This window comes from Quercus suber, unplaced genomic scaffold (assembly GCF_002906115.3).
Source record: "Quercus suber isolate HL8 unplaced genomic scaffold, Cork oak 2.0 scaffold_89, whole genome shotgun sequence".
In the NCBI taxonomy this organism is placed as follows: domain Eukaryota; kingdom Viridiplantae; phylum Streptophyta; class Magnoliopsida; order Fagales; family Fagaceae; genus Quercus; species Quercus suber.
The window spans coordinates 1,174,063-1,245,770 of NW_027069554.1; the positions used below are offsets into that span (position 1 = coordinate 1,174,063).

General features: G+C 34.3%; 6 protein-coding genes across 7 annotated transcripts in view; 3 read left to right on the forward strand and 3 right to left on the reverse strand.

The window, feature by feature from the left end:
- Window positions 1-11,214: 11,214 nt before the first annotated feature.
- Window positions 11,215-15,492, reverse strand: LOC112017987 (uncharacterized). Its single transcript, XM_024050491.2, has 6 exons — window positions 15,302-15,492; window positions 15,128-15,181; window positions 13,420-13,493; window positions 12,724-12,841; window positions 11,834-11,892; window positions 11,215-11,583 (listed from the first exon to the last, which is right to left on the reverse strand). Exons 1-6 carry the CDS (start codon window positions 15,407-15,409, stop codon window positions 11,505-11,507), a joined length of 492 nt encoding a protein of 163 aa, XP_023906259.1. The 5' UTR covers window positions 15,410-15,492; the 3' UTR covers window positions 11,215-11,504.
- A 5,420-nt stretch (window positions 15,493-20,912) lies between these two features.
- Window positions 20,913-30,989, forward strand: LOC112017984 (splicing factor SF3a60 homolog). The gene is made up of 12 exons (XM_024050485.2): window positions 20,913-21,200; window positions 21,437-21,550; window positions 22,054-22,158; window positions 24,149-24,294; window positions 25,106-25,202; window positions 25,911-26,075; window positions 27,098-27,169; window positions 27,931-28,089; window positions 28,286-28,363; window positions 29,245-29,373; window positions 29,897-30,043; window positions 30,731-30,989. The coding sequence occupies exons 1-12, from the start codon at window positions 21,027-21,029 to the stop codon at window positions 30,875-30,877; spliced, it is 1,533 nt and encodes a 510-aa protein (XP_023906253.1). The 5' UTR covers window positions 20,913-21,026; the 3' UTR covers window positions 30,878-30,989.
- A 1,918-nt stretch (window positions 30,990-32,907) lies between these two features.
- On the forward strand, window positions 32,908-34,743 carry LOC112017963 (uncharacterized). The gene has a single exon (XM_024050437.2). The coding sequence runs from the start codon at window positions 32,908-32,910 to the stop codon at window positions 34,741-34,743; it is 1,836 nt and encodes a 611-aa protein (XP_023906205.2).
- Window positions 34,744-35,677: 934 nt separating this feature from the next.
- LOC112017993 (probable plastid-lipid-associated protein 14, chloroplastic) lies at window positions 35,678-43,556 on the reverse strand. Of its 2 annotated transcripts, XM_024050498.2 has the most exons (14): window positions 43,269-43,556; window positions 42,259-42,584; window positions 41,813-41,856; window positions 41,657-41,735; window positions 41,450-41,566; window positions 40,980-41,162; window positions 40,805-40,891; window positions 40,069-40,175; window positions 39,890-39,977; window positions 39,045-39,125; window positions 38,878-38,954; window positions 38,469-38,604; window positions 37,469-37,531; window positions 35,678-36,542 (listed from the first exon to the last, which is right to left on the reverse strand). In XM_024050498.2, exons 2-14 carry the CDS (start codon window positions 42,571-42,573, stop codon window positions 35,895-35,897), a joined length of 2,025 nt encoding a protein of 674 aa, XP_023906266.2. In that variant the 5' UTR covers window positions 42,574-42,584; window positions 43,269-43,556; the 3' UTR covers window positions 35,678-35,894. The 2 variants fall into 2 exon arrangements, with proteins under 2 accessions (XP_023906266.2, XP_065630357.1); XM_065774285.1 differs by lacking the exons at window positions 42,259-42,584; window positions 43,269-43,556 and adding an exon at window positions 41,963-42,253.
- Window positions 43,557-53,854: 10,298 nt separating this feature from the next.
- Window positions 53,855-64,613, forward strand: LOC112017961 (uncharacterized). The gene is made up of 5 exons (XM_065774286.1): window positions 53,855-54,921; window positions 59,601-60,663; window positions 61,524-62,892; window positions 62,978-63,061; window positions 63,834-64,613. The coding sequence occupies exons 1-5, from the start codon at window positions 54,306-54,308 to the stop codon at window positions 64,575-64,577; spliced, it is 3,876 nt and encodes a 1,291-aa protein (XP_065630358.1). The 5' UTR covers window positions 53,855-54,305; the 3' UTR covers window positions 64,578-64,613.
- A 3,564-nt stretch (window positions 64,614-68,177) lies between these two features.
- LOC112017971 (histone-lysine N-methyltransferase ATX5) overlaps window positions 68,178-71,708 on the reverse strand; it is a 16,934-nt gene continuing 13,403 nt past the window's right edge. Inside the window, 9 exon segments of the mRNA XM_065774287.1 lie at window positions 68,178-68,567; window positions 68,649-68,749; window positions 69,059-69,133; window positions 69,219-69,305; window positions 69,999-70,088; window positions 70,175-70,234; window positions 70,361-70,447; window positions 70,618-70,831; window positions 71,035-71,099. Of these exon segments, the coding sequence (XP_065630359.1) occupies window positions 68,477-68,567; window positions 68,649-68,749; window positions 69,059-69,133; window positions 69,219-69,305; window positions 69,999-70,088; window positions 70,175-70,234; window positions 70,361-70,447; window positions 70,618-70,831; window positions 71,035-71,099 (870 nt within the window). The 3' untranslated portion in view covers window positions 68,178-68,476.

Below are 71,708 nucleotides of genomic sequence, written 5' to 3' on the forward strand. Positions count from 1 at the left end.
CAGCAGAGGTTGAGGACTCAGCTTCAGGCTGATGCAAGATGGCAGCCACCAGGCACTACCTGACCGTGGATTGACTTCCCATAATCTCTTTAACCTAGCCCTCAGATAGATATTTCACCTTCTAGTGCAGAGTAGAAGAAACGGCTCCTAGAGTATAAAGCCAAGGCCTGGCCACGATGGCTATGTATGGTGAGTAAGTGTCCACTGCGATGAAATCCACCTCCACCACTTCCAAACCAATCTGTATGGGTAGTCTAATCTGTCCCTTCGGAACGATGACCTTCCCATCAAAGTGGACACTTGTATAGGTCGGGATACATAATCTCAGCACCGCTGCCCTAGTCCACCAACACTCTCTTTACATCGTATCCCCCAATCCTGAGTGTGACCACCAAAACATCATCATGGGGTTGGATGGTTCCTATCTTATCCTAGTCCGAGAAGCCCAAAACCGATTGGATCTCCATTCTAGCCTTCTTTGGCTCCGAATTAGCACCTTCGGCGAATAGCCAAGCCACAGACATCACCCTGGAAGGGTAGGAATCGGTCCTCCCTAGAGCAGCAAAGATGACATTTATCGTTCCCAAGGGCGGTCTTGAAGAATCGTCTCTTTAGGGTACTGAGTTTGTCTGGCCTCCCTGGCCATTAGAGTGATGCAAGAGTTGCTTTAACTTTCCTATATGGGCAAGTTGGTCCAGATGGTCTCACAGATTTCTACAATCTTCTGTGGTGTGTCCTTGGTCTTCGTGGTATCAGAAATAAATGTTTTAATTATGCCTTGCGGGGTTTCCTGCCATTTTATTTAGCCATTTGAAGAATGGTCATGCCTAATCTTCTCTAGAACCTGATGCACCGGTACTTGGAACACAGTATTGACCGCCTAAGGATTGGCAGATCCTGACTGCCAAGTAAAATCTCTCTGTAGTCGGTTGTTATTATATCAATCCAACCTGAAATCCCTCATCTCATAAGGGATAGCCTTATCCTTTCCTTTCCCCTGCTGCTGATCTTCCTCAACCCTTTTATACTTATCAATTCGTTCCATAAGTTGGCGCACACTGGTAACAGGTTTGCCAGTAAGAGATTTCCTCAAACCGTGCTCGACCGGGAGACCGATCTTAAAAGTACTGATGGTCACATCGTCAAAGTCATCATCTATCTCGTTGAGGATCTCCTAGTATCTATCTGAGTACGTTTTCAGGGTTTCTCCCTCTCACATGCTTAAGGACAACTAGGAAGCCAAGGGCTGAGGAACCCTACTATAGGTGACGAATCGAGAACCAAACGCCTGGGTGAGCTCCTTAAAGAAACTTATGGAATCTGCCTTTAGGCTATCGAACCATCTCATCACAATGGGTCCTAGATTAGATGGGAAAACCTTGCACATCAAGGCTTCGTCCTTGGAATGGACAGCTATTCTCTGATTGAAGTGGCTCACATGTTCCACGAGGTCTATTCTACCATTGTACATGGTGAAAGCGGATTGAGTGAATCATCGAGGAAGTTTAGCCCCCTTGATTTTGAGTAAGAAAGGCGACCTGGAGATTTGGTTCAAGGCCTTGCTCATAGAATTGTTTCCCACGCCTTTACGAGGTGGGCTTCTGACCCTCCGTTCATGATGGTGTTCCTCCTCGTAGGAGAAAGATTTGCTAGGCGGGGTTTGAGACCTTCACCTGTAACTGACATCTCTTTCGTCATCAGAAGAAACATCTGAGTTAGAGAGGGTTCACCTTCTCCGTGTATGGTGTAACTCCCTCTTCAACTGGTCGATCTCCAGTTGCATTCCCTTGTTACTCTTTGCATGGGATATATGGCTTCCACCTTGAGGTTGACTCCTATCAGTATGTGTGGTATGCACACTTCCTTCACGGTCACCTCTCCGCTTAAGGTTGACAAAAGGGTCGCCGTGCTGGGATCCCAGAGACTCTGCTTGGTGTGGACCTGAACCTACCATAGTTGACCGTTGCCTTCACTATCACACAAGCTCTCCCTACAGATGACGCCAATTGTAGGGACAAGTTTTGCATTCCAAACCCAAGATGTATGGGATCTTGGCCCAGTGAGCCCAGTACAATAAATTTGTAGAAAGCGGGTTAGAGAACTAAGCCCTAATGAATTTGATAACGGTTAGTATGGATTTAAAAGATGATCAAGCAAGAACAAGGAAAATAGAGCTGAATCTATTCATTGTCCGAGGAATTTTTATATAAATCAATAATAATGGGGTACAAATATAATTTTGATTGCTACAGTACTCTCTCTTTATTTTTTCAATCCTTTCCTCATGGAGGGTCTTTTACATTATATAGTTCCTCTTGGACCATCTTGATCCTACACTTGTTGATAATTTGAGCCCTTACTTGAGTGCCCGTTCCATCAGACACCATCTTTGACTTTCTGTGAGTTATGGTAGCCAAGGTAGCACTGTTCAGATGTCTTCTCTACATAAATGCAGCTAGAAAAGTAGTTGTAGTGCATTTAATGTCATGGTAGCAGATTTTCCTTAGATATTTTTGGGTTCTCTTCCTTCTCGTATGTTCATGACGCACATCTCTATCACTGGGGCTTCTATGGAGGTTACTTTCTTCTTTGGAGTACACATTTGAGCGATATCTATCATATCTGAGGAGGAATTCCTCCTCGGACCGTCTTCCACTCATTTCTTATTTAGGAGACTCTAAACTGGAACCCCTCATAACTTTTTATCTCTCCTCAGACATACCAACGTCCTCGGATAAGGCCCAAGGCCCAATACATAATTCTGGGCCCTTATCCCTACACATGTTACCTTGTACATTTGGAGATAGCTAACAATTTTGGAATCTACCTTTAAGAATTAAGATATTGAGGGAAAAAACTCTTCTTCTTCTTCTTCTTCTTTTTCTTTTTTAATTTGGAATAACTAAGAATCAAAGTCGTGAATGTCCTATGATCCTATCCTCACTCAATGTAATGGTAGAGCCAGAATTTCAATTCAAGGGTAAGATATAAGACAAGATTTTAAGCAAAAATTGATCTAAAAAAATATTGATTGATATTAAAAAAATAATTATATAATAAAGTAAAATTCATACAAAATGCAATATAAATGTAAAATCTCTATAATTTATTTTTACACTTAGGGTAATTTACATAGTTTTCCTCATTGATTTTTTATTTTATAAAAAATAAGAAATAAAATCAATCAATTCATAGCTAAAAAGAGTTATAATTATAGCAATATACCTAGAAAGTTGTATATTGTTTCACCATCTTGAATGCTTTTTTTTATTAATTTTAATTCAAATTTCCTTCTCTATCCCTCTAATTATTTAAAATTTGATTTTGTAGCGAAATTTAGAGTTTGAAACTTTGAAAGAGTGATTGGAAAAAAAAATTAGAGGAGAGATAGAGGCAATAGGAATTTAGTGCCATGTTTTTTTCGGGAGTTATTTTAAGTTTAAAATATGGGACTCATTACCTTTAAAATATAGTGTAGTGATAAAAATGAATTTGGTTTGAATTTAAAGAATGTCATGATATAAGAAAATTGAATTTCACTAAAAATGCCGTAAATTCCAATTCAAAAACAAAAGCTGTGAGTTCAAACAAAATAAAAAACTTTGAGTCCTCTAAATTTTTACGTAAAAAGGTCAAACTTCCATGAGCCCATTTCTAATTTGATTACTTTATCAGTTTATCTCTTTTTGCTAACATGTGTATATAGGAAGCTAAATTGTAAACTAATCATATACTAATTATGGTTAATAGACTTATAATACGTAAAAGACTTGGCTTGTATACAAAGTAGGATCGGGCTTGGACTTATGTTATTGGACTAATATGTCTCTAATAGCTAACTATGTTAAACTTATCTCTTTTTGCTTATCAGATAAGAAAGGGAGCAAGCAAACTAATCTAAAATATCATATTATGAGGCACTAAATTAAGAGAAATGCTATGTTCTCAACATTTTTACAACAAATCATAGGTGGCATATTGTTAGTTGTTATTATGAGTAGACAAAAAAGTAATTTAAGTTACAAATTCAAATTAGAACCAATAACAACTTATCACCTATGATTTGTTGTGAAAATGTTGTAGATGTAACACCTCTCCTAAATTAATCCTCAAACTCCTATATTAAAGGAGTTTTTGGGAGGTCGCCTCGCCCCTTATATATCATCCAAATAAAAGAAAAACCCTAGCTGTCATGTACAAATTGATTTTATTTTATCTAGTTTACTAAAATTAGATAAAAGCAAGTTTTAATTAGCATGCACCATGCAGTTTATAAAAATGTCACATTTAAAACTAGCTTTTATTATGAATATGTATGTGAGAACACTAAAATTTTAAATTTCAATTTTGGAAGGAATATTTTTGATAACCAAAGCTAAAATCGGTTTTTATATATAGGCAGTATATCTAGTTCCACTTTAAACCAGTTTTTTTAAAATATATATATATATATATATATAATTACTAAACTGATCATAACATTTAAAACTAATTATGTTGTTATTAACTTGCCTGGTTTTGTGATTTGCCAAAACACCCCTTAGTTCAAGACTTTGGGGTTCATCTTCTATATATCTCTTTTCATCCCATCAACTTGAATCAAATTATTATTCTTCACTAATATTTTAAAATGTCAAACCAATAAAACTAAATGATATCATAATATTGTTAGTAGAATTAATTATACATTCTTCTTTGCTATAATATCAGCCTTTGAAGTTCATGGATTGGCAAAATTTGTAGAGTAAGAAAAGTAGGGGAACGAAAATAATGGAAAGTGAGGGTTTTTTTTTTCAAACTTTTTTGGTACAACAGTGATCTGTAACTCTTTTTTCACGTGCATGCATGTTTTGCACTGGTTCTTCCGCCTTCATGCCTTTTAATTAAATCAGGTGTCACGTCAATTCAAAGCGTGCATTATTATGTATGGGTACATGTAGCATGTAGGGTAACAAAAAAACATCAGAAAGGAAAACATAGACTAACTAGGGACACTGGAAGATATCGTGAAGGTGATTCTTCAAAAAGGTAAAGGGCGGCCGACCCAAGTCTAAACAACACCAATAATGGTCACTAAATTAGTAGATAATCTCGAAATACAGTAACGTAGTACTATTTTATTTTACATAAATAATAAATATTATCATAAAATTAATTAATAAAAGTTAGTGTATGTGATTCCTCAAAAAGTAAAAGGCGGCCGTCCTAAGTTCAAATAACACCAATAATGGTCACTAAATTAGTACCGTGGTACTCTTTTATTTTACATGAATGATAAATATTATCATAAAATTAATTAATAAAAGTTAGAACACATTATTATGTAAGGGAAATAAATATTATATCATTATACGTTCAATTGCTATAATATCAGCCTTTGAAGTTCATGGATTGGCAAAATTTGTAGAGTAAGAAAAGTAGGGGAACGAAAATAATGGAAAGTGAGGGTTTTTTTTTTCAAACTTTTTTGGTACAACAGTGATCTGTAACTCTTTTTTCACGTGCATGCATGTTTTGCACTGGTTCTTCCGCCTTCATGCCTTTTAATTAAATCAGGTGTCACGTCAATTCAAAGCGTGCATTATTATGTATGGGTACATGTAGCATGTAGGGTAACAAAAAAACATCAGAAAGGAAAACATAGACTAACTAGGGACACTGGAAGATATCGTGAAGGTGATTCTTCAAAAAGGTAAAGGGCGGCCGACCCAAGTCTAAACAACACCAATAATGGTCACTAAATTAGTAGATAATCTCGAAATACAGTAACGTAGTACTATTTTATTTTACATAAATAATAAATATTATCATAAAATTAATTAATAAAAGTTAGTGTATGTGATTCCTCAAAAAGTAAAAGGCGGCCGTCCTAAGTTCAAATAACACCAATAATGGTCACTAAATTAGTACCGTGGTACTCTTTTATTTTACATGAATGATAAATATTTTCATAAAATTAATTAATAAAAGTTAGAACACATTATTATGTAAGGGAAATAAATATTATGTCATTATACGTTCAAAGTAATTACTCATAAAACTTGAATCAAAACATTAAAAAAAAAAAATTCAAGTAAACTAAGGCAAAGATAGCATTCAAAAAATGTTCCTTTGTAATTAGCAAAACAGTTGAGTTAAATAACAAAACAAATTTAATTTTTATTCTATTTAAAAAGGCACATATAATATTATTAAAAACTAAAAAATGTAAATAAATTTTTTTTATTAGTAATCTTTGAAATACTTTTAAGAATTAAGAGTTTAAAAGTGAAAAATGGGCCTGTCCAAGGCCTATGCCATTGGTAGGAAAAAAGCCTCCGAAGTAAAAAGTGAATTTTTTATTTTTAAAAAATTATGTAAGTGGTACATTTTCCCCTTCTCTTAAGAGGGACTATAAAATTAAGTAACGGTAGAGGTATTACAAATTTTATTATATAGGTCTTACAAATTAATGTGTCATCAATCACAAAAAAATTATTCAAATATTTGTTTATTATTTTATTGAAGTGTCACCAATCATATTCATTACCACGCAAGTTTGTAAATTTTTTGAAATAAAATTTGTGGTAACTTTATCGCTTTCTCATCAAACAAAAAAAAAAAAAAAATCATGGATTCATTTGACGCCATTAAGTGAATTAATAATATTAAAAAGTAATAATAAGAGTCTTAAAGTAATGAGGGTTCAATTTGTAGTTAAACAAACACGAAAAAGTTGAAAAAAATAAAGAAATGAGGGACTATTTTGTAGTTAAATTCTCAACAGTCATATAGGTTTTGTACAACTATAGTAGCTCCCAAAAAAAAAGGTTTTTGTACAACAATAACGTTGTTGTAATTATATAAGTCAATAAAAAATCATTGACAAAAAGCTAATTGTAGGGGTAAGGGCCCAAAAGTATATAAATATTGGGCCTTGAGCCTTAGCCAAGGGCGTTGAATAGTCCGAGGACATATAAACAATATTGAAGATGTAATATTCAAAGCCCCATGAGTATGTTACAAATTAGAGGGTTGGGGAAAGTAAGCCGAGGAGGAATATTCCCTAATCGGCTAAACGAGACAAAGATCAAAATGTGTGTCATATCATTTAGGGTGACGTTCCAGGAAGTTCTATTGATAAGGACATGCATTATGAACATACATGAGTGATGGGAGCTAAGAAATATCTAAGAGAAAACTGCTACCACCGCATTGAATGCTCTGTAACTAACTCTTTGGCCGCATTAATGAGGAAATGATTTCTGAACAATGTTTTTTAGTCTTACAGCTACCTCCAAAGACTTCATGAAGATGCCGATAGGACAAAGATCAAGACAAGCAATCTACTGTCCACGTGGAAGGTAGAGATAAGAAGGGAGAAATAGTATAAATTAGAAGGAATGCCCTAAAAGAAAGGGATCAGAGAATTAAGAAAGAAAGACTATAGCAATTAGAACTGTATTTATAACCAACTTCAAATAAAATATACAAGAACTGATCTCCTCAGACTATGTCAAGGATAATTTTCCTTAGATAAAACCAGTCTACTTTTATTTTATTGTCATCTGGATCCATTATAATTGTCACCCAACTCATTGTAACCTAGTTTTCTAACACACTCTCTACAAATTCATTATATTAGACTCATTAGGCCTAGATCCACTTACTTTTTGGGCTTAGGACCCAAACTGCGTCCCTATACTAATAGTCATCAACTTACAAAACTCACTTTAGGGTGCAATTAAATGGGTAATTTCCGGTAAGAAATCATATTATAGTAACAAAAGCATAAGCAATGAATTCCTTGTGATAAGAAAGTAAGAACCCTTTGGCACTATAGGTAGTCAAAAGCAAAGGATTTTATCATAAGTAAATAAAAAATCTCTACTAATGATGAACGAGATAAAAAATCTGTGAGAATCACATTTGCAATCTAACATTTTGTTTTAGGTGCAAAAAGAAGCTTCATTGTTATTGTCCTAATACACACTTTTCTTGATAATTGACAGAGTTCCAAACTTGGTTGACTCTGTATTATTAACACCTGTTTAAAAGCAATCATTTCGACATATTCCAATTTCCTTATAATTAATTTAACAGTGCCAATGCTTGTTATTCCAAGTTGTCCTAACTACTGTTGAATGTGTATGGTGTTTTTTGTTGTTTTTTGTTGACTCGTGGCTCATCAAGAGCCAAGAGTAGATAGTGGTAGCTAGGTTGATATTTTTTTTTTTTTTTTTTTTTTTTTTGACAAAGTGGTAGGTTGATATAATTAGTATTTGCTAGACCATCCAATCTTATTCAGTGGGTAGTTGAAAGAATTAAATAAAGACTATAAAAGCTTATGTTTACCAGTTTCATCGGAATAAAAAAAACTATATTATATAAATTATAATATAAAGACTACAACTTTGAGGTAACTAATTATAAAGTATTTCCACCAACCCAATAAAGCATTGCTTTTTAGCTTGCTGGGGACGAAGTTTCGACTTTGTGTTTCATTAGTCAAAACTCTACCTATTGATAATTGATTCTGTGTGCCTATAAGGTAAAAAAAAATCTTGGAAAAGGAGTGTACTGGAGTTTTTGCACACATGTATGTTAATGATTGTGATGTTTGTTTGTAATTATGGACTGCTTTGATTATTCTAACACCAACCATGATGACTTTGATTATAATAAAATTTGTTTTCAAAAATGTGGGTTTCTTAAACTTTATTAATGATTAAAAACGGTTGTGGTGATGGTGCATTTTAGAACTGAATTCTATAGCAAATGCAGAATTTTCAAATAAGAATGATGCCTAGTTAAACTTTTGCCGTGTAAAAGTATCTTTCATCATTCCATGCATAGTTTATTGATGGATTCACAATGCTTGTGAGTCATGAACAGCCAAATACCACCTTTTTAGAAGTTAAAAGTTAAAGGTTCCTCACGTTTATAGAATTTGAGTGATTCTTTTGAAGTTACGGGGAAGCAGCCATTTTACTTTCCCTTTTGATATGAGCATAAAAAGTTAACTTATGCAACAACCAACGGGAGTGGTCTATTGTTGGTAGAGATTGGAGAGAGTAGTTGTTGGTAAAGATTGGGGAGGGACATTAGTTTTTGCTCTCTCAAAATAAGTAGAAACCAATATTCCTGTCACTGAAGCTGAAGTAATAAATTGGGCAACTCAGAAATTGGTTTCACATAGTATTAGTTGAGCCATTGTTGAAAGTGATGCAAAGATCTATATAGATGCTATTAATGGACCATCCATTGCATCTTCATGGAGAATTCAGGTTCTATGTTCAGACATATCAAGTTGGTTGCTCTTTGTCAGTTTATTCAATCTAAATTAAATGGGCTCCTAGAGAGGCAAATCAAGCTGCCCATGTTCTGGCTTCGTGGTCTTTCAAAAACAAGTATTCAAGTTGTTTTATTCTTAGCTCTACCCTTTTCTGTATTTTGCGATGTATTAGCTCTTAAGCAAGCTAGATATTTGGTTTCTTAGCTGTTGTTTCTTGTTCTTTTGTTAATAAAATGGTTGCTTAAAAAAAACACAAAACAAAACAAGAGTGGCCTATTATAAGCCGTGCATTCTCAAGGCTTCTTAATTAACTCGCACCAATGTTTCCCATGATCCATAATCATTATGAAGAAAGATCTTGCACACTCTAGACCCTAGTAATAAAAAGAAGTTCTAAAATGTCATTTATTTGGGGTACGAAAAGTATGTCATGTTAACATGATTTTTTTTTTTTTTTTTTTTATGGGAACGTGATCTTGTTTACACAAGTTAACATGATCCTGTTCTGCATGCCATTGTCACGGTAAGTGCTTTATTTGCCACAGAGACATGATGGAATTGAATTGTCAGTCACATTGATGACAATAAATAGATGGTGATATTTATGAAGTTTCATAAACTTTTTTGTTTTTTGTTTTTTTTTTTTGGGGGGGAGGTGGGAGATGGTGGGGTTCAGGAAGTTTCATAACTTAGCATTCAAGTTTTGGTAGTTAAGGGCACAGTTTTGTATGTGGTAGATAGCAAGCATTAAGGTAGTTGAGTTTGGATTTCACATGCTTGTGGGTGATGAGTTGATGTCATATTATATCATTGTTTGGTTGTTGGAAATTAAAGGAGGAAGAAAGTTGGCTTATCGTTGTCTTTGCCTAATCAGTGACTTAATTATTTTTTTTTTTTTTTTTTGTTTTGTTTTGTTTTGATTTTCCTTTGGCCATTTATGACACTATTCACTGTGACTACCAATGGTTTCTTTGGTGATAGTTTTAATTTTGAGAGTTATGTTGCAACTGGATGACTCATGTGTTGTGTTCAGCTGAAAAACAGAGGGGCCTAGCTTTAAAGATGTGAAAAATTATAAATCAAACAATTGTGGCTAGTTGGGCTGGAAAATAATCGAGAGAATCCAATCTTCTTTGGGCTCTCCTCTCCATTAAGTTGCAGTTAGTAGGATAAGAAAGCCCACTATGATTTGGGCTGAGAATATGCAAGGAAGTTTTTTTTGTGGAAAAAAAAATTTTTTTTATGGGATTGGAAAAACAAAAAAAAAAAAAAAAAAAAACCTTGTTTTTGTATTTAATTGAGTATTTGAAAATGGTTCAAAAAAATTTCTTGCCATTTTGCTTGCTCGAAAATCATGAATATTTCATATAAGCATGCTAGTGGTAATATAGGTTGCACAAAGGAATTTAGGGACTATGAGGGTGAGGACACAAGGAAATGGGGGAAAACATTTTCCGCAATCCTTTTTACTTTGATTTACATTGATCACAAAAAATTAGTTTCATTGACTTTTGTTTTTCACGGTACCAGAAACAATCACAGGCAGCATAAATGATTTTTGTCAATGATTTTGGGTGAGGAGACAAGTTTAGGGTTTCCTTGTTGCCTTGAACAAATTCAGCAGCTTTCTTCTAATGGGATGCCCCAAACTTTTTCCATGCACAAACTTATTACTAAAAGAGATTGGCTTGCTTAAAATTGGCCCTTCTTATAGAAAACTCCAATACAATTAGGCTTTCTATAGCACTGGCCTACTCTTTACTTTATATCCTCTTTCTTCTTCTTTTTTAAAATAAAATTATTGGTTTTTTTTATTTTTTATTTTAAATGATATCTCCCTGAGGTGGTGACCAGCTTAATAGCTGCATGTCTGATTAAAAATCCCAAGCCATACATAAATAATAAATAAATAACTCAACCTTAAAAAAAAAATGCAATAATGCTAGAGAAATTTTTGCAAACTCTTAACCAAAAGAAAGTAAAGCAAAATCAAAAGACAATAAAGGGAATGGGAAGCAGCAGCTAAGAAATGTACAATTATCTTTTCCTACAACAATCACAGCCCTTAAAAAACCAACCTAAATCTGGTCGGGGCATTTCAAAACCTCTTTTTTTCTTTTCTTTTTTTCTTTTTTTTTGCAGGTAACCCACTCAAACATTAATAATAACAGAGCAAAGAAAAATTTCGCATCCCAAAATTTCAACTCTCTCAAAAGATCAACTTCAACTTCTAAAGCTCAGTGTCACATAAACGCATCATCAATCCAGAGACAATTCTCCGAGCAAAAGGAATATAACTCAGACTGTACCTGAAACAGTTCATCACTAATATGCTCAGTGCCTATCAAAACCATCATGAAAAGTTAGCTAGGTCTTACAAAGTCAAGAGTAGTGAAGCTATATTAAAGATCTTGCTAGAGAAATAGAGCATGTAAAATATAAAACACAAATTATGAAGACTGTTAACAAGTGAACTAAGGTAGAGAGGAAAGTGCCGATCTCCCTCTCCTTGGGCACAAAACTAAGGTAGAGAGAGGTGATTGTGAAAGGAAAACTCACCAAATAAGGGCGCATAACTCACTTATGATTGCGATTATTGTTAAAATCTTGTTATGGATCTGCAAGATGAAAAGAAATAGTGAGAAGGAATAATCACTTCTTGTACCTTAATAAATCATATCATGAACATGAAAATAATGGCAAAGTGTTTTGCAAGCTTAAGACTTCTTTGAGTATTTTTTAATAAGATGCAGCATGAACACAGACGAGGGGAGGGCATGGCACATTTGTTGCAAAGAACTTAGGGGGCTTGTAATTTAACCTTTTAAGTCAGAATCTGAGGCTTTCTAAGAATTAGACCCTTTCCAGCATATCAATAAATTTTAAAGCAGGGAAAATATTATTGATACATGATGGAAATTCTTGCACTGCACAGAGCAGGGGCATGAGGCAAATGAGGGGGGGCAATGTTGACATGAAAGCAACGAAAAGTGGGGTTACAAATTTCACCAGTTTGTTCCAAAGCTTGTCATTTCAAAATTTCAACCCATTTCAGCACTCTAATGAGTGTTTGAAAAACCAAAAAATCAATGTTTCATATTCAACAAAGTTGACATTGCCGGTAAAAATACGCAAAAAGAGTCACCACTTTAAGGAAAATGGTCAGGGCACATCATCAGATACCACACTATAAGAATCAATTCAAATAATATACCCAGTCTTTCCTATCTCATCTCATAAGTTAAACATAGGAAAGGTAAGAATAATTCTAAAAAAAAGTATCCTGTGAGGACACATTTGCTCCTGAAGATTGGTACTATCTTAACAAAGGAATATCCCTCATTTTACCAAGATTATTGAGAATCCCTGATCCATCAACTTTTAAAGCCTGCAGATTTCAATTAACAGTCCTCAATTACATTTTTATAGAATCAACATCGCAAACTTACCCAGAGAGCACAAATGAGAGCTAAAACAACGCATCCAAGGTAAATAGCAGTTGCATAGATACGAGCAGAATCAAACATCATCCTCATTTGTTGGACAGGTCCAAGGAGGAAGGCTGTGCTGCCAAACAGGACCACAATTTTAGAGTATTAAAAACCTTAGGAAAAATTAAACCAAAGGAAGGACAATTAAAGTGAACCAACAACAGTTGTTGCTATGTATATCAATACCGAAACTTAATACTAATAACACATGTAAACCAATTGAAGTTCATCCCTGCATATCATAATAGCAGCACTTGATAGGTGGATAATTTTGGACATGGACAGACACAAATATGTCAGAGAATCTGGTTAATTTGATTTTCATTAATCAGAACCCAAGCTTTGCCATAGGACAACAATATGTGAAAACAAGTTAAACCAATGTGATGAATTCTAGATCAAGGAAGTTGGTCACTCCCCCCAACCCCCCCCCCCCAACATAAAAGCACAAAAGTTATTCTTCTCAACAAAAATATCCAATAGTAAAAACTGTCGATCCATTTTCTTTAAAAGAGAAAGGGAAATTTTTTTTTTTTTTTTTAAATGGCAAGTAAACCGTCAAAGGATATCTTGGTCTTCATAGTCTGCCTAATTTGGTTACCAAGTACATAATATTAAAAAATCATTGCTTGAATCCATTATCAGTTAACCTACCTTCCAACTGCCAACAGGTTGCCAAATGTGAACAGTACGGCAAATTTGATGGGTTTGGCAAAAACAATAAGTGACTGCAAAAGAAGCAGAATGATAAGAATATATTGTAAGGGTAGAACAGTTACATTTATATGTTGACACTTAGTGACTGGGCTATAAATTTCCTGCAATCTTCCTAAATTAAGAAAGTTCTCTATTGCAAAATGTGGACCAACTATAAAGCCTTAATTCCAAAATTTTGGGGTTGGCTATGGATCCTCAATAGACTAATCATGGTCAGCCACATGTGTTCTTTACCATCATTCTATTCTATCTAAAGTCATACTCTTCGTGTCCTCCTTAATTGACATGTTTTTACAACTTCTACTAATGTTTTTTTAGTATTTGTCTACCTTTTTCAAAACAAATTAGAACTTTAATGGGCACAAATTTAACATATCAATGTATGAAAACCATCATACAACTCAAATTTAAAAGTTTTCGGCTCTATCGAATTGTTGTAAGGGGTGATTTTGATGACAGTGAAATGCTAATATTTGGAATGTGATTCCTTTGTGCATAGTGTGGAGTGGATTATTTAGAGAGAAGGAAATGCTTGTATGTTTGTAGGGAATGGGCAATCCATTCTAGAGCTGAAAACAATCCTCTTATGTTCTATGTATGATTGGATGACAGCTAGCCTTGAGTGGTCATTCTTTTTCCAATATGCTCAAGTTTCTTCATTTATTCAGTTTTAGATGACTTTGTGGCTTATGTCATGTATACTTCCAGCATACTTGGGTTGTGCCTCTTTTTTGAGTTCTGTTAATAAATATTTTTTTTCTTACTTATCAAAAAAATTATGAAAAATCATTAACCTCAGATGGTGAAAAAATGATCACAAATCACCAACTTGTATCCATGAATATTCTTATATCACTACATGATTTTTCCAATGCCCACAGCTACAAGAGGCTTGCAACCAACCTCGCCACCAGTATAAGGGCCTTGTAATCACTAATTAACTTCCATTACATCACTCTGTCCACTTGATTAGCAAATCAAAATTACTTTCCTAGCTTTGACAACCTAAGACCACTGCCAATTATTGCTTTAAAAAAGCAATAAAACTCAAACAAAACTTAACCCCAACTACTTTGGGGGCCAGCTATAAGAATCCTCTCTTGCCATTCACTCCTGTATAAGGCCACAAACTTAAAAAAAAAAAAAAAAAAAACACTAATCCAACACCATCCTACATTCTTATCACTAAATGATTTTTCCAATGCCCACCGCTACAAGAGGCTCGCAACCAACCTCGCCACCAGTATAAGGGCCTTGTAATCACTAATTAACTTCCATTACATCACTCTGTCCACTTGATTAGCAAATCAAAATTACTTTCCTAGCTTTGACAACCTAAGACCACTGCCAATTATTGCTTTAAAAAAGCAATAAAACTCAATCAAAACTTAACCCCAACTACTTTGGGGGCCAGCTATAAGAATCCTCTCTTGCCATTCACTCCTGTATAAGGCCACAAACTTTAAAAAAAAAAACACTAATCCAACACCATCCTACATTCCAATGCGTTTTACTCATAGTATTAAAAAAATTCATAATACCCAATTAAATTCTACACACAACATTGCATATACACACATTTATTCAAAAATTTATTATTAAAAAAATAATAAACAACTAAAAAAGAGTGAACAAATGCTTGTACCAGGATCATACAAGCTAGACCAGCGACAAAAAACGCGGCAAAGGCATAAACTCTCTGCAAAATCAAAACCCAGAACGAGAATAGTTTTATAAAACCGCAAATTAACAAAAACCCAGCTGCTTGAAATTAAAATTTGTGTGAATTCATATATATATATATATATTCAAACAGTACCTGCATAGGAGAGAGAGAAAAAAAGCCATCTGATTCTTCATCCAAGAAGCCCTCTCTTGATCCCTCTTCATCATCATTTCCCAACATAGACTCCTTGAGCTTCAACATTGATGGAAAATCAAAGCTCTCTTTGCTTCTTCAATGGCTTTTTCGAGTACAGAGAAAGTGCGTAGAGAACATGGACCTGAGTATTTATTAGGTGTTGTGCGAATAGAGTTATATACCGTGCTTTTGGGCTGTGAAAACCAATCGTTGATTGAAGCGTCATAATTGAGATCATGTGATTTGCACGTGACTTCTTTTTGCTGCTAATTTGGTTTATGTGGCCATTGACTATTGGCTTTGTTTATCGTATTGCCATAGTGGGTGTCACAGCAAATCCGGACTATAAACGAGTGGGTAGGCAGTACTCCCCGTAAATAAAACGCTGTCTCAGTTTGCGTTTTCGTCGTGCGCACCTTTAGAACAAGCTATCTCAACCGACGTAAACGGTATGAGTAATTTTAAGAGTATTCACAGCGGTGGAGGCAAAATTTTAGCTATTTAGCTACACAAAAAGTCACTTTATCTATTTTATCTATACTTGTGCTGCAGCAATGGATCTATTTAGCTTTTAACACAATAAAATAATATAATCACTATAATAAAATAATATATCCTACTACCCCAAAAATAACAACCAAAGCCCCAACCACAACCACTCTACCTTCAGCCACACCCACACCCACCACCACCACCACCACCACCAGCAGTCCACAGCAGAGAAAAAAAAACCCACAGCACCACAAAGCACGGCACAACCACCACCAACACAGCACCACAAAACAAACCCACTCTACCATCAGCCACACCCACAACCACCACCACCACCACCACCACAGCCCATAACAAAGAAAAAAAATCAACCAAGCCCACACCCACCCGACCCACCAGGTAACACCCACACCACGGCAATCAAATTCAAGCAATGTAAAAAAAAAAAAAAAAAAAAAAAAAAAAAAAAAAAAAAAACCCAGAGCTTGGATCGACGGAAAACCAAAGCATTGGGCGGAGGAAGAAAGCGGCGGCTTCAATGATGAAACCCAAAGCTTGGATCGACGAATGAAACCCACGAAATCCAGAGCTTGGGTCTGATCGGCGAGATGGGTTTTTTGGCGGAAAGGGTGGGGAGATCGGCAAGATGGGTTTTTTGGCAGAAAGGGTGGGGAGATCGGAGAGATAGGTTGGCGCCGGTGATGGGTTGAAGCTAGGCTGGCGGCTAGGCTGTGAGACCGGGCTGGCGGTGGAGGAAGAAAGAAGAAAGAAGAGAAGCCGGAGAGAGAAAGAGAATGGGAAATATATATTTAATGAGAGAAGAGAGAGAGTGTAATAAAAAAATAAATTTTTTTAGATGTGAGCTACAGTGCACATCTAAAGATAGATGTGCACTGTAGCTGAGGAGCTAAATTTTTTAGATTTAGCTCCACTGCTGCGTGGTGTTTTTTGTGGTTGAGAGCTAAAAAAATAGCATTATACCTATATAGTACCACTGCTGTGGATGCTCTAAAAAACTATAATATGATATGGTAAATAAGACACTAAATATAATATGAATACAACACAAGTATGACATCTTAAATAAAGTGTTTGTGCATCCTAAGTCTCAACTCTCAAATCTAGAGGCGTTATTATTAAACCAATCAAGTCTGAGTATGTTGTAAAAGACAATGACGCAGTAAATAATTCTAAAAATTTTAAGACCGCCAACCCCCCAATAAAATTATTGCCCTCTCTTTTCTATATATAGGTATATACATGGGTATGTTTGTAATAATGATATAAGGTTTGAGAGTATTCATTTATAAAATAAATAAAGTGAAAATTTAAGTTCTGAAATTTTCTAAGTGAAATTTGAAATTTAGAATGTTCAATTGGTCAAAACTTTTGTTTAGTGATGAGAAATAATATCCTAGAGTCTTGGCTTGATTTGATCAGTGTTCGATTCTTGTTTGATCGATCGAAAAAAACTTTCAATCGATGCTCAATTCTTTTCGATTGATCAAGACTTGTGAAAACTGATTTTCTGTAGAATTTTCTAATAACTATTTTGAATGTTTGAAAATGTTTCAAGCAATGTGAACGGTTTTATGAAACATATTAACTCTCTATATGTACCTTTTGAAAGGGTTATAACCCTACAGGTATAAATAAAGGTTTATGTTCATTTGAAAAATAAACTCTCTCTCCAAAATAGTAAGTTTAAAGAAACATAAGAAATTTTGTGGGTATTTTTCAAAATTACTATTTGTAGAACCCAATAAACTTGGTTGTATCATGGGGACAAGTTTGTAGAAACCTTTAGCAACTTGCATATGGGAACAAATATTGTCTAAGGATAACATTCAATTGTGCCTCAAAGTCAATCACTAATTTCTATTTACTTGATGTGTTCATTTTGTTCTTTCATTATACTCCTTGATATGGTGAAATCCCCAACAATCTTAGACAATATTTGCTATAATGAAAGAAATAAATAGTGGTACAACTTTGAAGATGTTGAACCATGATTTGGTGAAATTGGATTGCTTTGATGGAGCCAATTTTACATGGTAGAAAGAGCAATTAGCTTGGATTTGAAGAGGTCTTCAGATGATGAATTGTTCATAATGAAAATTCAATGGAATAAGGCTTAAAGAAACAAGCTTCTTTGTTGAAAAGACAATGTGATGATTCTTTCACATTGTGGATGCATTAAAAACCAAGTTCATGGTTTGAACATTAAAGGTACAGACTTCTTGTTCATGGGAAATTTGAATTAAAAAAAATTACAAAATAAGTAATACTATTCCTATTATCTTACCATATAAAAAAATTTTAATTACAAAAAGATCAAATCCTATGGGGCTCTTGTCCCATATCATTTAATTTTAGTTGTGTGTGTGAGTTTAAAAAGCCTTGCTTAAGCCTTCAAGAGTTAGTCCCTTTTGAAGGTTTAAGTATTGTAAGTCTTTATAATAAAAAAAAACAAATGGCTATGATTCAGCTAAGTGGTGAGTTAATCCAGGGTCTCCTATGGGGCTCTTGTCCCACATCGTTTAATTTCAGTTGTGTGTGTGAGTTTAAAAAGCCTTGTTTAAGCCTTCAAGAGTTAGACCTTTTTGAAGGTTTAAGTATTGTAAGTCTTTACAATAAAATAAAAAAAATCTATATCATCAATGAGATAATATGTCCAAGACCTAACCAATGGCAAAACCCATTATTTTTCCATACAATTAACTTTCAATTGTGCATTTGGTTCCAATATTTCATAATTCATTTGGGAAGCAATTTTATTGTAGATTCGCTAGATTGCCCAAACCTAACACTAACAAAGATGAGGTAGCACATGTAAAGGGAATAACCATCACCTCGCATTAATTACCCTCACTTACCAACAGCTTCTCAATATTAAATGCCTAACACTAACAAAGATGAGGTAGCACATGTAAAGGGAATAACCATCACCTCGCATTAATTACCCTCACTTACCAACAGCTTCTCAATATTAAATGCTAAATGGTCGGTTTAAGTCGAGCAACCTACTGCAAGTCTATTCCCTCTTTCCTCCCAAATGACTTATAATAGCACTCTCATGTATGATTGATTGATTGTGAAAATCTGATGACTTTAGAGAACAAACAATCCCTCACCACCCCCCCCCCCCCGCCCCCCCGTGGGGTCCCATCATAACTATTTATAAACAACTAAATTAATTTATAATTAAAAGCCCTAATAATGTTTAATAATGTTAAGGGACATCCATTACCTTCAACATGGTATATACTTTACCATTAATACTGTTCCAAGGACCATTCTATCAAATGTTTTTTTATAAAGCTTTAGTAGACTAAAATATGCATGTACACCGCAGCTAGATTATTCCAACAATCTCGTTATTTGCTTCTTTTGTATCCTTGAACTTTGTTATCCATGGTATAAAAAATAAATAAACAAATAAAGACCCCTAATAGCTCAATTGGCAATTACGAGAATTCCTTTGTCTTCAGGACTGGAGTTCTTGATCCAAAATTTATTTACTGATGCATACAGAATAGTGCATAATACTTCTAGATTGGTACGAGTGCCTAGATTTCTTTTTCAAAAACCGTTGTCCCTGAGTCGTGAAAGAAGCCACTAGGGGGTAGTTCAAATTAAACTCTAATTGCTCAACATTGGGGAATCTTGGCAAAGCAGGAGGAGGTAGTTTGATTCGAAATCATAATGGTGAATAGGTCAAAGGCTACGCTAGATCTCCTGGGTTTACCAATAATTTCGCCGATAAACTTTGGGCCTTAAGTGATAGATTAATTCTCGCTAAGGATCTTGGCTTAAACAACCTTATTACTAAGTTGTATGCTTTGAGTGTAGTCTATTTGATGAGCAACGATAATGTAAACTTGTTAATAGAACCTCAACTGTTGGATTGCCGGAACATATTGAAAGCTATCCCTAGCAAGTGGATTGAGCATGTTTACCATGAAATTAAACCAATGTGTTGATGCATTGACAAAGATTGAATCGAGAACTATCTCCTCTTTTGTAGTTTTCATGGAAACACTGCATGGGTGGAAAGCCATTTGGCTTTTGACAAGACTAAAATGTTTTATTACAAACTTATTAATTCTTAATCTATGCATATCACTTATTTAACCCCCTCCCCACCCCCCCAAAAAAAAAAAAAAAAAAAAAAAAACTTCAAACATAAATGACTACCATTCAAATCCTCGTTTTATTACAATTATAGAATATATCCCCAAAAAAAAAGCCTCAATTCATTTATGGCCTACTCATTTCCAATCTTTCTCTTATAAAATAATAAATAAAAAACACCAATCTTTTTAATCTGATCACACGTTTTTGGACTAAATCCCAAGCATTATAAAAAAGGGCAAATAACACTCCCCTCCCTTGAGATTTGAGAAAATAACACTCACTCCCAAACTTAAAGGGGAAAAACATTTTCCCTCATTGACATTCATTTAACTAAACTCTGTTAAATTGATGTTAAAAACATTGTGTACTAACCTACCCTTTGGTTAAGAATATATTCCCAAAATTGCCCTCAATTTATTCTTAAAAGTTTTACAAAACCCAAAATTTCAGTAAATTTTTAAACAATAAAAGCTTGAAAGCTTCAGCAAATTGTTTTATTTCATAAATTTTGATCCAAAGTGTTGGAGAGAGGTGCGATTAAAAAAATCTAATAGGGTCATCAAACTTTAAAAAATCAATTGGAAAGGTGCTAGAAGAGACTAAAAAATCCACATAAGTAACATGTTTTATAATATACTCTTTTCATTCTTTATTTTATTTTATGTGAATGCTATTTTTACTAATCATGGTTAAACTTTGGAGAAGAGAACTTTTTAAAAATTAAAATATTCCATTACTAATATTAAGAGAAGGGAGGGAGTGTTATTTTTTTCAAATCTCAGAAAAAAAAAGTGTTTTTTCCTTTCAAATTTTGAGGTGAGTGTTATTTCTCCAAACTTTAAAGGAGCGTGCGTTATTTGCCCTAAAAAAAAGTTTTAAACCTTTAACATCCAAAAAAATCGCAAAAATAATACAAATACAAAAATATACGTGGCACTGAGAACTATAACAAAAAAGTCCACAGTTCACTACCAGAGAGAGGAGAGAGAGAAAAACCCTAACTCTGACTCTGATTTTAACTTAATCGTTCACAGAGAGAGAGAGAGAGAAGAAGATGTCGTCGACGTTGCTGGAGGTGACTCGGTCGGCTCACGAGGAGGTGGAGCGTTTGGAGAGGCTGATAGTGAAGGACCTTCAGAACGAGCCCACTTCCAACAAGGACCGCCTCTTTCAGAGCCACCGCGTTCGCAACATGATCGATACCATTATCTCCACCACCGATAAACTCGTACTCTCTCTCTCTCTCTCTCTCTCAATTCTCTTTCTATTTCCTTATCGTTGTTCAATTCTCTCTTTGCTTGCTATGAATCGAATGTGAGATTTTGAATCAAATAGTTGCTATAGCTATATCGTATCGTGCTTAGCTAAAGTCGGTTAGCGTTTTTGGAAGCCAATCGGTGTTCAATTTTTGTGAAGTGTTTCGGTGCTGAAACAAGAATTAAGCTTAGTTTGCTCTGTTTTCAGGTTGAGATTTATGAAGATAAAGATAATGCCAGGAAAGACGAGATTGCAGCTCTTGGAGGCCAAACCGCGGCAGGGACAAACGTGTTTAGTGCATTCTATGATAGATTGAAAGAGGTATATTATTCATTAATGGTTTCTAAGTAAATGTAAAACTAAGGTTGAGAAATTACTATTCCGATGTCGTTAAATTTCGAGGAATGGAAAACAAAATTACCAGCATAATTGTAATGCCAAGGGCGTTTTAGCTCAATTGGCACCTCCTGGTATTTCCATCAGAGACGTCCAGGGTTTCACTTAACTACATGCACGAAATGGATATTTAGTCTCAACTCTCGAATTAATAGTGTATTCATATTTACTATTCATTTTTAAATCTCTGTATTTACCAAGAAAGATTTATCTTTGGTCCTTGGACCAAGTGGAGGATTACGACTTGTCCTTACTCCTTTTTAAAGTCTAAACACATGTTTAAAAAAATATGTATGGAGCTATTACAGAACACCTAGTATATACGAAGAAAGAAAATATTGTTATTTGTGTGTCCTAAACTGTGATCTTGCAATTGACTGGTTGAACTGCTTATTTGTTAAAATTTTTAATCATCACCATATATGCAGATTCGCGAATACCATAGAAGGCATCCAGCTGCACGTGTTGTTGATGCTAATGAGGAGTTCGAGGGACTACTTAAGGAGGAACCGCAAATTGAGTTCAGCGGAGAGGTGCCTTTCGCTCTTTATTTCTTTATACACAGCATATCTAACCAAATGTTTAATTGTAGTTCTGCGCGTTGTTGTCCCATGACGGTTATTACAACCAATGCATTACACTTCTCTTTTTTTTTTATGGTCTCTTAAAACTTTATACATTCATTCAAACCTGACACCACAATCATATGAAGAATATATTGAACTATTTGAAGAAGTGTTTTGTTGGGCTTGCAATTTCGGAAAGCTAGCCTAACCTAAGCCCAACTTAACTTGGGCTCTGTGTAGGCTTTGCTTGGAGTTTTTCAAGCCTGGGTTTCGCCTGAGTTTAAGTTTTTAGCACGAAATAGATTCTGGTTCTGGTAGGGACCTCATTTGGAGCTCCGAAGGCTTGAATCTAACATGTTTGCCAAGACCAACCCAGCAACCAATAGTTAGATATTCAATTATTTAACTTATATGTTTTTTTCTTGTTTACTCTTTAGATATATATGTGTCTCATGTTTATTATTATTTGAAGTATGTCAAACTTAATTTTATAGCTATGTAGGGTCTGCTATCAAAGTTATAAATTCCGTTCTAGAAAACATTCTGGTTTATCCATTGAACTGGAAAATGCTGGCATCAGAGCAATCTGGCTTATTGTTTTTGAATAATTGATATAAATATGACTTGAACACAAAATAAAGTTTTATACTTGGTCTTGACGTGACAAAGTAATAGACTTTTCCATAGCAAAAAAAAGAAGAAGAAGAGAGTAATAGACTTTTCCATATACAAGAGTTATGGAGCTTTAGCACAACGCATTTTATATATTTCGTCATTTGGACGTTACTATTCTCAAAATGAAATGAAAGTAAGATAAGAAAAAATAGTAGGAATTGAGTTGTAAGAGAATTATATTAAAGATGGTAATTGTCAAAATGTTAAGATTTTATAAAATTACAAATAAACCATGCAAAACTGCATGGGGCTGAAAAGCGTATAGCGTGTACAGTTATACTGGCCAAAATAGGCTGAAACACACTGAAATGGCTAGAATGGACTGTAATTGGTCAAAATATTGAACAAAACAGAATGGGGTTTAGCATTCTGGTTTGGTTAATGCCTTAATGGACATAATATTACAGTGGTTGTGGGCTCAGAACAGGACGACATTTATACTTATGTTTGATATTGTGGTTTTCTGATGATGATTTAGGGTCAAATATTTCAAGGTAAGTCATATTATTGGTTACTTTTGTAGCGTGAATCCAATGTAGCCCACAGGCTAGCTCAAAACCCCAAAGATTGGACCAATACAACCTAGAATAACAAGCCAGCCTGAGTTCGTAAAATTTCTACAAGCCATGTGTGGCTTGTCCAGTCTGAAATTTGAAGGTTAAGTTGTGTAGGTTAATTACACTTGGTCTGAGCTTAGGTTAGCCTCCTACGCAGGCCTAACCCTGCTGATTAATGGTTGTAGTTTTTGCTAACTGGTTGTTAGCTTGTTTTGGTGTTCACTGGTCAAGGATATATATATTTTAATTTATTCCCTTTTTTAAAAAAAAAACCAAATTGAGCTATGTAGCATATAAAATCAATGATTTACTATTGCTATGTTGTAAAAAAAATAAAATAAAATAAATAAATGCTATGATATGAGGCTATGAGCTGTCTCATCACCAAAAGTAATTTAAAAAAAGGTCAGTCTCATCACCAAAAAAATTCGTTTAGATATTGCTCACTATTTATAGTTTGTGATATTAATCACCGTCAGTGTCTACTGCTTTGTATTGAAGCAAATGTTACTGCAATGTTTTTCCCTTTTTTTAGGAGGGGCAGTTTAAGTATGTGTTATAAGTTGAATAAGCACCTTTTTTTTTTTCTTTGGGTTGTAGATATTATTTGTTCAACTCAAACAGGTTATGGCATTTAATAATGATAATCTTATTTGTATTTTTATGAAGTACCATTTGCCACTGTTCAGTTGTCTTTTTGTAATAACTTGAGTTTTTATTTTCAGGAAGCTATGGGGCGATACCTAGACTTGCATGAATTATTTAATCAGTTCATTAATTCTAAATTTGGAGACCCTTCTACCGAGTACTCTACTTACCTAGATGTTTTTTCACAACCACAGAAGATTCCCCACAAACTGAAGTTAACAAGGTAAAGTACAGTCTGATCTTATGTATATTTATGTAGGGTTTTTCCATCCTCCCCACAAAAATCAAGGAGAAGTCTGGTTGTGAATGTTCATTCACAAGGATTTTGAGTTAAGGGAGAGGCAGCCTTGTGAGATCAGATCATAGAGACATCCTTGATCCACTCTTTGCTGTTGTAGAGATCAGGGATAGTGGACTCAGTTGAAGGACTGAATGTCCTTGTTGGTGGCTGTAACCAAGGTGCCAGGGCAGGCACTGGTGATGATGAAGTTGAAATTTTCAAACAAGAGAAAGCAAAATGCCTATGACTGTTAATGAGTACCCATTTGAATATATGAGAGAGAGAGAGAGAGAGAGAGTAAATTTAAGAAGTTAGTCAGTTACATAGAGTGGGAGAGCAGAAGTGGGATGAGTCTCTGGTTAAGGATCTCCTGGGGCAGTTTCGAGTTGCATATCGTGAGATAGAGAGGAAACAATGGGACAAATAGGGAGACATGGTATGACCTGATTAGACATGGCGTGACTTGGGTGGGGTAGTGTGAGTTGTGAGGGTGGTTTTGATAGATGAGGATAAAAATGCCCACACCTTATATGGAGAAAGTGGGGAATATTTGGCTAAACAAAAACGGGAAGGCTGCTATCTTTAACTTGAAAGTGGGAATGATAGTAAATCCCTACACACACACACACACACACACACATGTATGTACGTGTATATGTGCAACAGTGCAAGTACATAAATATTTTACAAAAATGATGGTTCATATCTGTTTACGTGCGCCTTGAAAATGTGTTGCAATTTTGATTTTCTGCAGGCAATACAAGGAATACATGGAGAATCTATTGGAGTATCTAATATATTTTTTTCAGCGGACAGAGCCCTTGCAAGATCTTGATAGAATATTCTCAAAGGTATACAAACACACTTCATGTGATCTATTTTTCACACAATAGTGAGACCTTTTTATTTTGATAAGTACAATACTGAGACTCATTTTTAAAGTTTTAATTTAGGCACTTGCTAAATTAATATGATTAATGGCAAAAATATTTAGACTAGGTAGCTTAACCTAGCCTCATAAACGAGAGGTGGACTGAATTCATGGGTTTAATTCCGTATGGGTGTGAGTTGTATTTTCCTTTCTAATACTGCTTTTAAGCTGTGTGAATTAGAGGTTATTTGGTACTGTTGGAACTTGGAAGGCCTAGATTGTAATTGGTTATATTGGAAATAATTTATTTAGTGGGCTTTAAAAGTGCTATGTAAGATACATGTGTGTCAGAAGGCATTTAGTTCCAGAAACCACTAACCAGTTTATTATAGTTAAATTATATTATCCTCGGCTTCATCCTTTGATTTATTCTATAGAAATTAATAGCATGATAGGCTTTAAAGTGCTGTGTAAAATTCATGTATTGGAAGTAATTTTTAATTCATAAAATCAATTTATCATAGTTAACTTATGCTATTTTCATCTTCATCCTTCAATTTGTATATATGGAATGTGAACAAGATTCCATCAAAATACTGTAGACCCTAATCTTTTAGATTTAGAACCTTTTATATGTGTTGCTTTTTTTTCCCTCAATAAAAATTAAGGTATGATGGGTTTGTGGCAGATCGAGACTGAATTTGAAGACCAATGGGCAAATAATGCGATAGAAGGATGGGAGAACATGGGTCAAGAAAATGGACATGTTCCTGCTCAGCACACTGTAATTGATCTTGATTATTACAGCACAGTTGAAGAGTTGGTGGAAGTGGGTCCTGAAAAGTTAAAGGAGGTAAGGAGTTTTTTTTTTTTTTTTTTTTTTTTTTTTTTGTAGTTATATCATTATTTTCAGCAACGTTTCTGTTGCATAATGCTTTTTTATTTTTTTCATTTATAAACCTATAGTTGTAAGGCTCCAGAACATATGTTTAAGTTGCTCCAAAGATTCAAACTCAGGATCTATCAGTTCTGTTCTTGATGTTGGGAAATACACAGGACCCAACTCAGAAAATAAAACAAGAAGAAACAAAATCTAAAGTTTCGATTATTAATAAAAACCTGATAAGGAACTACAACTTACAAGCTGCAAAGGTAGAGGAAGCTGAAATCCATGAGAACAGCATTTTCAAGGACCCAATTAATTTGTTGATATTGTAATTATAATCACAGTTGTTCTTGTTGCTGTCAATGTTCTTAGTTCTTACATCCTCATCTTCTTATGTTGATTGTTAATTATTATTATTATTATTATTTTTTCGACTAGTGTTTGTTGTTAATTTTAACTGAGTTACTAAATTTGAGAGTAAAAAGTAAACATGATCATGGAAGGGTATTCATTTTTTCCATGTGGTGAAATATGGTGTCTTGAAGATGCTTATCAAATATCTGGTCAAAGTTTCTTTTAGACTCCTATGGCATAACATATTTTTCTGCCACGTGTTACCTAATCATATTTGCCGGAAGTTTTCAAATGCACTCAGAATGGAGTTGGTAAGTTTCAAGGATAAAGGAAATATTCTCAATATATCATGCGTTAAGGCTTCTGAATCTGTTTCTCTGGTTTTTGAGGTGCTTGTTGCGATAATATGAATCAATGCAATTTCAGTAATTTTTAATGAAAATTGAAATTTATTAGAAGTGTCCCCAATTAGTTAGAATCTCTTTTTTTTTTTTTTTTCTTTCCTCGATTCAAATGTTTCCAACCATTCATTGTTGCTTTTAACAAGTTTCAATGTATTTACGTTAAATACATGTTTCCAGCTGTCTTTTTTAGATCCATTTTCCTTAATTGATCTCTGTATTGTTGCCTGGCAGGCATTGGCTGCATTAGGACTAAAGACGGGTGGCACTGTTCAGCAGCGTGCAGAAAGGCTTTTCCTTACAAAAGTAATTGTGAATCATTTTCCCCCCTAGTAAAAGATATAAGGTGTTAGTTAGCAAAAATTCTAGGATGTGAATGTATGTTATTGTCTGTGCATTACTTTCTAATTAAATTTTAGTCAAATACCTAGTCAGTTCTTAAAATTATTATCACTTTTTCCAACTTTTAGTTTTTGTGATTACTATTAATTTGGATCTGCTGTTTAGGGAGGAAACCATTTTTTTTCCTTTAAATTATGTTATTGTTAATGGTGAACATGCTTTAAATTGAATATGCAATAGTTGTATGTTGGAACTACTAGATATCCTGTAATTATATGCTCTTTCTGATAGGGATGATATTGAATGAAATTGGCTAGAGGATTAGAATGACTGCTTGCTTAACCTTATGAGTTGAGAGGCCTTGGAAGGTAATAAAATATTGTTCAATTTTCAAGTATTAGAGTTTCAATAAGTAGTCATTATTCTTTAGCCTTTTTAAAAGTTGGATAATTTGTGTTCTGAATCCATCTTCACGCAGTCTTGTTTGGTTGGGAGTGACCCTTTTTTTTATTGGTAAGTTACACACACACCCAGTGGGTCTTGAGCCCACAACCGCATCTTCCATCATAATGGGAGGAGCTATAGCTTATTGGTTGGGAGTGACCTTGATTCCTGAATTCTGATTTTATATGATGTTCAGCTTACTTTCTTCTAAACTTTCTTTATCCATATGTCAATTTTTTAATTTGACTTAGTTTTCAGTCCCCCTTATACCTATTGTGCAGAACACACCACTTGAGAAGTTGGACAAGAAACATTTTGCCAAAGGTTCACGTGTGTTTCAACAAAATGGGACTGCTGCAGCTCTGCAACAAGACGAGAATTCAAAAGAAATTGCCCTAATGGAAGCCAAAATGCAAAAATTGTGTGACTTACTGGATGAGGTTAGCCTGTGTTCCATCCTCATCTAATCTTACCTTATGTTTGTGCCCATTGTGCATAATTGAATTACTCTTTTATGTTTGGGGGCATTTAGATACATGCATACAAAAGTTCTTATATATATATATATTAACTATAATGTATAGTTCTTTAACAACTACATGTGTGATTTTTTTTTTCTTTTGTGATCTTCCACAGACAATTGCACGAACAAGAGACAATATTGTGAAGAAGCAGGCTTTGACATATGAGGAAATTGAAGCAGAACGTGAGGAGGTGAGTAAATAGACCTTTATTTCAGTCTTTCCAAGCATTTAAGGTAGAAGTTCAAATCCTGATTTTGAAAAGACTTAGTTAAATCCTTTAATGTGTCTGTTCCGTGGCGTCTTGTGTCTATAATGCAACACATTTAATTTACGGCAAGGGTTAAGCATTCAGTATGGTGTGATTAGTTTGGGAGCTGCTGATGGGATAACCTATCCATGCTGTATACAATATTAATTTTATTTCAAGTTTTGAACCACCTCAAGGTGGTTCTGTTCTCATCATGTGTATACCCTTAACTGCAGCTTTGTCTCTTAAATAAAACCTCCTGTATATCTATCAAGATATTGAAATGAGTCCACAACTTGGGCCTAACAAAAACTTGAGGTGGGCATGAAATTCCTTAAAAGCAACATGATGACTTGAATGTTAAATTCATCACAGTTTGAGCAGGTTCTTCTTCAGAATCTAATTTTCCTCTTAATTGGCTGACTGGGCAAACACATATGCTACCTAGCATCTTGAGACTATGCCTAGTATAAGTTGCTTCTATTCTTAAAATGCACCATGCTGTGTTGTCCACGGTCCACCCCATTCTAACCATCTAATTTTAATTTTTAAAAAATACCTTATAAAAACCGAGAATATTTCTACCTTCTTGTTGAGCTATGCATTTAGATTAAATTGTGTCTAATGCAGGGATTGTTGACCCAGAAATGGATTATTTTTATAGTTTTGCTTCCTATCAAAATGTGGTTTTACCTAGATTTGTATCTCCATGCTTCGTGCAGAAATATGCTTTGAGTTGGTTACAGTATGCTTTTGTTATAGCTTGAATCTTCTAGTTTGTGTTGGCTCTCATGTTACATGGATGGATTTGATTATTTGTGCAGGAGGAAACACAAGCTGACACTGAAAGTGATGAAGACGACCAGCAAATTTACAATCCCCTTAAGTTGCCAATGGGTTGGGATGGGAAGCCTATACCATATTGGCTGTATAAGCTGCATGGTCTTGGTCAGGTATTTTTCCCATCTAATTGCAGGAGCCTTTCAAGCTATACAATGTAAATTTATTCTCCTGTTACAATTTTTTCAGATGGTATATCATATCATCTGTATCTTCCAGCGCTTTGCATTTTTTTGTTTTAGAAGTAATTAAATTTCATGAAGAAAAGCACCAAAGGGCTCCTTGTACATGGGATGATACAAAAGAAAAGTGCTCTTCAATTATGTCTTTAATTAACTGATAATATTCTATTGTTTAATTTGGGAAAAACTTTGTGGAAATAAGAACCATTGTTCTTTATTGTTGAGATGGGAAAATAAGAGATTACTACTGATGTCATATGTCTTTTAACCAGCATTGTGTTGCATAGTGTGTTGTATAATGGTGATAAAAATATGATATGTAGTTTCTTGTCCTTCTTTCCTCTGGGATTTGAGTTATTTGTTGGCTTAATCAGGCACTGGTGTCTATTATTGGCGATATCTTTTATGGGGTTTTTATGGCTTAGGTTTTTGATTTCTTTTTATTTCTTTTCAGGAATTTAAGTGTGAGATATGTGGGAACTACAGTTACTGGGGTCGTAGGGCTTTTGAACGGCATTTCAAGGAATGGCGCCATCAACATGGGATGCGCTGCCTTGGTATTCCAAACACCAAGAACTTCAATGAAATCACATCAATTGAGGTATGCTTTTGCAGAGCTTTTTTTTCCAATGAATTTTTCTGTATCACTGATTAGCATGAGTTTATCTGCTCAACATCTTCCAACTGTTGTTATCTCATGACGGTGTCTGAAAATCTGGTTGTCTTTAAAGAACCATGGGATAAATGAAACCCAGCTGAGACAAGGATGGCCAAAGTGAATGCCTGTTGTAAGCTTGTGGTTTAAATTCTATTGTTAGTGATGATCCTAAATCAACTTATCATTGGCATCTATGGAATTGTGGTTCATTTGTTGTGGTATTGCCGTAGAATAAGAAAGTGCCATTTTGTAAAATGTTTAACAAAAAAATTGCTGTAAAACATTTTACACCCTTTACAACCGTGTTTTCCTTATCAACTGAAATTATTTTCAGATTGACCAAGGTTTTACAATGAAAAAGACACCCGAAAATGCTGAAAATGTATTCTGGAGAACATTTTTTTTTTTTTTTGATAATTATTTTCTGGAGAACATTTTATAACAAAACAAATTGATTAGAATCCTAAATCTTCACAAAAGAAGTTAGTTTTAAAGTTATCACAGCTCAAAACAAATCTATGAAGAGCTGATGAGTGCATGTGATCGTGCGAAGTATTTTTCCTATTAGTACTAATAATGTTATGTTCTTTTCTCGATAATAACTAGTATGCATGTGCATTCTTTATGCAGGAAGCAAAAGACCTGTGGAAGAAAATACAAGAACGTCAAGGAGTGAACAAGTGGCGCCCAGATCTTGAAGAAGAATACGAAGACAAAGAGGGTAATATTTACAATAAGAAGACATATACTGATTTGCAGCGCCAGGGATTGATTTGAGAAAAGCGAAATTTGTTATGTATTTTTTGTACGGCTTAGAGGAAAATAGTCAAAATACTCTTCCCGCAGGATTGTATTGTAATTTAAACTTAATGAAGACGCCCTTCTCTTTGATGGTGATTTGTTCGTTTCTGAGTCTTATGGACAAAACAATCCTTTTTCCCAGCATCTTCATGACTAATCACACTGATGAACACTTTAATTGTGAAATATATATTACTCTTGATCGACATCCACACCCTCCCGGATTATAACCTGTCCTAGTTCACTGAAACAGCCCGCCCCCTGTTTCTTTCTTAAAAAAACAAAAAAAAAAAAAAAGAAAAGGAGAGAGCAGGGGAAAATTTGTGTTCTAAAAAATCAGGGATTGTCAATATTATAATTTATGATGGAAATATTTGATGACTGAAGTCTGCTGACCGTAAAATAAGTCCCCTTTATTTTTGTTTGAATTTTTAGTTTAATCACAAATGATCCTGATAAGATTACTTATTACTGTTTGGTTAAAATCTTAATGGCATTTACAATATACAATTTTGTACTAACAGAGCTTGGATGCATGTTCTTTATGTATGGCCTGTGTCGTGATTTTGTGTTTGCATTTTATAGTTTTTAGTCGCAGATCCATATGATGTGCTTTGACGATTTGTCTTTTTGTTAAATGAAAAATTGAAAATAGTAGATTAGATTTGTAAGTGTTATTCCCAAACTCTCCTAAAATGATGTGATTATTTTCTGATAAAGTATAGTTTATACAATATATTCGATTTTTAAAATTAAACTATTTATATTTGTTATTTAATAAGTATGTAAAAAAATTTATTTTGCAAGGAAAGATAATGCATTCAATTAGTATTATATAATGTGAGATATTTTGTAAATAATGTAATATGTAGTTAGAATTTATTTTTAGTACTTCTTTCAAACAATTCATCATCTATACTTTTTGAATTACCTAAAGAGAAAGCAGATATAAGTAACTGTATTACTTACATTAGAAGAAAAAAAAAGGCAAGACTTTTTTTTTTTTTTTTTTGAGAAAGAAGGCAAGACTTTTCTTTTTGAGAAGAAATGCAAGACTTTAATAAAGTAATACCATTAGAAAAATGTGATTCAAAAAGAGGATGCTGCAAACGATTCAAACTTCACATTGATTCAGGAAAAAAAAAATTCATACTTCACCCTCGTCCACAAAGCTCTTGTCCAAAAAAGTTTGATTTGCACCAAGAAGACGAAGGATGCTGCTAACAGGTATGTTAACAAAAAATTACATAGAATATAATTATTTCAACTATACATGGATATGCTTGTATAAATTCATATAACTATATATAAAGAACAAAATTAAATGAAGAACAAGTTTATTTTTTGATGAACATATATGAGTAAAAATTTATTCAGACTAACAAAGATAATACAATCAGTTCAGCAAGCTCATACAAACAAGCAGCGAATTAGACTGTAAGCAAACACTCTGGCATAATTATTAATTTGATATTTGAGATGACAAATCCTTATAATTATATAATTTAGCTCAAACAGACTGAATAGATAGATAGAAATAACACTCCTACTAATTATATAATAATGCTTGTGGGTGTTAGTTGTTCTTTCTTCGAGCACCTAGCTATTTTTCGAAGTATGCGGGGTTCTCCAAGTCCAAGCGCCTGCCACAAGATATCATTATAACTTTAATGAAGCATAATTGTATATACTCAGTTTTAGAAAACCTTAATTATTTCAGTAAAAAATTTGTACCGTTTCAGTATTTGATTACCTTGATGATGAGGCATATGCTAATATTGCCAAGTAACATATAATAATTTTGCTCTTGTTTAAATTCTGGTAAAGTTTTTAACAGTTGGGTTTTCTTGGAGACACGAAAGCTTATTCAAGTGTTCCCAGGGCCTGTGCGGAAACTATGGAATAATTGGGAGTTACAAGTTTTGGTTCTTGTCAGTCTCACCTTGCAGCTCTCTCTTCTTCACTTGGGAAGTACTAGAAGATATAGTGCTAAAACTTGGATCAGGATGGTCCTCTGGTTTTCGTACCTAAGTGCTGATTCAGTGGCAACTGTTGCACTTGGTGTCATCTCCAATGATCAAGGAAATTCTTGTGATTGCAACGATCCCCAGTCACAAAATGAGCTCACGGCATTCTGGGCATCGTTTCTATTGTTGCACCTAGGCGACCGGGACACAATTACAGCTTATGCAGTACAAGACAATGAATTGTGGTTAAGGCACTTGCTTGGACTGGTTGCTCAATTCGGAGTGGCACTCTACATCTTTCTCGTGTCTTGGAAGGCCAACTGGCTGTCTTTTCTTACTATTCTGATGTTTCTTCGTGGGTTTATCAAGTTTGCTGAAAGAACATGGGTCATGCGATTAGCAAATTATGATCCGAGCTTTATGAGGCCAGGGCGGCGACATAAAGTTCTTGATAAAATCACAGATAAACTCAAGAAGCATTTAGTCATTCGTCGGCTAATTGCATCTCGTGATGTCAACTATACTGGAGAGGACATACAAAAAGATGCATTTCGGCTGTTTAAAATTTATAGATGTCTCTTCCTGAATCAGAAGGTGATCATTTCTTATCGAATTCTTTTTCACAATAGCACCATTTTTCTTGATTCTCAAGCCGCCTGGAAGACGATTGAGGTTGAACTTGGCTATGCTTATGATGTATTCTACACCAAGGCTCCTTTTTTTTTCACGGCTTGGGGTTTCATCTTCCGTTCCTTCTCTTTTACGTCCGTTCTTTTCGTGTTTGTGCTTTTCCTTTTAAAAGAAAGGCACAAGCACCTACAGATAGATTTGATTGTCACTTACTTATTATTGGTTGGAGCTATTCTTACAGAGATATATGCTGTCATTTTACTAAGTAACTCCGATTGGCCTTGGCCAGATTTTGAGAAAATGAAACACCTTCAGACACTATTTGCTCCAATAAGAAAAAGTTGTGCAAAACTGACTAGTAAACAAAGGTGGTCTAATTCAATGGCTCAACTCAATCTGCTTAGCTTGTGCCTAAAAGATAAGTTTGATCAGGCTGGCAATGGTACCCAAAAACCCTTTGCTAACTTGAGAGAGTTGGTCTTCAATCAAATGTTGCCAAAAATAAATGGAGATCTGGAGATCCTCTTGTATAGGACTCATAAGCAGGTCTCTGCTGAGTTGAAGGACTTGGTGTACAACACATTCCGGGAAAAATTAAGTTCCAACAGCAATGGGTTTTCCGAAGAGTATGACAATTACATAACAGATGAAACTCAAAATGTGGAAATTTACCAAAGGATTGTCATCTGGCACATTGCCACAGATCTCTGCCTTTACACAGATAGTGGTGCGGACGAACCTAACAATAATTTAGGCCGGGAAGTGAGCAAGGATGTTTCAGATTATATGATGTATATTCTTGTGATGTGTCCTTTCGTATTATCAACAGGAAATGCAATAGTCTGTTTTGAAAACACTTGCGAATCCATTAAGAATTTTTTTCAAGAGAAAAAGCTCCCTAGACTGCCTAAAGCGAATGCTTGTGCAATGTTGATCTCAGAATATGAAGCTTCAAGCGATAGGGTAGACGTTTACTTGTTGACTGACTCTCTGTGTCCCATAGCAGTTCTACTTGCAAAAAAACTGAATCAAATGGATGGAAAGTGGGAGATATTGAGTAAGTTTTGGGTGGAGAACCTAGCTTATGTTGCAACTCTTTGTCGAGGAAATAATCATGCTCAACAACTCAGAAAAGGTGGGGAGTTTCTTACGCATGTCTGGCTTTTGATAGAGCAATTCAATCTCGCAGAAAGTTTTCAAAGGTCTCGAACAAGACCACTAGAGGAAGACGACATGGCAGGATAGGAGACTTGGGATTTATTTGTGTATTGAAGTTATCATCACCATATGAAACTGCAAATTTAAGTTGACATGTAAAATTTCAATACATTTGGGTTCTAGGTGATTTCAATTTGTTTCTTATCCTTTTCCACCAATGTTTTGTTGTAGTATGTACACATTGTAGATTAATATTTAACTTTTATTGATATTTAACATCATATATATGATACATCTTTCGGCACATATAATCCCCACTAGTTTAAAAGTTTTTCAACCTTTATACTGGAAGGACACTACATTCGCCACAGACCTTATGGCATTATCATCATGATTCATAGGGCAAGCCACAAATTAAGGAGATTGTTGGTTTAAGTTGTGGCAATTGCTCCATTTGACAAATGATGATTATTCCAAATGTTTTTGACAGTGCAGATCCTCCTTTTACCTAATCAAAGCAAGGATCCATATTTCCTGAATATGCCTAGGGGACTTATCCTAGGCGTTTGAGACGCCTAGTACTGATGGAAGAATGAAGATCCTGGACTTTGTTTCCTAAAGAGTCAATTCTGCCAAGTTCTAAAGTCTAGGGAGTTAGTTGAATTAGGCTCTATATATTCTTTCATCCTCATTTACATCTATTATTCCATACACATATGACACATCCACATTTAAAATATAAAAATGGATGTGAAAAAATGGACCTAAAAAAGTGGATGTGAGAAAATAAAAAACCCATTGAATTATGCATGGTCAAGTAAATAAAAGAGTACTGCAGATTCTTATTTTACTTAGTATATCAGGTGATAAGGACTAAAGTTGGCCTACATTTGGGGGGCACAACAGTATTAAGCAATGGTATCTCCCAAGCATTAAGCATTAGATCACCATTACTTTTTCGTACAAGAAAAAATGAACCGCAGGTATGGTTAACATTCAATAAAATGGGATAATCATGGTCAAAACCCAAACCCCCATAAAAGAAGATAATATACAAAATAACTCTTGAAGCCACTTGAGGGTTTCCGCTAGTAGGGTTAAGCATGTAACAAGACCTATGCATCAAGGATTGTGACAGAACATAGAAGATAGCTTTCAACTATTTCCTTTCTTTCAGTATTGAGTAAAGAATAATAATTACAGATTAAAACAATAACATAAGACAACAGATATTTACACTAATCCATTGCATCATCACAAGACCTTGTAAACAGGAGGGCTGATCCATTCACCCCACGAAGTACTAGCAGCCTGGAGTCCACATATGTTCCACATACAAGCTTTGACAGATCAAACATTTCGGGTGGGAGTTGTGTCTGGATTTCCTGAACTGCGTTTTTTGCAGTATCAATATTTTGATTCAATGGTTCACCAAGATTCATTGTCACCTCAATGTCACCTGAAGCAAGTTTTGCAACCGGAAGGCTTGATGGGAACTCTTTAAAAGGGATTGCTTTCCTCCATTTGCTACCTGATAATTTCCTAGCTAGAGAACCTTGAATATTTGATGGACCCATAGTAAACTTTCCTGTGGTCTTTTCTTCCTTAAGATACAGCCGTCTACCCGCTGTTAATCTGAATAATGAATTCACTTCCAATTTCCCACTTATACCAGTCTTGTCGTGGGGCCAATCCTTACCAATCATGATTTTAAATCCAATTTCTGAAGTGAATGAAAGGTTGGTGTTTAACTTCGATGCTCTTGACACAGTCAAACGCACGTCACCAATGAGGACTCGAGCATTTGGCTGGCGAAGGGTCAACCCTATGTGCCTCCCAGTACAGTATAATAAGCGCCATTTTCCAGGCAGCAACTCCAGCCAATTCTGCATGTTCAGAATTATGCGTAAATTAGCGTAAGTCCAAAAAGCTAAACCAACGACTGAGTATTCATATGTGATACAACAAACTTTTCCCCAACAATATGGACTGTCGAATTCAAGGGGAACGAGAATGGTCCAAATACAGAAAAACGATGTTTTGGTTTCATTACACCAATTGACCATTTGCATGTGGCTAATCTAACACACTAGATCAGAATGATGTATATACTCTGACTACAAACCAGAGAGTTGAATCAACCAAATCTTGGAGCACAAGCTCTTCACAATACAAAGAAACATACTAAAAGTTTGCTGAAAATGAATGCATATATTTACAAGCATGGATTTCAATATTAAAAAACAAAAACAAAAACTTCTCACTTAAAGTGCAGAGACTGCCATCTTTTTTATGTCATAAGAGCAAATCAGTTGAAAACATGTCTTCATATGAAGTCAAACAGAAAACTTTGAACATGCAAGTTGAGATCAACCAACAAAACAAATTAATAATAATGAAAAAGTTGAAAACATTTGCTAGCCATGTAGTTATATTATAAAGGGGGTTAGAAATCAGGATTTGAAACATATCTCCATCCTGGGAATATTAAATGTTAATTAATCTTAGAAAGCTTGATGCCTAAACCAAATTTCAGTTTTAAAGAGCATCAGGTGATAAGGACTAAAGTTGGCCTACATTTGGGGGGCACAACAGTATTAAGCAATGGTATCTACCAAGCATCAAGCATTAGATCACCTTTAACTATTTGGATGTTGTAAAAGAAACAATCCAACATTGGTATTATCAATATTTTGATCCAATGAAGAGCTATTGAGTGGTATGATATAAGTAAAAGCTACAACAGACATAACTAGAACCTACCCCACGTGTGTTGAGTGAGTGCGTGTTTGGGAAGAATATAGATAATTACCTTTGGCTTTGAGTTAGGATTCAGCATTTCCATCAACTCGATGAAGTGGGCAAGCCTACTACGCTAAAACATGAAAGATAAGAAGTTTAGTGCAACTTCTACATTCTCAAATTTCTGCATTAATAAAATATATTTGAGTCCCAGATATCTAGCAGTCTGAATTGAAAAAATTGAACACAAATACAGATGGAAACATAGTATGCATATAACTATCCTTGCATATAATATTTTATAATGTACTAGTAGTGTGCCTATTCAATGCACAGTTTAAATAAAAATTATGTGTAAAACAAAAGCACAGTGTAAGGCCAAGTGTTTTCTAAAACAAAATGTTATGGTAAATAATTAAAATTATTTAAAATAGATAATAAAATTTCTTAAAACTTTTGGTAATAGATCTTAGTTGAAGCAGTACTCTAAACTTTTTGAAACTTTAGTCAATTAGTGAATCATATGGTGAAATCAGATTGTACGACATGTAACATTTATGTTTAAGCCATATGGCGTAGCCCAATTAAAAAATTATAGTAGATACAACAAGCCTTCATCCCAAATTTTGAAACAAATGATAAAATTTCTTATTAAATTTTCTGAAACTTTTGGCAGCTGAACTATCTTAATAATTATAACATGCTTATAGTGAACCGCATGACAAAAGCACAGTATACAAGAGATAGAATAAATTGCTAGAAAGCATGATAATTTTTGAGTGGTTGTATTCCTCTAGCCAGGTTTGTGCTACAAAAAGATTGAAAATCACTAGCAATTAGAAGCAAACTTGATGAACAGGCCTCTGTAAAATACAATTTATACCCTCAAAGTAGGAACCTTATGATAGTTTCTCTTCATACATACATACATACATACATATATATATCGATGAAAGTGTTTTGACATAACCAACAAAATAACAACAATGTGAACCTATTCACCATGGAGTTACTGACAATTTGAAAGAGAACAAAAATAAGGAAATTGGATTCAGAAAGTAACCATATACCTGAGGTTGGCCATAAATATATTCCTCTGTAATTCGTACTGCAGTAGAACCCAGACCCCATCTGATAATATCCATGGATGGGACTACCCGCCATCTTGGACCACAAAGAAATGGGTGTCTAAGAGCATCTAAACAACTGCAAAGCAGTTCAGAAGGATTGTTATGAATGGCATCATTTCTCTCAATCAAGATGTAATATCTAATTAAATGTGGTCTAGAAAAGTACATGATATTAATGTAACTATATATGAACGGCATCAATTCATGTACATGATATTTTTATAAAATCTGATTAAATCTGATTTCTTTCCTAACATGTAACTATAACTATATATGAACTGCATCATATCTAATTAAATCTGATTTCTTTCCTAACATGATATTTTTATCTCAAATATAACAATTATACCTTACTCTTTTAGAAGGTTTGGTTGCAAGCAATAAGGATAAAAGGTTCCAACCTGCACCCCAATTCCTATCCAGTATCTGCAAATGACAACAAATCAAAAGATTTTCATATGAAGAAGGGAAAGGTACACTGAAAGTGGAAATAACTTGTGTTGAAGGAACAAATACTTGGAGTCCAGAATTTCCCGATGGAGAATTCCTACTAAGGAACTGTAGAAGAAATTCACGCAAGCATGAAGGATCATTTCCCTGAAATAGCATGTAAATGAGAAATTTAGCATTATGATAAAAGTTATACTCATTTATTAGAATCTTGAGCTAAACAATAATACTAATGAGTTTTGTTTCAAACTTAATCATAATACGGTTAACGTGGCTTTAAGCAAGGAGCATAAAGAAAAGAGGGCAAGGGGGAACAATACTAGCTAGTTCATTGAGAGATGCTAAAGAAATGTTAGAGAATTAACAGAGGACAAATTTGAGATAAGGAGTCAAAATGATACAGCCCACGTATTAGGGCCAAATACATATCAAAAGATGCCAAATTTAAGATAGAGTCCAATTATAACATATATGTGAAGGCCAGAGAAAAATTGACTAATGAGGGTTGAGGGTTGAGGGACAAGGGACCTAATTCATTAACACACACCAGAAGAAGGAACATGAGATACCAGTTTCTCCCGTGGGAAGATGAAAATAATAACGGATATGCATATACATATTAAAATATAACAATAACAAGAGCAACCTGTAAAAAACATATTACATTTAGTGTTGAACAAGAGCAACTTGCAGTGATGAACCATATAAAAAGCAAAATGGTTCATCTTACATACTGAATATTTTAACACAACACATTCTGAAGTCTTCCTACATGTGACAGATGACCTTGTATTACTGAAATGTGAAGATTTTTTACAGGATACACAATACATGTGTCCAAGATTTAGTTCTCCTTTGGATTATATGATTTAAAGGCTTGAATTTAAAAAGGAAAATTGTGCATGTTATACCTTCATGAGAAACGATTTGAACTTCGTAAAGATAAAGGGATCCATAAGTTCTCGCAACACCATTTTTGCCATCATGAATCCAACACATCTTTGCATCATGTATGAAACAAAATAAGCATCAAGAAAATCTTCTGGTGACAAAAAAATTTACACCATATGTCGCTTTCTCCTCACCATACCTCATGTCAAATGCAATCATCATTTGTCGCCTATCCAGGTTATTGTCCAGAGTGCTACTATTCAGACCGTTCTCATAAAAGTCAGCAGCATTTCCTAGAATCCCTACCTGAAAAGCTAAAATTTTAAAAGCTATATACAGACAAGAGTAAACTATAAATGGAAAAAAACTGAACTAGCTGATATGAATGAAGTATACCAGAATCCCACCTATCCCTGTTAATCCCAGATTGCAATACCTCTTGCATAAACTAAATCCCTCAACATCGGTAAGCTCAATTCATCATCAGCTACCATCAATCCCTCTCAGTCACTAAGTGAATGCTTATTCTATTAGATATTTGAAATAGTTGAGCATACATGTGGTGGCTGAACAAACTACTATCAAATTAATCAGTAAATCAATTATAAATTGCTACAACACAAGAACTTCTAACCATAAAAAATGATAAGTTTTTATTTATCACATTGTTGGAATGTCCCCAATCATGCATTTCATGAGCTTGCGTTTGTTTTATTATAAATTGATTTTTATATCAATAACCCTTTTGATTATCTACCATGGTGCTCCCAAAAAAACTCCTATCAAGTAGAAAACCAGATATAGCATTATTCTTGATGAACTTATGGGGTTGCAAAGGTAACTCATATATATTTAGGACAAAATCACCGATGTGATAATGAAAGCCAAAAAAACTTATTATATTCTGAAAGCATACATGAAAATCTGGTGCTTACTTTAATATGTCTATCCACTGGACTTATGTGCACATTCTCCAGCCTCAACTCTGTATGGGCAAGTCCATGGCTGTGCAAGTAATTCACCTGAGTTTTATAAACAACAGAAATATTATAAATCCTCCAATTGTCAAATTCATATCTATGCATTGATGACTGCAAAAATAAAGCATACTCCAATCAAAAGATCCCTCATCAATATTCGAAAAAGGCGCAATTGCCGACTAACTGCAGGCCCTCCAACTGTGTCATCACCCACCCTCCTGACACACTCTTCATCCAATGCAAGAGTAGCTTCTAGGGTTGGGAGCCAATCTGATTGTCGAAGCCAATGTCTTAAGGAGAAACTACCATGATACTGCATTAATATTTATAAATAAAAAATGGTTAGTGTCTAAAGCACATTAATTATTCACTATTTTTTCTATAACAGATACATTTGATAGTTCTCTATATATATATATATTTTCTTTCTGGTTAGTTATTTGATAATTCAGTCATTCTTGGTTTTTTTTTTTTTTTTTTTATAAGTAATAATTCAGTCATTCTTATTCAAACCATAAAAGCTCTTGGTGAGACCTCTCATGATCATCTGATGAAGTAAGTGGCAGTATAATAATCTATCATACATGGGAAAGAACCTACCCCATGGACCAGGGTAAATGAAACACGACCACTACTTGTAGGTGAAGAAATGTAACCGTGGACTTGCATTGAGTAAGAATGGTACATAAGTTTACGGCGAACTAGCTTCTTCAATACCTAACAAACAATCCAAAATGTAAAAATAATTACATAAAAACCTTCAGGAACAACACAGAAATAATGATAAACAGTCCACAATCCACAAACCTCTATTGCTCTTTTTCCTCTGCGCTGAGCTTGAGCACTAGTAAGGCGTCGAAGCACAACTCTAGTGTTATTCAAAGGGCTGCGATTTCATAATACCTTATATCAAGATCAAATCTCTTTTGCAACATGACATCGCCAAAACAAACAGGAACTAACCTATTAGTATCCTTCACTATTGCTTCGAATATTACCTCATCAGCCTACAGCAAAGCACAATAAAAATGCCCACCATTAATTTCATACTCATCCTAAGAAGAACACCCACCACTACACAAACAAATAACAAATTTTAAAAAATATTCATACCCGCCCTCCGAGGCCAACACTAACACAATCAAGAATTTTAAAATTTGATATCTTGAACCTCGTAACATGCTCCAATTCTTCCTCCACACTATCCAATGACACAGTCTGAGCATTTTCTTCTGATTCCATCGAAGAAACAGCTTTTCTAGCTGATGAGCACCGAACCCCCCAACATTGTCTTTGATTTAAATTAGAAGGCTTCCCAATGAAACACATGGGACTGCGTCTGATCAGTCTTGTCGACAAATTACCACTCAAATACACTACTTCAGCATTTTCCACACTCGGACTTATACCCGCCCTCCGAGGCCAACACTAACACAATCAAGAATTTTAAAATTTGATATCTTGAACCTCGTAACATGCTCCAATTCTTCCTCCACACTATCCAATGACACAGTCTGAGCATTTTCTTCTGATTCCATCGAAGAAACAGCTTTTCTAGCTGATGAGCACCGAACCCCCCAACATTGTCTTTGATTTAAATTAGAAGGCTTCCCAATGAAACACATGGGACTGCGTCTGATCAGTCTTGTCGACAAATTACCACTCAAATACACTACTTCAGCATTTTCCACACTCGGACTAAAACCAATTCCGCATAGCGCCATTGATCAGAGCTCTTAACATAAAATAATAATAAAATAAATTAATAATAATGACCATATAATCAAGCTCCATTTCTACTCTCAAAAAATAAAAGGCAACAGTAAACGAAACAAATAATAATTTGGATATATTTCATTGTTTTGGTACCACAGATAATATTGATCAACTAAATTAAATTTTTGTACTATAGTTTAATCCAGCTGAACTCAACTTTCTGATTTCCTACAAGCCAAACAACAACAAAAAAGAAAAACAGTAAAAGACTCGTGGAAATTTTTTTTTTTCCTTCACTATTTTCCTCAATTTTCTTAGCAAACAAACAGAATAATGCTCCATTCGGCAGCCTCTAACAAGAAATTCAACCTCTAATCAATCGCAGAATTACAAACAGAGGATTATGCTTTCTCAGCTCCCAAACGAGTGAGAAAAAACACAGCCAAAACGCTGCGTTTTGTTGTTTCAGCTTACCAAAATTATATAACAATAACACGCGCATATGATACGAGACATTCAGCTCAAGTAAACGAAGCAACTAAATTAAGCGCAGCTGAGCGATAAATTAAGTAGAACCAAAAAAAAAAAAAAAAAAAGGAAAAGTTCGTAAAAGCTTCTTTCCATTTCCATTGTTTTCTCGGGAACCAAACAGAAACAACGGAAAGATAGAGAAATAGTTAAAAGTGAAAATTGTGGAACTTACCGGAATTAGAAAGAGGAGGGAGATTCTGAGAAGTGAACAAAGATGAGAGAGAGGGAATGGTATTTATAGAAAAAGGTGGGGAGGGGAAAATGTGGGAAGCGTGTGAGAGTTGCGTGGGGGAGGAAGGCAGAGACGCTTCGCCATGGGTTTTCCCCTTTTTTGTTCGTATCGTACGTCCACGTCCGCCTGCCTCTACCAGCAAAAATATCTGATACTCATTTCTGGTTGGATAGGAGGGAATTTCTCTCAAGTGCCATTTCGCCGGTATCGTACAGTGATTGTGGCCATCTCACCGTACTTATTTTTAGAAAAAAAAGTCCTGGCTTTGGGCTTACTTTCAAGGCCAATGGGCTAGTAACACTGTTGGGCAAAATTTGTATAGATTTATTCGTGTTTGTGAAATAATTAGAAACTTATCATTATTTTTTTATATTCGAGTTCTATTAAAATATTTTGATGTAACTCGAGTTTTAATAACTCAAATTTCATAAAATATAACATGGCAAATTTGAAGGCTATTTTTTTTAAAGAATTCGAGTTTTTGAAACTTGAGTTATATGACAAACTCGAGTTTCAAAAATGTGATAAATTGTTAAATATTTTACAAATAGTAATATATTGTTAAATATTTTGTCAGACAGTGATATATGGTCATTTTGGCCTTACTTTCAATGCTCCAATGCCTAAGAGTCAACACAATATGAACACGTAATTATGCCATGTGTTTGTATTGTGCCGGTTTTAGTATTAGAAGTTCTAAGTATAATATACACTAATACTGCCAATACTTAACCGTCCATGGTTTTTTCCCCTAATTGTTTATGTATATATGCATGTGATATTGTTTTGTATTTAAGTTGTTAATTATGTAACATTTAACCTCTTCAGGTTTAAATTCATATATCTATATATATATATATATGGTTTCGATTATTGATGTTAACACAAAACTCTTTGTGGTATTGTTCATTTGTTTGGTATAAAAATGCAGTTTTAAATATGTACATGTGTTATCACATGAGCAATTCACCATATTTTTTAATGGATAATTAATGGTTTACACATAATATGATAAAACAATGCCATAAGAATTAAGTGTTGTATTCAAAATTTCAAGAGGTTTCATGTTTTATAAACAACCATTGGGGTTTTATGAAATTTTATTATTATTTTTAATTATTTTGAAGGCTTTTTATTCTTTTAGTTTTTGTCATTGTGTTAAAAAACAAACAAACAAACTTAGGTTCCTAATAAATGCTTACAATTAGCATGATATGATTTGAAATTGTAAATTATTGTTGTTGTTATTTTTAAATAGATTCAAAGTTAACTGTAATTCAACTAGCATATTTTGGTATTTCCTATGAAAACGTCAAATTTTCAAATCTTCCTATTCTCCAACTATTGAATTATCACCAAAATATATATAAATATATATATATATATAGGGGTGGCAGTATACTTTGTTGAGGGGGTTCAAATGAACCCCCTAACCTCAAAAATATATATATATAGGGGTGGCAGTATACTTTGTTGAGGGGGTTCAAATGAACCCCCTAACCTCAAAAAAAAAAAAATTATATATAATATTTTTTTTGAAGTTTAATACTTTAATTTATTTTTAATTTTTACACACCTTAACTATAATCTTATACACTCTTATTACGAGTATTTATAACTCTAAGAGTAAGAGTAAGTGTCATTCTTTGTTATAAATTTATAGGCAAAAAACATTTTTTAGTCTTTACATTTTCAGGCGATTCTCATTTTAGTCCTTACATTTTATTTTTTACCGCTTTTAAACCCTATCCTGAAAAACATTTCTCATTTGGTCCTTGCTATTACATCAAAAACGGAGAAAACTGATGTGGCAAACGGCAGGAATAAACAATACTAAATTAATGTCCACGTGGCTTAAATTAATAGTAAAAAATATTTTTTGGCATTAAAAAATGCCACGTCAGCATCTAAATTAAAAAAAAAATTATTAATTTTAACTAAATAAAAAAAATTAAAAACTAAAATTCATATAAATTGAGATCTAATGTGCTTTGAACAAGAACAACAAGTACACAAACCCAGATCTAAGAACACAAATCCATAAATAAATAAATAACCCATAGATTGGCCACAGATCCTCAACAAACCCAAAAAAAAAAACCCGAATCCTCTATGCTTCTCTCTTTCAGATCTGGACCATACATCCAAGCTCCACACAACCGCCCTCACCACCACTCTTCCACCGCCGCCACCGTCGCCACCACCATCCCCACCATTGACCTATTCGAATTTAACCCAACCCACCTCCCTTCAATCCGCTCCACGATCACTCAAGCTGCACAGACTATGAAGCCTTCCACGTCACCAACCACGGCGTCCCCACCAAGCTCCTCTGCCAAATCAAAACCACAGGCCTCACCTTCTTCAACCAATCCTCCATCGGTGACAAGCTCACCTACTCCTGCGACCCTCACTCCTTCACTTCCTAAGGCTACAGCTCCCGAATGCTCCTCAGCGATAAAAATGACACCGTTATTTTGGACTGGTGAGACTACTTCGATCACCACACTCTCCCTCTCTCTCATTGATTGTGTGTTTTATTTTTTGTTATAACGTTATTTGTGTGAATAATTATATGTGTGGATGTTTGTGTGTACTGTATAAATATAATACAACTTTAAATAATTTAATAATTAGGAAATATAAAAGGTTTGTTATGTGTGTGTATTGTTATTATGTTATAATAATTTTTTGTTATAAAGTTAAAAAAATTCAAGAAAAAAATTCAAAGTTAGTGATGTTCAAGCATTTGATTGGTACCACCGCGCACCCTTGGTGCAGTGGTTACTCTATAAGTATAAATTTTTGTGGGGTGTAGGAGGTAGGGGTTGGAGTTCAAGTCTCTAGGAGGGAATTTTACACACATATACACTTAGATTAAGCTAGAGTATAAATTCTATATTGTATAAAAAAAATAAAAATAAAAAAAACATTTGATTCATTAAATTGTATGAATGAATGTGGTTGTGTGCATTAATAATTTATACAGAGCCAATAAGTTGAGTTTAATTATTTAGTTTTTATTATTTTTATAAAAACAATGACAAATAGATAATAATAAATGTATAAAATGTTAGATAACCTTAACAAAATAAAATGGTCATAACTACCCACATTGACAATATATACTCATAACGAACTATCGTGTAACAACTCAAAATTTAAAAACTCATAGAAAAAAATTGTAAAACTCTTTTTTTTTTTTTGTCGATAACTCGATATATTTAAGTTCTCTTTTTATTAAAAAATTTGTAATTTAAGTTTCTTACGCTTTATTTGTTTTGTTGTAAAACTTTTTGTAAAGATAGTTTTTCACATTTTCTAATGTTTGGTAGTACGGAAAAAAACTGGTCAATGAAAAACAATCTTTAGTCAACTAAAAATCCTAATAAAAATAAGGCTTATTTTCTATAGATTGTTTTCCAAAAAAAAAAATTGGAAAATAATCTCTCTCTCACTTGTTGTATCTCCTATAAATATTATATTCTTCTATAACCGCGTGAAACATAATTTTTTGGCTCCTTCTCTCTCTTATGGTAAGCTCTCTCCCTTTCTCTCTTCTCTTTTCTTTTTATATAATCATAAATTCTTTGTTTTGAATTCCGAGCTTGATTTTTTTTTTTTCTCTAAGAAATTTTCGGTTTAATGGATTATAGGCAGAAGTTACTTCTTTTTGCACATGAAAGTGCAAAAAATAAATAAAACAAGGATGAGACCCACTGCTTTTTATGCGCTTTGTATTCAGAGGCGATTTAATGTATTCGAGGGCCTAAGACGAAAACTAAAATTGAGACCTTTTATATATTTAATTATGATTAAAAAAAATTAAATATTACTTAAACTTTATTGTCTTGTTTTAGATGCAAAAATTACAACTAATTAACATGAACTTCGTAGATTTATTTTTTGCAAAGTATATACACAAAAAATTTGAAAAAACTTTTTACACTTGTTGATGTGGTAGAATGACAGTAGTAAGTAAAAAAGTGATGTTAGTAATAGACTTAGATAAAAACTAGTAAAAGTTTGCCAACTCAACTTGTGAAAAATGTTGTGAACTTTTTTTGTGTATTGCTTTTTAAAAAAAAAATTTATTTGAAAAGTGCTATATTTACAATATTTTCACAACAAAACCTATGCGTTAAGTTATTACTGGTTCAAATTTGAATAAATCATTAAAATTAAATTTTTTGTCATTAATAATAGCCTGTAACAACCTACCACTTAGGATTTATTGTGAAAAATATTGTTGACGTAGCCTTTCTCTTTCTTTTTTTTTCTTTTTTTTTTTCATTTGATAAAAAATATTATCTTATTTATTGATTAATATTTGAGTTTAATTAATACTATTATAATGGAAAAAAAATAACACTATTGGTTAAAATTTAGGGGCCTTTTTCTACTTGGGGCCTTCGGTGACCCCAACATTTGCTTCTAGTATAGAGCCAGCTCTATACGTATGTATGGTTTATATGTGTGTGTACGTTACTGTCCATATATATGAACAAGATGAGTAGTAGAGATCACAAAAATTTGACAACTAATTTTGATTGTATCTATTGTCAAAATTTTAGTACAAAACCAAATTAATTATTGGTTTTTATTTATATCGATCACATTAGTTGGTTTACATAATACATATGTTTTAAATTATACAAGAAATTAAAAAAAAAATTTACATATCAAACACCAAAAAATATTCTCAATGTTATTTTCAAGGTTGTGATCAAACACTGAAAAATGAAATAGTTTTCTAAAAAATTCTCTTTGAAAAATGAACTATTTTTAGAAAACGTTAATGTTGAAATAATCAGAGCGTTAATGACTCCTCTAAACAAAATTCCTAGAGCTACCATGATATATATATATATATATGTTATTTCGACGTTATAATAAAATGTATCTCTCTCTCAATGGTAAAATTTAGTCTTACAACTAAAAGAGATATGAAAAGAAAAATACGTTTTATTTTTTAAATCATAGTATGCCTACGTTTGGATAGCACGGTAAGTTACTCAAAGTTGTGTTGCGTTTTCTGCTTTTTTTTTTTTTTTTTTTTTTTTTTTCAAGCCGGATTTGTTGACTTTTGTGAGAATAAAACACTGTGTGTGTACTGTTCACGCACTGTTTACCCATTAAAAATATTAAAATAGGTCCCACGTACTATTCATATATTTAAAAAATTATTTTGCTACAGTGTTTTCAGCAACAATCAGTTTTTAGCAACTTTCAGCAACAATAAGTGCTATCCAAACAGACCCTATATATAATGGATAAAACTCAGTCACATATACGACATCTACCTTATCTGTTATCTGTTTGTTTTAATCATTGAAATTGTCTTACAAATCAACGGTGAACATATTGATCGTCCTATGTACGACGTTCAGGGTGCAAAATAACATCATTAGACCTAAAAAGAAGTACGGAAGAAACAATTAAAGGCATATGTGTTTTTTTTAGCACAAATATAAGTACTAAAAATTTGTAAATGTACCAAGCCACTTGGAGCTTCATTATAACAAGAAGGCTACAAAAGAACTAACTTAGTACATTTACAATTTTTTAAGAATTAATGATGTTCAAGATATCTAAAAGGAGTCTTACTATTTGTTATCAATTATTTTATGATTTTGTTTTAAAAAAAAATTATTTTATGATTTTTGATAAAAAGATGGATTTACACGATGTGTATTTCGCATTAACATAAAATAAGTTTTCTATTGCATATGATTTTATATTTAAAATAAAATTTTCATTTATCTATATATATATATTATACTATTTGATAAAAGTTAGGTTTAGACGCGTGGTTGGCCAAGTTGTTTCACCATATTATAGAATTTTTTTTTAGATTTTTAGAATTTATATATATATATATATATAATTTTTTTCTTCTATAATTTCTAAGTTGATAAAATTTTAATTTGATTATAATTCAAATTTTTATTTTATCCATGCAGTCCATATTTTTTACATGTAGTGTATTATAAAAAAAAAAAAAAAAAGCAACAACTTTCTTATTTTTTTAATTACTACAGTACACATAAAATGAAAAAATTTATATAAAAAATGTCTAATGCATCTTAAATTGCAACAACGTATGCTGCACTGGAAAAAAAAAAGGTCTAATGCATCTTAAATTGTAGCAACGTAGATATAATGTAATCTAATTCTTCTCATTTTTTAATTACTACACTAAAAAAATATATAATCCATATTGCACAATTTTTTTCAGATTTAAAAAGATTAGACACATAAAAAATAAAAATAAAAACCTTGGAAACATGGATAAGATAACTAATTTACTTAAATTAGGATCGTGTAACCATTAGTATTTTATTATAAAAAGATGGATTTACACGATGTGTATCATTAACATAAAATAAGTTTTCTATTACATATGATTTTATATTTAAAATAAAATTACTGAAGCCTTTGAAACTCTCATAATTTTCTACATAAGCACATTTAAATAAAATTTTGATTTTATTTAAATTAAATTATATTTATTTAGTCCAAACTTCACAAAGAGTGAAACTCTATCTCTCTAACAAGTCAAACTTAAACTCAAACTCATCATTATTCATTATCATTTTTTTTAAACAAAATTATTTTTGTTTAGCCCAAACTTAACAATGAGTGAAACTCTCTATTTCTAACAAGTACAACTTAAACTTAAACTCAAACGTTGATAAACATTAAAACGACAAAACGAGTTCTGCGGGCACAATGGTGATATATTGGATCTCTCATGGTCTAGGAATAATGTAAGTAAATTATTTGAGTGCCAATTTAATTTTATGGATTAAGTATAAATGTTATTGATTTTCATGAATGTGATGTTTATTTTGATGCAATATTTGCTCTCATCATTAATCGACCATACTGTTCGTCGATAGCGAGTAGAATGTGATCATTGACTTAAGGTGTTTACACATAGTAATTATGGTGAGCTCATCGATGTTTCATTGTTTCAACCTAAAATCTATTTTGTTAGTTAAGGAACCAGCCAGGGTTGGATAAATGTTGGGGTAGTATCCCGATGTTATTGTTTTATTATGCTAGAGGCCTAAAGTTATTGTTGTTGATTTTTATGTTATGTTGTGATGTAGTGACTTGCATTATATTCAGTTTAACCCTGTTGATGATAATTACTTCATAAGTGGATCAATAGATGGAAAAGTTTGTATTTGGGCTATTCATGGTTGTCAAGTTATTGATTGGACTGATGTATGAGAAATTGTCACTGCAGTGTGTTATAGCCTTGATGGGTAGGTTTGGTGATTTTCTTGCTTTTTTGTCTTATAGATAGGATCATCAATAGTAAGTGATGCTATCTCTATATCTTAACAAGGAAACAAAATTATTTTTGCTTAATCCAAACTTAACAAGGAGTAAAACTTTATCTCTCTTATAAGTCCGACTCAAACTCAAACTCAAATATTGATAATTTGTCTCCAAATTTGTGAGGTTAATCATGAACACTATAAAAGCAAAGCAAACCTCAATATTTTTTTTTTAAAAAGCCGAGTAGAGGTATGGACTATTCTTATGTTATTTTCTTCTCCTCTAGTTTGTTTAAAAAATATATATATTTCATGGTTTTTCATGTATTTTTTAAAAAGTAATTTTCATACATGAACCACCAAACTCTCTTTAGCCGTTTTTTACAAGATAAAAAAGTTTGCAATAATTAAAATTATTTTTTTGAATGTAACTCATCTTTCTTTTATATTTCTTTATTGTTTAGTCATATATATTTTGTTTTGTTTTAATAATTTATAAGCAATGAATCATCTAATTCTTTAATATTTTTTGGTATTTCAGAAGTTTTAATATTTGAATTTTTAAGTTATTTGGTTGCAGTATTTGAAACTGTCTGACAAATTTTTATAAACCATTGCACGTTCAATCAATTGCTTATTCATCAAATTATAACACAAATTGAAGTCATACAATATCAAATCATACAATGTTGTAGTTTCTTAAATTTTTTATAAAATTATTTTAGTCTACCTCACAAATAATTTGGTTCTCATGCATTGCACGGGTTAGCAACTAGTTTTATAGTATAATTTTGAATACTTTGTTTAGTTTACCTATGATCTTAATTAAGTTTAAGTCATGCAAAGTATGAGTATAACACTAATATAATATATTAATTATAGAAGGTAATTTTTAGAGTGGTCTGAAAGCATTGACCATAAAACTATAAAAAATCGATTAGATCACATGGACTCTAGGTGTCACTAAAACAAATCTAAGGTATATTATCACATAATATAAGGGAACTCTGTTGAGTTCTGTCATGGGGAGGAATAAATAAATGTTATTATTGAAGTATAGAATAGTTATTCAAATAAATTATACTAGAGCATTTTTATAAAGAGTTCCTATTTTCATGTCTTTTTTGGTTGAAGGCAAACTTTACATTATAGATCACCACTAAACTATTCACTCCATACAAACAAGGTAATTATTAGGGTAATTTTTTTTTTTTTTTTATGTAACTATGAAAGATAAAACAATATGATTAATCATGCTAAAATTCAATTTAGTCCATTGACTTTCACTTTAATGGTCAATTAGTTATTAGGGATTTGTATAAAAAAGAAGAAGAAGTTATTAAGGATATTTTTTGTCAATTTAGTTCCCCGTTTTTATCAAAATGAACCAATTTAATCGTTCTATATTTCCATCCAAGCCTGTTAGGAAATGATCCCATTTTAAATATACAATTATATTTATATATTAATATTAATCCATGTAGTCTTACAGCATGATTAAGATTGTACACTTTTACATTTTAGTGATATCAAACCTCGTACATTAATATTTTAATAATTTGTTCCAAAATAAATTTCCAATTACATTAATTTGATTGTTTGGTTTTTAAGGGCTAAATTTATGCGTAATTCATTAAGTGTTATATCTTAAGTTTCCAATTGAATTAAATCACTTGGAATTTTTTTTTGAGAAGGAAACTATTTGGAATTGATTAGTACAGTAAATATATATATATATATATTTCTCAAGAACAATTAAATCCAACCATATAGTTCATTAGTTAATGAAGCCGCATTGTTGAATTTAATTGGACAACTTAGGGTTTAGCAGATAAAGAACTGTATCTAAATTTTATTTATTTAACATCAAGTCTGGACTTTGACATGAGAGCCAACTTGGTCATTGTAGTTTTGATTTGAGTAATTAACCGTTGGTTGGACTTTAAGTTTGTGACAAACTAGACTTGTTTTTCTATTAGCTATTAATGGAGTTAATCATGTGATGTGCATATGGGTGTACTATATAAACTTAGAGGTATAAATTAAAACTTGACATATCTGAATATAGATTTGATCCAGATTCATTGGGTTAAGTAAATTAACAATTATATCCTAAATTGAGTCTCAGTCCTACAAAAAAAAGCATTTGGATGAGTTTATTAACATTTAATTATTTGGTTGTGTAAATTTAGAGTTGTTATTTTTTTTTTTTATAAAAGTTTAGAAAATTACAGTTGTACTTGTATCTTGAAAAAAATGTATACTAAAAAAAACCATACATTAGAAATTCAAGTGATAGCTCAATGATTATGGCATCTATTGTGGTACTTCATGTGATGCATGGTTCAAACCCTATCCCCCTCCCACTCCTCTTTGTTGCTTCCCTTAGAGCCCCTCATCGGTGAAGTTCATGCTGCCCTTTTGGCCATTAAACTGATAGTCCATCATCATTTCGCTCTTGTTATTTTTGAAGGGGCGACTCCTTTAGTGTGATTGAATATTTTCAGCATCCTTTAGTCAATGTGCCTAATATTATTATTTATTTTTTTGCCCATTGTATTTGTTTCCCTTAATTCTCTCTTATTTAGTTAAGGTGAAAATATTAGTAAAAGAAGATGGGGGATTCGAATGTTTTCAATTGTAGCCTACCAAATTCTTATCTCCCCAAATAGATAGGGGAGGAAAAATGGTTTGTAGTGTATAGCTAGGAGTTACCTTTCCACACCTTTTTGTCTTTTACTATTAACTTTTTGGTAAATATACACAAGCAACATTTTCATCTTCTCATTCTTCTTCTAAAACCATTCCACAAGAAGCTAAAATGCTAGTACCGGTATTGTGTTTTAGTTCACTTCTTTCTTCTATGTACTTTTTCTTAAGTCAGAATCACAATCACACTGTGCTGTCTCTAGAAGATTGAAATCAAGTGGACTTGGTTCCATCCAGGTAAGGTGGAACCCACCAATCCAATCCTACGGATAAGGTAATATCTAATTTGACCTCAAAGGTCCACCTACCCCACGTAATCACCGGAGCACCAGATTTACTCTGCTCCCGCTGCTACATACGTGTCACCACCCTATTGGATACAGCAACGTGAGCCAATTACAACAGTATCATTGTTGCAACACAAATAAACACCGCAAGGACACCCTCCGTAATTAACACAGAACTACCGAGGGTAATATCGTCACACCGGCACAAATTATCTCGAGTCCTCTCTGAGTCTCGGTAAACAAAAGCAAAGCAAAAAGGCTTCACACCCTATTTTTGTTTTCCTATTCTCTTCAGAACCACTTCTCTCTCCGTGGCTCTCTCGTAATTCTCATTCATTTCGATCCCATTCTCATAAATCTCCTCCGATTTCCGGCGATCCATTCTATCCGGTGGCTCTTCCGTTCTATTCTCCGACCGCCGTTCACTGTTAGGGTTTATTTTTTCACTCCCTCCGAGATTTTCGCACTTAGGGTTTTTGAATTTTTTGATTCGAGTGCTCGCTTTTTGGTTGAGAAGCTTCGCGATTAGGGTTCTGATATCGGGGTTTCAATATTTGAGTATCGATTTCGAGGCTAGGGTTTCGATTTTTCGATCTGAGCCCTCAATTTTTGTTCGTGGATTTGCAAGTTAGGGTTTCGGTTTTGGTTTGGTTCGGGAATCTGCAACTAGGGTTTTTGAGTGTATTTCAGTGATGCCGAGAGGTTCAAGGCACAAATCTAGCAAACACAGCTCGAGGGAAGCGAGGGAGTACTCGGACTCGGAGAAAGATTTGAGCACGAAGGATCGGAAGGGAGGCAAGGAGGAGAGTGGCGCTGGAGCTAGGGTTTCAAAGGAATCTGCTTCGAGCGAAAAACGGAAGCTTGATTCTGTGAAGGATTCCAAGGACTTGTACGCTTCTGGAAATGGCGAGTATGCCGAAGAGCATAGCTCGTCGAAGCGGCGAAGAGAGCGCGGCGATGAAGTAGTAACCGATCGGTGGAATGGCGGGGATGATGATCGGACTGAGGTGTCGAAGAAGTCCAAGGAGTCGAAGGAATCAAAGGAGTTGAAGGAGTCTAGGGAGTTGAAGGAATTGAAGGCTTCCAGTGAATCGAAAAGTAGCAGCAGCAGTAGGAGGAGAGAGGAGGGCTTGGGAGTGTATGGTGAGGCTGAGGAGGCAAAGAGGAGCAGTGGGAAGCATCGGGATTCAGGTCGAAAGGAGAGTAGAGAAGCTGAAAGGGAGAAGAAGAGTAAAGAAGGGAAAAGTGAGAGAGTGGTCATTGATAATGACGAACAGCGCGAGACGAAGAAGGCCCTTGAAATTACTGGTAAGGTAACTGATTGGTTTGCTGGTTAATATGCATTTGTGTGTATATTGTGATTATGTTGTTATGTACTGATAGTAGGTTATGGTATATTAGAGTGTTTTGAGATTGGTAAACAGTATTAGAAAATGAAAAGTGTGGTTGTTTGAGTTACTAGGGAAGTCATTAGCTTTTGAATATCAGTACCTAAAAATCATTGGATTTTGCTCCATTTTTAGAACCCCAAGTGCGATTTGATATGGTAACTCATTTTTTAAAGGAACTTTGTGCAATTTCAGTAGCTGTGAGGCTTAATTATGTTAGATTTGTTTGCTTGCTTGAAATTTGATATCCTACTTTGTATTCATTTTCTACATTTGATTTCAGTCTGATGATATTTCTTAAATGCTTCCGGTTCCATGCTGCGACCTTTTCTGTTGCGAGGCATCGAAATTAGTCATAAGCCAACATTCATGAAATTTAAGTTAACATTGTCTATCATATCTTCAGGACAATGTAGTTATTATGACTATTCTCTAGATAGAATTTTTGAAATGTTTTAACTTTTTATTTAATTATTTATTTTATTTTAGATCTAAGGATCTTGATTTTAATGGGTGGGAGCTGATATGAATCTCAGAACATTAAAATTGTCCATACTTTTATTTGAAAATTTAACATCGCATAATTTAATCAAACAGAATAAATCCTAGATACGAATGATAACTCATGTTGTGTGCTTTTCACAGTGATAAATTTAGTGATCTAGCTGGTTTGATATCTTTTTTATTTTCCTTCCTTTTTGTTATTACATAGTTTCATATTTTCCTTCTCTTTTGTTAAATGTTATTGTTGGTATTCTCTAATTTAAACCTGAAGATATTCATAGAAATTGAAAAGAATTGGATTGCTAAAGCCTAAATGTGACAAAAAATAATTGTTATGCACTTCTGTGGTGAGGTAATCGAAGCTGATGATAGAACAAGACTACAGTTAATCAGCTATCATCTGATTAAGAGGAATTCTTTAGTACATAGCCCGGATACTTTACTTATATCACGATTGTCAGAAATAGATATTCAGTGAAGTTATATTTATATTACTGATAATTAAAAAATGATTGTCAGAAATAGATGATTGAATTGAAACTGATTAGAAAAGAAATAATACGAGAATATTTGTTGAAAGCTTCATTATATTATTACAAATATGATATTAGTACATTGTGGTGCTATCTTCCTTCTACATACCCTTGGAAGCTCACCATTATGCTCATAGTTATTGAAACGTTGAGTGTTTCTGGTCTTCAATTGGACCTTCAAAACTTCCAATCAGGGGCAATTTACAGATGTGTTACACCTTTCAAGTCAGGAGCATTGTTTTACTTAACACTTTAGGTTAATGTTACATATGCTCCAAACAATATCTATGCAACCTCACAATATTCACTGCATCTTTAATTGATTATATTAGTTATCAGAGTTGTTATTGTGCTACTCAAATTCATGTTATTCTGTAATTGAACACCATGATTTTGTCAACCCTAGAATTTAAGAGGAAGAAAATTTTGAATTCTCTTATTTTTCAGGGTTTGATTTGTCGTGGGCTAAAGGAAATAAAGGTTTGAGAAAAATATGTTAGTAATATATTTGAGCCTGTCAGGATTTGAGCTTTTTTATCCACAATATGTGAGATATGGAGAGAAATTTATATGGTCAAGACTAAAACTAAAATTTCTTTCTTTTGTTTTCTCTTTTTAACCGTAAGTTTTTAACAATATAATCTTCTGTTCATTACTTTTCTAATAATTAGTGAAATATGTACCAAATGTAGTAAAAGTTCAGTCTCTTTTTTTTTCCCTGGTCCTTCCATTTTCTCAAGATAATAATTGAGAAATGGAAGGACCAGGAAAAAAAAAATGGAAGGACCAGGAAAATGGAAGGACGGTTGTGTTTAATTTCATATTATGGTTTTAGGATCTGCATGTTAGGGTGGTTGATCAAGAGTTATTGTAAATGTGCTAGGAATCTTTCTGATACGTTGACAATATGTGTCCTGCTTTGCGATGTTGGTTGTCCTTTCATAGTTTCCTATGCTTGAGTAGCATTTTTTGGGACTTTATGCATGTAGGAGGTAATATTGAAAAATGCAGTTGTAACCCAAAAGAAGGAAAGAAGAGAAATGCAGTTTTTATTAGAGAACTACCAACTCATTAGACGTGTTTATACTTGATTTAAGAAAATGAATGATAAAAACTTCTTGCTTTGTAGTTAATATGCTTATACTCCTAAAATAAAATCTTTGATTGTTGTTGCATTTCCATTTTACTTAATTAAGCTTTAAACTAACTAATGGGGATTGGTTACACGAATCCTGTGCCATTTTGTTCTGTCTAGTTCAATATTCTTTGTAAAGTCTTTGGCAAGCATGTCAAATTATCTGATTTGTTTTGATTTGCGGCTTGCGAAATTTATGGGTGCCATAGGCTTAAGAATTTTGAGAAATTTTGCTAGTACTCATAAGAAAAATGGTCTATGGCAAGGATGCCTTTCTCCCCTTCTACATCCACGTGTTCTTGGTCCTTTCTCTGCTCCCTTTTTTGCCTTGGATTTTACAACAGTAACAAAGGAGGAAGAACAACAAAGCCTTGTCCCAAAACCTTGGGGTTGGAAGGCTGCGTGAATTCTTCTCCTCCATCCTATCCAGAATCAGACTTTTTGCTACTCTTTAATTAACATGTTCTTTTTTATTACTACTAATATTATTTTAGGTCTTCCTCCTCTTCTTGTTCCTTTACCTTAATCAAATCACCCTTGTTCACCCGTACAGTCATGTGTGCTGTTGTTGATGTGGTGAAGATTTTATGGTTTAATTGAAAGCTCTAGAACAGATGCAGACACTATGAATTATTGAATATGGTTTAAAGTTGACTTCGAAGAAAAAAAGCCATTTCTTAATACACTTAACTATTGTGGGTGAAACATTCTCCCACTTCAAATAAACCAATATATACTTCCATAACCTTCTTTAGTTCGATAAACATTCATTGTTTTCTCAATGGGAGAGCTTCACTGTATTTAGTGACATTAAATACTCTCTCCATCCCATATTGTTGGTTCTCTAGTTTATTTTGGAATGTTGAAAGGTATGGTTCCATTTGAAAGGTCAATGAAGATAATATTAATACTTTTCCTAATTTACCCTTTACTTGATTTGAGAAATAAATATCCCTTTACATTTAGTTTTATTTAAGTTTAAATTCAAGAGTATAGTTTGGATGCTTCCAACTTTTTATTTGAAAGACAATTCATCAAAAAATGTTCCCCTAAAAAGTTGGATTTTTTAACCAAAACTAGCAAGATAAAATGGAGGGATTATTTTTCATGTGGATTGTTGAGCCCTTTAGCACGCACTTGGGAATGTATGGATGGTTGTAGTGAGCATTGAGATACTGCAGCAGGATTTTTGTTAATTGATTTTTCATATATATCTCTCTGTGTGTGACATTTCTTTATCTTTCTTGGATGAATTGGAATGTGTAATTTTTATACCACTTGTGGATTTACCTATATTCATTCTGGATATTAAGCATTGGTAATTTAGAGTTTCCAGTGACTTGAAGTGATTTTATCCTTTTCAGTTACAGTGCCGTAGGAATTCAGGGATCTACTGATGGAATTATACTGTGTAGCTTCTATGGAATTTATTTATTGCTGACAGTGTCCTTCGGGAACACAAAAATATTTATCTTTATTAGCTTCGTAATTCGTATAATTTACTCCTTTTTGTTTTTAAAAATCTGAAACTCTTAAAATACTGTTCTATCTTAAGCTATAATGTTTAGTATGAAAGAACTCTCATATAAACCTATTTATTACTTGATCATAGTGTCTGATTGTTTGTCATGGCACAAACCATCCTTTTCCCCTTCTTAATGACATCCATTATACATAATGTTTTAGCAATAACATTTACTGTGATGACTTGAAACATGGTAGTCTGTTGGATGTTGGATTATTACCATGCATGTAATTGTCTTGTAATGCAATTATACCTTGTGCACAAATACATTGGAGGCTACATCCAGTTGGCCAAGACATCCTTGTATTGCAAAGAGAATGAAAACTGATTACTGTTATACTTAATTTTTGGATGGCGTTGAATATGGTGTTGCCATTAACCTATTGAAAAAAATAAAAAATAAAAAATAAAAAATAAAAAATAAAAAATAAAATTGGTGTTGCTATAGCACTGGAATATGAAGCCACTTATAAATGGAGTTAAATGCCTAGAGCCAGTTCTTTTAGAAGTTTTCAGTTGTTAATGGGTGCTATTGAAAAACAGGAGAATTGAGGTTAGAGAAACATAATTTTGTTTTGGAAGGGAGGGTTTAATGAACAAACTTCCATATAAAATTTATGTGTTTTTATTCATAATATGTTTCATAGATAAAGTGCCTTATGAAAATAATTTTTAATTGTTTTTAACTCCTGCATAACTAAAGCTATTGATTTGAGTGTGGCATGTAACCTAGTTCCCTGACCCTTAAAATATTATTCTATTCTTATTTTAGAAGACCTGATGCATTTCTTTAATGAATATGAAGAATTTGTTTTATGAAATGTTCTATGAATACCATATACATGATCTTGGCTTTTCTAGTCAAGACTCCAGCTAACATCTTTATCTGTGTCTTCTGGCAGAATTGAATGCACAGGATGAGTTGCAAACTCCTGAACCAGAAAACCAGCTTGAGAGGCGGACAAGGAAAAAAAGAGATGGTTCTGGTGATTGGGAAAAGCATCAAGATGATGTTGGGGATATTAATGATAGACGATTATCGTCTAGGGATGATGTTGGCAAGGATGGACGACAAAAGGATGAAAAGCGCAGGGATGATAGATCTAGAGACAAGTATCGAGAAGACATGGAAAAGGACAACAAGCATCGTGATGACAAGCAAAGTGATGAGCGCCCTGCAAAAGACCATGCTAGCATTAGGTCTGATGATAAGCGTGCAAAGGATGAAAAGGATGCTGTAGAAATACGACAGAAGAGAACCAAACTTCAGGATAGTGACCGTGATCGAGAGCGTGATCGGGAACGTGATCGGGAACGGGAACGGGAAAGGGAAAGGGAACGAGATCGTGATATAGAGGCTAGTCGGGATCGTGATCGTGATCGGTATCGTGACCGTGACCGTGACCGTGAACGTGATGGGGACCGTGGGCATGAACGCAGCCGTGATCGTGACCGTGACAGTGATCGTGACCGTGATTATGATCGGGATCATGACCGTGACCGTGATTGGGATTATGACCGTGATCGAGATCGTGATCATGACCGTAGTCGAGACCGCGTTCGTGATCGTGACCGTGACCGTGGGCGTGATCATGACCGTGAATATGATCGTGACCGAGAATATGAGCGTGATCGAGACCAAGACCGTGACCGTGACCGTGACCGTGACCATGACCGCCATCGTGATGGCGATGGATATGATGAGCGAAGTGCTAGGTACAAAGATGGCAGGGGAAAGAAAAGATCCCCGGATGATCGTGATGATCCTAATGATAATAAAACTAGAGTTGTCAAATCTCACTATCCTGATTTGGAGAAGAAATCTGTGACTGGCAGTAAAGTTGAATCTGATGCTGATAGGGGAAGATCTCAATCTCGCCAAGCTCATGTGGACACTACTATTGGTAGCAACAGACGGAGAAATTCTCCCAGCTCCAGTTCACATGTTGGCGTAGATGAATACAGGTTTGTATTTTTTCTGAACTCCATCTAGTGGAAAATCTGGTTGTTGTAGGCATATCTGATTTCGTAGATTATCTATGGAATGGTTTGCTCTGACATTTGTATGCTGGTTTTGTAGGTGTGTTTGTTTCTCAATATTAGGCATTGTGCTTCTGCATATTTGAAAATATTATTTTACTATGTTAAATTTGCCTCAGGTTAGCATGCTCAGCAATGTACTGTGACAAATCTCTTTGTTCTGTTTTTTATCCTTTTTTTTTTTTTTTTTTTTTTTTTGTGGGGGGTGGGGGTGGATCATATGGATTAGAGTTTAAATTTTGTGTTACATGTCATAAACATGTGGTTCATTTGTTGACCTAGCATATCTTCTGTAAGTATTCTATTAATAAAATCCATTTGATTGTGGCTTTGTGGTAAAAGTGGTGGCCTTTTAAACTGTTATGTTGATGATGTGAAACTAGCACATGTGCTAGTGTTGTGACCAACATCATGTTATTATCCTTTTAAATGAGATAAGCCTTCTGTTTAATCTGTTTATGTTGCCATTCATCTTATGCTACTGCCTGATGTAATCAAACTTGGAGGATTAATGCTAGGAGCTGGACCAATACAGTGGAAAATATTAATTCAATGATTATGTCTGAAACATTAATGTGTTTCACAATAGCACTTGTTTAAATGCTCATTCTTTTGTTCTAATATATCTGTACATTTGAAATAAAATATAAGGAGCCTGAATTCACCTGCAATGTTTTTAAAGGTCAGTTGGATTTTATGGGAATGTGATGTGATATAACCATAATTTCTTGTGAAGCATATGTGGAATTCAATAATAATGATGTCTTCACTTCTTTCCGTTACAGGCATTTAAATCCTGAAGATTTGAAGTACAGGGATAATAAGTCCGAACAGAGGCCCAAGACAATTTCTTCGAGAGAAGTAAGTGCTTTCTCTGGAGTGTCAGAAAGAGGTGCAAAGTACAGAACCATGGAGAAAGCTGTCAAAATGGAAGATGGCCATTTAGGGGAGCTGCCAACTGAAAGGTCTTCAAGTTCCAGGGCTTCACCCAAGGGCTTGATGGAAAGATCTCCTTCATCTACAAGTATTGACCGTAGGTATATAAATAGAACCAGCGTTAGGCGGAGTCTTGATATTGAAGATACAGGACGCAGGAGCAGTGCTTCCATTGATGCTAGAGAATTCTCTACTACTGAGGACAGGCTGTATAGGGACTTGCCACCAGAAAAGACTCCATTGGATGACTCCTCTCAGGCAGATTCATCTTATTATAATAGAACTAGTCAGAGTAATGCATCTTCTTTGATTCCTCCATCACCTGCTTACAGAGCCGGTGTTGACAGCCCTTCATTTGCTGGTTCCTTGGAAGAAGATGGTAGAGTTAACTCCACTCCCCGTTATAAGAGGGGTAGTGATCCTAGTGTAGTAAGAGGACATGGAAATGCTTGGAGGGGTGTCCATGGTTGGTCTTCATCAGTACCAAATGGCTTCATTCCTTACCAACACGGACCTCATGGGGGTTTTCAGGCAATGATACCACCGTTTCCATCTCAACCTATGTTTGGTGTTAGACCTGATATTAATCACTCTGGGATTCATTATCACATGCCTGAGGCCGACAGGTTTCCTGGTCACTTGCGTCCAGTTGGCTGGCAGAATATGTTGGATGGTTCAGGCCCTCCTCACTTGCATGGATGGGATGGAAGTAATGGCTCAGGCCCTCCTCACATGTATGGGGGGGCTGAATGGGACCCGAAGAGGCACTCGATGAATGGTCGGGGTTGGGACTCAAATGCTGACATATGGAAAGGACCAGATAATGAGATGAAGAGGGACTTGCCTTCCCCGTCCCTCAAAGATGATTATCCAGTGCAGGTCCCAGTAGATGATGCTTTGGCTGGGAATGCAGGTCAGAGGTCTCAACATGAAGAAAACAATGAGGTTCAGGCAAAAACCACTGAAATAAGCTCCACCGCTACTTCTCCAGCAAAAGAAGCTACTGATTCTCTGCCTAAACCTGCCCATGAAAAGGCACCTGATCCTTCCAAATTATCAAGGGATGATGCTTCTTATTTCAGCCGCATATATCTTTCTAAGCTAGATATTTCAGCCGAACTTGCACGTCCAGAGTTGTACAATCAGTGTATAAGCTTGTTGGATATTGAACAAAGTGCTTCTGTTGATGAAGACAGCACTATGGATGTATTTTTGGAGGTGAGAATCTTGACAAAAACTCTCCCATTCCCTTTATAAATATTGATGAACTCTTATTGATAACTATTCTTTGTAATTGTGACAGGATGAAGGAAGAGCTTGTCTGAAATTTTCCAATAACTTATTGAGCCGTTCACTTTTTCCTGCCATAAAGGATTCTGTTCTTCAGGTAATTTTTCTGATGGATGGAGATATTGCTAGTCATTGATATCTTATTCTTATCTTATTCTTATGTAGTTTTAGTAGCCACATCCTCATAATTGTTCATATGTCCTACCTTGCCTGAGGGCTACAAGTGGTTGTTATGATGCATGCTTTTAATCAGATGTTATTAAAGCCTTTTCTAACCAAAAGATAACAAAAGCCCTTTTTAATCGGATGTCATTAAAACCTTTTAAAGCCTGTGTGCAAGAGGTAGGTTCCTCTTCATCAATAGAATATGTACATATATAGAAGACCTCATAAGACAAATCTTTGGTTTAAAGTGAATAATTTGTGTGTGGGATCATTGATTCTCTTCTTTCTGTCCTGTTACTTAAAGGGGAAGCTGTTTACCAGTAGTTGCGCTGCATATTTCATAATTGCAAACTAATCATGACATTATTATTTTGTTGATTTATAGTTTCAATGGAAGTACTGGATTTCTCCAGTTTGCAAATCTATATTTTCAATTTACTTTCTCCCCCTAGTTTCAAGTACATGTTTTGGTGAACACTGGTCAGGTTGAGTGCCTTTTTGGGTGCTGTTTAACTGTGCTGGAATTATTTGTAACAGTTTAATGTTTGCATCTGTGCACAACTAACTCATTTTTGTTGTCACTGTCACATTATGCCAACACTGCTTTAACTGTCTGGGAATATTGCCAGGACTTTAAATCTAAGTCAAAATGTTCGAATACTGATTCTAGATTCTAGCTGGTTGACACAAATTGTGATTTGCAGAGAGCCATGGACCTCTACAAGAAGCAGAGGGTGAAAATAGTAAGATTGTCATCTCTTAGCGGGGGAACATTTGACATTAAATCAGCTTCCAACCAGGTGAAAGTGGAGGAGAAAGTCCCCATCTGTGGTGAGGAGAAAGTGGAAGAGCAAGTCCCCATCTGTGGTGTGGAGAAAGTACTGGAGCCAGTCCCGACTTTGGATACAGAAATGCCATGTTCGCCTATGTCAACTTTAGATCAGAATAAAGTGGAAGCTGTTTCATCCAGAGACATACAAGAAGATACAGAGGAGCCCGTTGCATCCCCAATTCAGGAGGTGCAGAATCACATCTTTACCCCTTCTCCAAAGATGGAAGTAGTGGTTCAATTTTATGGTGGTGAGACCCCAGGGGGGATAGAGCCAGTTTCCAGTTTGGAGGAAAAGAATGGAATGGCTTCTGAACAGGTGAATTTGGAGGTTGCAGATGGGGATTCAGGTGATAATGAATCACAGACGACTACCACTTTGCCGATGGATGGCGATGGCGATGGCGATGGTGAGAACATCAACAACATGCTTGGGGAAACTAATGGCAATAACTCTGCCTATTGTGGAGAGGAAAGGTTTTCTGGTGATGCAATAAATGGTCCTAAATTATTTCCAGGTGGTTCTCCTAGGGCTTGTGAGGGTTTGTTGCCTGGGCCAAATGAGTCTGAGTCGGTAATTTTTAGTCGGATACATCATTCTCCTGAAAGTACACATTGAGACAATTTCTATAAACTTTGTTTCGTTTTTATTGCATTTTTGGTTTTTTAGTTAATTTTGCTATTTCATAGTTCTTGTTGCTTCTCTTCTTCAGTAAGGAAATAAAAAGGAAATCTATCTCAGCTTTGGGTCCCTTGATAAGAGGGGGGGCGAGGCCCCACGTCGTTTTTGTTCCCTTCCTCTCTTTGATTGAGAAGATCAGGTAAATCTGTGTTCTCCTTGGACAAATCAAATCATATCTACTTGTCTTCTCTTCTATTCTTAATGTGCACACCTGCATTTGCGTTGGACAATCGTGTTTTTTGGAGTTTTAGATGGAGATCGGAATTTAATGCACACGTACACAAACGCATAAGTTCTGCACCACACACACAAACACACGTGCACACGTACTACTGTACTTACGACATTTCGCTTAATTATTATGTTTTCCTCCTTTGGGACATTTGAATTTGTTTTTAATATAATATAATATAATATAAATGAAAAGATGGGAAGTGTTACTAAAAAAGGGGATAAAAAAATAAGATGGAAACCGCATTGGGCCGGCCCGCTTAAGTTTTTGCCTATAAGCTTGAAGGCGCGCACACGCACGTGTGTGCATATATATATATATGGAGGATATTTTTTTGGAAACTTGGATAATGAATTGAACCAACTAGTGGAAACAAATTACGACGGGAAGGGACTATTTTATCTTTATCCCGTGACAACAAAAATTCCAGCCCGGATAAGGATATAATCTTTCCTTCCAAACGGTAACAACTTCTAACAACTTAGTTTGCGTCGTTTGACATCTACTTTTTTCTACTAAAATATACTTCTTTACTAACAACTTAGTTTGCGTTTGACACCTACTTTTTTTCTACTAAAATATACTTTTTCACTAACAACAAAGTCTGCGTCTGACACCTACTTTTTTTTCCTACTAAAATATACTTGAAAAAGTGAAAGTTTTAGAAAGTTGGACAGGAAGTTCTAAAAAGATGAAAGTTGACAAATAAGCTCAATTTAAATTTTAGAATTAGTTATGAAATTCTCATAAGAAAAATCGAAATCGGTCCCATCAATTATTTGTATTTTTTCTTTTCATCAGAATCTCTTCCTCTCAATTAAACACAGCCAATATATCTCAATTGTTGGTTACTAAATTCACCTCATGAACGTCTGATTTACAAATCTGCCATCAATGTGATTTCTATATTTATTTATTTATTTTTTTGTCTCTTTTGCAACTCATCCTGTGCATTAGTAAAAGGAGTTTGCAAAGCAATTTTTTTTTTTTTTTGGAGGGGCGGGGCGGGGGATTGATAATGCACAAGCAAATTCCCATTTTGGGAAGTTAGTTGTCTGATGGGGATCTAAGTTGCGGTGTAATTTTTTGTTTGTTTGTCGATATTACACTTTTTAGTAAATTTTTATTGGATATATATATATATATATATATACATTCATTGTTGGGATTACATGCTTGAAGGCGCGCACACGCACGTGTGTGCATATATATATATATATATATATATATGGAGGATATTTTTTTGGAAACTTGGATAATGAATTGAACCAACAAGTGGAAGCAAATTACGACGGGAAGGAACTATTTTATCTTTATCCCGTGACAACAAAAATTCCAGCCCGGATAAGGATATAATCTTTCCTTCCAAACGGTAACAACTTCTAACAACTTAGTTTGCGTCGTTTGACATCTACTTTTTTCTACTAAAATATACTTCTTTACTAACAACTTACTTAGTTTGCGTTTGACACCTACTTTTTTTCTACTAAAATATACTTTTTCACTAGCAACAAAGTCTGGGTCTGACACCTACTCTTTTTTCCTACTATGAAAAAGTGAAAGTTTTAAAAAGTTGAACAGGAAGTTTTAAAATGATGTATGTAAAAGCAAAAAGTTGAGCTTATAGTTTTAAAAAGTTGAACAGAAAGTTTTAAAATGATGTATGTAAAAGCTAAAAGTTGAGCAAATAAGCTCAAGTTAAATTTTATAATTAGTTATGAAATTCTCATAAGAAAAATCGAAATCGGTCCCATCAATTATTTGTATTTTTTCTTTTCATCAGAATCTTTTCCTCTCAATTAAACACAGCCAATATAGCTCAATTATTGGTTACTAAATTCACCTCATGAACGTCTGATTTACAAATCTGCCATCAATGTGATTTCTTTATTTATTTATTTTTTTGTCTCTTTTGCAACTCATCCTGTGCATTAGTAAAAGGAGTTTGCAAATCAAAATTTTTTTTTTGGAGGGGCGGGGCGGGGAATTGATAATGCACAAGCAATTTCCCATTTTGGGAAGTTAGTTGTCTGATGGGGATCTAAGTTGCGGTGTAATTTTTTGTTTGTTTGTCGATATCACACTTTTTAGTAAATTTTTATTGTGTATATATATATATATATATATTCATTGTTGGGATTACACGGTCTTGTTCTTCGTAACACGCAAGTCATTATTTTTCATTATTTTTGTATATAATTTTAAAATATAAAATACTTAATTAAAACAAGATGCGTTTTAAACTCTAATCATGATTAAATTTTGTAAGTATGAAAGGTAATGCATAAGGAGCAAATGTAATGCAATTGTAGACTGATCAAAATATACACAAAATGAAAATTATGGAATGATGTATTTTTGTTGAAGTTAGTTTCAGTAGGAAATTGTGGGAAATACCGATAATTCGGTCGACTATAACGCCATGGATTTTTTTTTCTCCTCCCGAATGAAGCAACGGAGTTGGAAGTTAAATCTTATAGAGACTCATTTCACTAAGTGCAAGAAATTGAGATAGAAATGCAGATTCTACCCAAAAAAGAAAGGAGATAGAAATGCAGTAACTTGCCTGCGTTTTATACTCGGGGGCTGACAGGAATTTTGATTTTGGTGGGGGCTCGGTTATGAGCAGGAAGGAACCACGGTGCCTGTTCGTGTCCGTGTTGTGCAGTACCACGCTCATCTCTCTTATCTCCGAGTGTTCGAGTTCGAGTTCCCCATACAGCAAAATGACATGCTTTCTTTTGATAAATGCAAAAGGGACAAGAAAAATCAGTAAACTTGGATTGCAAGCCACGTCGGTTTGGGAAAATTAATTGGGAGAATATCTGTCGGAATATCCCAATTTTCTTTTACTATTTTGGACCCTTTTTTTTTTTTTTTTGGGTGTCATGTGGAGGGCCACGTAGCCATTTCCAAACCAACCTTATTAAAACCCTCCATTTGCATTTCACTTCTCTTTGATTGTAAGGCTTTTTGCTTTTGTTGGGTATATGACATAGAAAGAAGATTATTCTTCGTCAGGTGAATCTTTAACTCTGTCTTCTTCCACACAGCTGTATTCACCATCTACAGAAGCAACCTGATGTTTTTTCATATTTCAGCTTGAATTTCAACTTGGGGAAAGCTTTAGTTTGGATCAGAACCAAAGAGTCTGATCTAGCAGGAGCTCAAAACCAAATACCGTGATGCAAGTCTGTTAGTTTTAAGATTATGGTGGTTTTTTATGGGGAATTTGGAATGAATCCACTTGGGTTGATGAAATGCCACCTCCAAACGGAGACCGGGTTGAAGTATTATTTAAATGATGAAATTGAAAATGGGTAAGCAATTAATTAGAAGGATATAATGTGAGTAAACAAATTTACACAATAGGCCATACCCTGAAGGCCGCCAGAACTAAAGCTTTTAATATAAAGCTCTAATGATTGTCAAAAATAAAGATAGAAACAAAAATACACTATGCCTTTTTTCCTCTTTTTTTTTTTTTTTCACCAACAAAAATTACAAATTTTTTTTTGTATAAGAGAACTGTGAGATCCCGCGAGAGAGGGAGATGGGTTAGTGTTCCTTGCGGATAAACAATGGCTATGCTGTGTGTTGTATCCTAATTCATGAATTTCCGGCAGTTTGGAGCTTTACATAAACAGGGGACTTTAAATTCATCAGGCTCATCAGGATCAAACAAGTAATCATACCTGCAACATGCAGCCAATGATAATGCATTAAACCAAGGAAGAAGAGAGAGAGAGAGAGAGAGAGAGAGAGAGAGCATTTACGTTAGCTCGTCACCAGCAGATACATTAGTCTTAGCAATAAGTACAATCCGGCTTTCTTCATCACCAACACTCATAATTCTTGCATAGCAATTGGGCATACACTGAATGAAAGGTGAACCAAGGGCAGCATGTTAAAAATAAATAACACAATAACAGTTGAATTATTAGTTGAAGAAATAAACTATGGTCAACTACAAATCCCTTCTAATGCTGCCATCATTTCATATAAAATGAGGGTGTCACCCAATTTACTTATTTTAAAGTTGGTGATCAAACGACACAAACACCTTCCATAAGAAAGCGCAGGGTAACATGATTGGCAGTGGCACAAAAGCAATTTTGCAACACTTGGAGGAAAACTGCAGAGAAGCTAAAGTAACAGACAATTTCCTTCGATTACAATTACTCACCGAATGGTTGATTAGGCGTGCTATGTTTCCTTTATCTGTTGCATCCACCACTACCTCTTCACTGATCTTAAACAGCTGCAAGATAATATATCGGAAAAGATTTAGTGCCAAAAGACAAAAAAGAAAAGAAATAACAGAAGATTATTTTTTTAAAACTCACATAGCAGTCTTTGCCTTCTAATCTGTACCGTGACTCCCTCAGATCTGCAATACTGCGTCTCACTTGTTCACCACGATATTCAAGAACCTGCAGACAAACACATACATGTTACTCCAAATACAAGATTGTACTTCAAATTCATGAGCAAAGCCAAAGGCACAGTGCTGTTCATAAGGCCTGGAACACAAAAGGGAAGAAAAAAAAAAAAAAGAAAAGGAAAATTGCAGACAGAGCTTCCAAAGTTCTGGCTTTGCTAGCACTTAAAAACCACTTCCTCAGCCTAGACAAAAGGCATGAGCAGGTTAATAGACACACAAACATAAGATGCTTCAAATGTTTACTTATATGGCACATATCCTTCAAAAATCAAGGTTTGTTAGAATGGTCCACTGGGATGAAAAAATGCATTAGAAATAAGCAGCAGAAATTGCAACTGAAATAAGTTAATACTACTTGTATGGCTTTTGAAATGAGTGGTCCATTCCATGATGCCATCTTACAATTTCACTTTTTTTTTTTTTTGGTAATTAAACAAAAACGCAAGGGGTCTTGAACCCATGACCTCACCCTTTACACCTTGCTCTTACAAGAGGAGGAAGCACCATCTTACTATTTCACACTATGAGAACGTGTGGTTTAAAACATCATTTGCAGTGATAACTGGTAAGTGACCACTTTCCACAATGCACCCAAAGTAAATCAAATATAAACAGCAATTCCAGCATAAATTCTCTATAAAAGGAAATCAAAAGGAAAATATTCTAGCTTTAACTGATATACCATTTCTCCTTCTGGAATGTTTCTACGTGCAAAAAGCCCCCATCCATGTATACCAGATCTACCAAAGCAAACCCTATCATGTTCGGTTCTCTGCAATCATATATGTATGCCCAATAATAGTCAGGAACCCAACCCAAAAAGAAGATAACTACCGAACAGAAAGGTTGAAAATTTGCCTGTAAGTGGTAAAGCCGTTCCCTGAAAGAAGAAAAGGTTTTCGGATCCTCTACAACCTGCTAAATTTATTTAAAAAAAGAAAAGAAAAACTAATGTCACCACTTGATTGATTTTATTGAATCCCATATCACAAGGAACAGAAGTATAAAAAGTCACATCTAATCTAGAAAGGAAAAGAAAATTACTCTATAGGTGTTCAAGCTTTGTATTGCTTCTATAGGATGATGACAGTGCCCCATCACTCTGTGGGAAACGGCTTCATCTTCTGTTCTCTAGAAATCATTAAAAAGAAAAAAAGTGAGAAAAATAGTGACATTAACGCTATTATCATATAATGCAAAATTTATTAAATCTGAAACATTTATATATAGGGGGAAAATTAGAACCAACTACTCAGATGATTATAACGTACATGAAGATCTAAATCTTTAATGTAAGCTACCTTCTTGTTATTGTTCAATCTTTTAAAGATCCGACATCTTGCAGCTGAGAATGGCTCAAGCTCAGTAGTTTCTTCTGGAGGTATCTCTTCAAGCTTTGCTCGTTTAGATGAAATTAGCCTTGATCCAGCCTTCTTCTTATTTTGGAGAAGGCTTTTAGCAGAAAATACCCCAAGAGGAGTTTGTATAATCAAAACCGTATCTGGATTTGGAGCCCTGCAAGGAAGATGAAACCATGAAGACAGGCTAAAACTGTAGACAGCAAAAGTGCGGTTGCTTGCAAAGGATGGCATTAGGGTCATCCAAAACCACATTGACCCCATGACACCACCAGAAGTGTAGGGGAAAAAGAACGAGGGATAGAGAAAACTCAGAAAACATTACAAAGAAGGAACATTTCAGAAATGAGGCTTCTATACCTGTGATAGGCACAATAAGAAATCATCTTCGTGATCTGTCTACCATTTTTCTCCAAACAGTGCAACTGAAATTTAAAAGGGAGAAACACAATCAAAAATTGGTGGAGTGATCATAAATCTAGTCCATAGAGAAGCACATTACCAAGTGTCAGATAATAAATAATCATTAAGAAGGCCAAAAGAGCAAAAGTTGGTCTGGACAGAAGCAAATGAAGTATATTATCTTACAATCCTGATGGTTTGAACAGAATTAAAGGAAGTATATTATTTTCTATTCTGGGGCTGACTGTTAGATTCAATGCAATTTATTTATCACAATATTTTAGGCACTTAACATGAACACACTTAGTTTCTATTAGGAAGGTTTTCTTGCAATTTCAAGTTTCCTTTTTTGTAGTACTAATGTAATATCAATCCATTTCACATATAATTGCCCCAAGGCGTGGCATTACAACTCACCAAGATGGCTTTTAACAAGACAAAACATATAAATCATGCTACAAGAAGATGCACAGAGAGAAGCACATGAGAAACATGTTCACAAGTACCCTTGAACCCCCCCTAACTTTGAGTGGAAAGCAGAAGGTACCATAATTTCATAAAATAGGACATGTTAAAAAGGTTTGCAAGTATGCTGCAAACATATTACTGCTCTACTGAACCACCAGAACTTG

Coding starts and splice junctions, on each gene's coding strand:
- LOC112017987 (XM_024050491.2), bottom strand. CDS start 15,409: ATGTTGAAGCTCAAGGAGTCTATGTTGGGAAATGATGATGAAGAGGGA. Junction 12,842..13,419: donor AACCTGTTGGCAGTTGGAAG/GTAGGTTAACTG, acceptor CCTGTTTGGCAG/CACAGCCTTCCTCCTTGGAC. Junction 11,584..11,833: donor GAGTTATGCGCCCTTATTTG/GTGAGTTTTCCT, acceptor GAACTGTTTCAG/GTACAGTCTGAGTTATATTC.
- LOC112017961 (XM_065774286.1), top strand. CDS start 54,306: ATGCCGAGAGGTTCAAGGCACAAATCTAGCAAACACAGCTCGAGGGAA. Junction 60,664..61,523: donor GTTGGCGTAGATGAATACAG/GTTTGTATTTTT, acceptor TTTCCGTTACAG/GCATTTAAATCCTGAAGATT. Junction 62,893..62,977: donor CTATGGATGTATTTTTGGAG/GTGAGAATCTTG, acceptor TAATTGTGACAG/GATGAAGGAAGAGCTTGTCT.
- LOC112017993 (XM_024050498.2), bottom strand. CDS start 42,573: ATGGCGCTATGCGGAATTGGTTTTAGTCCGAGTGTGGAAAATGCTGAA. Junction 38,955..39,044: donor CGGGAAATTCTGGACTCCAA/GTATTTGTTCCT, acceptor TGTCATTTGCAG/ATACTGGATAGGAATTGGGG. Junction 38,605..38,877: donor AAACCTTCTAAAAGAGTAAG/GTATAATTGTTA, acceptor ACTGCTTTGCAG/TTGTTTAGATGCTCTTAGAC.
- LOC112017984 (XM_024050485.2), top strand. CDS start 21,027: ATGTCGTCGACGTTGCTGGAGGTGACTCGGTCGGCTCACGAGGAGGTG. Junction 27,170..27,930: donor AAAGGCTTTTCCTTACAAAA/GTAATTGTGAAT, acceptor CCTATTGTGCAG/AACACACCACTTGAGAAGTT. Junction 29,374..29,896: donor AGCTGCATGGTCTTGGTCAG/GTATTTTTCCCA, acceptor ATTTCTTTTCAG/GAATTTAAGTGTGAGATATG.
- LOC112017963 (XM_024050437.2), top strand. CDS start 32,908: ATGGTCCTCTGGTTTTCGTACCTAAGTGCTGATTCAGTGGCAACTGTT.